This window comes from Pipistrellus kuhlii, unplaced genomic scaffold, assembly GCF_014108245.1.
Source record: "Pipistrellus kuhlii isolate mPipKuh1 unplaced genomic scaffold, mPipKuh1.p scaffold_m20_p_23, whole genome shotgun sequence".
NCBI lineage: Eukaryota > Metazoa > Chordata > Mammalia > Chiroptera > Vespertilionidae > Pipistrellus > Pipistrellus kuhlii.
The window spans coordinates 2,505,644-2,573,471 of NW_023425522.1; the positions used below are offsets into that span (position 1 = coordinate 2,505,644).

The 67,828-nt window shown below is 43.0% G+C and overlaps 1 protein-coding gene across 1 annotated transcript; it reads left to right on the top strand.

The window, feature by feature from the left end:
• Positions 1 to 13,738: 13,738 nt before the first annotated feature.
• Positions 13,739 to 38,154, top strand: TEKT3 (tektin 3). The gene is made up of 7 exons (XM_036452172.2): positions 13,739 to 14,344; positions 16,965 to 17,048; positions 19,685 to 19,755; positions 23,852 to 23,995; positions 26,555 to 26,777; positions 29,422 to 29,576; positions 37,842 to 38,154. The coding sequence occupies exons 1-7, from the start codon at positions 13,766 to 13,768 to the stop codon at positions 38,056 to 38,058; spliced, it is 1,473 nt and encodes a 490-aa protein (XP_036308065.1). The 5' UTR covers positions 13,739 to 13,765; the 3' UTR covers positions 38,059 to 38,154.
• The last annotated feature ends 29,674 nt before the right edge of the window (positions 38,155 to 67,828 follow it).

A 67,828-nucleotide genomic window follows, 5' to 3' on the forward strand; every position in this document is an offset into this window, starting at 1 on the left:
TTATATGATACATGTGATAGAAACTAACACAGGGAAGGAGAGATTCACTTTGACAAGCAAAATCAGTAATGCTTTGGAGTAGCATTTGCCCTTGACATGAAAGAATAAGTAGCATTTATACAGGTGAAGATGGGAGGGAGAGAACTATAGACTGAGAGATGAGTCTGAGCAAACCATAGATACAGAGAAATGACAGCGCCTTCTTGGGGCCACTGGGGGCTGGGTGGCTGGAGCTGTGCTCTGTTCCCCCATGTTTGATGTCATGGAGTGAGTGGGAGGGCCAAAAGGCCAGACTGGGACACAGAGGGCCTTGGATGCCAACCGAAGAGGTTCAGACTTAGTTTTACAAACTCTGAGAAACCAGCAAAGGTTTGTGAGCAGGATAATCATGTGTTAAGTATATCTCAGGACTGTTTGCTTCTGAGTGAATGCAGATACCTTGTCTAGTTGGCATCAATTTGGTGGAATTTCCTGCTCTGCCACTGGGACTATGGCTCCCGTTCTGCTTTTGCCCTAGCACATGGTGGAGGAGCAAGTACATACAAACATACATAGAGCTACTGTCAGAACCTCTGTTTTATGAACATTGGAACAGCCATGTAAATGCTTAGGGAGTTTCTCTCACCACATCACAGTTTGGAATCAGAAACTGTCTAACTTTCAATCCTTCAGTAAAACCATGAGTTTAATTATGGGTGGAGTCTTTTGCCCCATAGAAATTGTTAGAGGCATGGATACATCTTTCTAGTGCCAGATGACTGCTGAGGATTCAACAGTGAGCAAAGAGTCTTGGTTCCTCCCCTCCTGTGAGTTATATTCTGGAAGGGAACTCAGATGTTAGTTAAATAATTATACAAATTAACTAACAGAAAAGTGTGATACATGCCATGAAGGAAAGGAGCTGGGGAGTATATCAGGGTTATATACTTGAGCAAGGGGATTGCTTCTGGAACAAGGACATTTGAGGGGGAAAGGGATCTAGTGAAAAACATATGCCAAGGCCCTGAGGTAGGATACAGCATGGCACACTGGGAAACCTGAGTATAGGCCAGTGTGGCCAGCACACAGTGAGGGAGGAAGAGGGAGGGGTGGTCTGAGGTCAGGGGCAACAGGCAGGATGCGATCTTCCATGGTTCTGGCCATAGTAAGGTATGTAGGTTTTATGATAAATGAAAGGGGAAACTGTGTCATCATCTTACATTTAAAAAAAGTTTACTTTGGCTGGTATAATGGGGCAAGATTAGAAACTAGAATCACAGTTCTATAATTTCACTTGTTTGTTTTTATTGCACAAATTGAATAAAGTTGATATTCAGTTAGAAGTGATACTTGGCATTTTGATGTGTTCAAAAGCACAAATATTGTGTGTCATTTTCAAGGAGTTTGCAGAAAATTAAATATATTTTAGACCAGATGCAGGCCTTTGGCTGTTGTATTTACTGTGTCTATAGCTTACAGACATCAGCAAAACCCATCTAGAATTCTAAAAATTAAAACTAAAAAGTCAACACTCTATGCATGAAGAAAAAGTAAAAATTAAAAAAAAATAACTCAGAGTAAAATTAATTTTTGACCAGAAGTAGAAAGAATTGCTGGTAAGAAACATAGAAAAACAAAAGGGCAAGGTTGCCAGTGCCCTGGGCAGGGCCTGGGGTCAGGGTCTGGGTCTTGTCTTGCCCAGTGCTGTGGCCAGGCTGCAGAGTGGCTTCTGGTTAGCAGATGGTGTCTTCATTGTCAGAGGTGCCATGTTGCTTATGCAAACCTTTGCAGCTTCTCTACTTCGGGTTTCTCCAAGTTCAGTTAACTTGACTTAGCCTCTACTAAACCTGGAAAACACACAGAACTAAGTTTCTGGTTGGCAGAGCGGAGGCCCTCAGCCCATTACTTTCCTTGTGTCTGTTAGGGGGTGGCCAGACTGCCCCATCCTGGCAGCAAGTCCCCAGCATCAGCCTTCAGTGGGCCTTCCCAGGACCTGCCAGACACACTAAGAGGAACTAACTCAGGTCCTTGTCCTCTTTAGCAGTAGGTGCAGCACATGACTCTGCTCGTCCCTTCTTCCCACTGCTGCCTGGAAGGCCTGCCCTGAATTGGACAGATCTGAGTCTTAGTACTAGCTCTGCCACTTAGTGCCTGGGTGACCTTGCCCAAGTCTGTGGGCTTCTCCAAGCTTGCGAGTCCTCGATCATATGTAAACTCCTATATGGCTGTAAGGAGGTTGCAAGGATGAATAGTGATGGAAGACACGGCCCAGCACCTCACTTGAATAAATGGACTAGTGTTTACAGAAATATTTGCTCAAGAGAGAGGGAAAGCCTCTAATCTTTTCCTTGGAGTGAGAAAGGAGGGGAAGAGCACTAGATAATGGCATCATGGGAGATCTTCCAGACAGAAGACAGGAGTGAATGTGGGGTCTTGTCAGCATCCTGCGCTTAGAGGGGCCACCAAGCTTGCACAGCTAGAAGGGTCCCGATCAGGTACCAGAGAACAGGCATCACCAGCCATCCTCTGGGATTGTCCTTCACCCCTTTCACCTCCAGAGTCAGGCGGGGCTTCCCAGAGCCATGGTTACTAAGCGCCACAGCGTCCATGGTAACCTGTTCCTCCAGCTTCTCTCGCCCCGCCTCTCCACCCACTGGCCAATTGGCTCCTAGCGGGCCGACAGAGGCCCACGCTGACTGGCCCTTGGGCTCTGACATCAAGGCAAAGCGGCGCCAAGGCCCAGCGGTGGGATTTGCACCTCCCAGGACCTTAGGTGGTGGGTCTGCGACCCTTCTCGCTCCCGCCCCTCACCTGGCACCTGAGACAGGTGAGTGGTCTCCCTGGCTCCTCGCTGGGGCGACCCCTCTAGAGGTCCCTTTCCCAAACAGGATTCTGACCTCAGAATCCCAGGTGAAGTCATGGAAACCCTGGAATTCCTACCCCCCCTTCACTTCTCCACTCCCCCGCCCGCCCTCCCCAAATAAAACAAGACAAACCCACAGGCAGCCTGTCCATCCTCCACCCCTACGCCTTCCTGATCTAAGTGTCTGAGGCTTTTGAAGGATTGAGAAGTAAAGGCAGAACCCGGAGAACGGGCATTCGAACCCCCGGCCCTCTGCTAACTCCTAAATTTTCTTACACCTCCTAGTAGTGCTGTGCGTTGTCACTGTGCTGTTTGTGCTCCAGACACTGCTCCTTGTGCTTCCTGCTTCTTCAGCTGGGCGCAGCCAGGGGAGGACAGGTCAGTCCCCTTGCCTTTGGGGCAGTTCCTGAGATTCGGCCCAGGCTGGTGACTACTCTGGCGCTGCCACTTCTGAGGGGCTCTGGCTGGGAAGCTCTCACTGTATTTCGAATTTAGACCAAGCCCCTTTATCTTTTTCCCCTGGATGCTTACCGTGTTCTGGACCAATAAGCATTGTCTACATGGGTAAAAGTACTCTCTTGATCATTGTGAAAAAAACAAGGGAATACTTTCACTAATTGGCAAAATGTTTGGAGGTATCTGATAAAATATTCTTTGTCTGGCCGAGAGTAAAATATTTCACAAAATAGAGTGTTCAAGCATCCATGTATCCATGCCTCGTTTCAAACAACGGCCACAAAACTGTTACTGGCACAGAGGAGGCCTCATATGTTCCCTTGGGAATCCTGTTCCCTCTCTCCTTCCCCACCTCTACTCCAGTACCAGCACTTACTGTTTAAGTTTACATAGTGATATCATGCCATACATGCTCTAAGTCACCCATGCTGTGAAAAGTTTTGTATGACTATCACATATTATGCATGCGTACCCCAGTTGATGGTCTTTTTCAGGTTGTTTCCTTTGAAAATTTACTATAAAGATATTCTTGTGCATTCTAATTGTGTACTTAATTAGGTTTCTCTAGATAGATGTCAGAACGTTGAATTGCAGCATCATAGGGAATGTGCAGTTTCAACTTTATGAGATACTGCCATGTAGCTCTCTGATGGAGAGCAATTTATACTTCCACCATCAATAATAGAGTCCTATCAAACTTTGAGACTTTTTACTCAAGGTGTGGGGAGAAAGAGATTATTCAACTTTCTCTGCATTCTTATTTAATATATGCATAAAGATAAATTACTTAAACATTAGAGTCTGATAAAATTTCTTCTTCTGATTATGGTATTTATTAATATATTGGGTCCGTGTTTTATTTCTGCTCCAGTTTAAAACTTTGTGTATTGATGTATATGACCAAAAGAACTGAGCTTGTATGTTGTCCTTTCACGTTGTCACTCATCTGGGGCAGAGTGTGGGATGAGTCGTGGAAACCCTCTGCACTTGGCCTGTCTTCTGTAGAAAATGATCTATAGATTTTTATACCTTAAAATATTTATGATCTCAAAGTATTGCCTAAATTTGCTAATGAAATCTGTTTAGCCAACTAGAGGCTACATTTTGGATTGTAAATCAAGTTTTCTAGTACTTAAAGTCTCTGTGTGATTGATTATATTTTATCATGTTAATATTGATGAAACTATTATAGTATGTTCCAGTGTGTAAATAATTATTGACCCCACATTAAATGAATGCAGCCAAACATTGTATTTGACTTAGCAGCACATGTCTCATATCTTATGCTTTTGGTTGTGACAAAAGTATAATTTAAAAAGCAATTGCATGATTTAGGGAATGGATTTTTCTGTAGCTATTTTCATTTATTTCCCCAAAGAATATGTCCAGTTTACTTAGAAATATGAGATATCTATATATATAAAAGCCTACTATGCTAAAGGTTTGACTGTTTGACCATTCAACCAGTCGCTATAATGCACACTGACCAGGAGGGGGCAAACACTCCAAGTGGTTGGTTAGCTTGATGCTGGAGTCCAGCCACTGGAGACTGGGCAGGATAGGCCAGACACGCCCTGAAGCCCTCCCACAATCCCTCCCCATCCCCAATCCTCAATTATGCACCATTGGGATCCCTCAGCCTGGCCTGTGCCCTCTTGAAATCTGGGATCCTCAGGGGATGTCAGAGAGCCAGTTTCCACCCAATCTCCGCAGACCAGGCTGAGGGACCCAACTGGAGCACAAACCTCTAGTTTATAATAACAGTTAATGATCTTAAGTATGTGTTACACACTCCAGGAAGTGACTGGGATAGAATTTAGAGAATAATTTAAACATTGGAAAAGGCAAAGTGTCAAAGTACACATAGGCTTTTAAAAATTGAGGTATTATTTCTTCCTTAAAAGTATGGTAGAAATCATCAGTGAACTCATCCAGGCCTGAAGATTTCTTTCATGAAAGATTTTAAACTATAGATTCAATTCTTTAATTACTATGAAACTATTTGGGACATCTGTTTCTTCTTTAGTTAGTATTGGTCTTAAAATAAATTTGTCCATTTCATCAATGTTGTCAAATTTCTTGGCATAACATTGTAATGTTTCTTCATTAACTTTCTAATGTTTTTAGGGTCTATAGTAATATCTCATCTTTTATTCCTGATATTAGGAATTTGTCCTCTTTTGTTTCCTCTTTTTCTTTATCTTGATCAACCCACAAATAGATTTATCAATTTTACTGTTAGTATTCTATTGCCCTCCCTGGATTTGCCCTTTATTGATTTTTCTTTCTTTATTATTTTCTTCCTTCTAGTTGAGATTTACTTTGTGTGTTTTTTCCTAGCTATTAAAAATGAAAGAACAGATTGATTTTAGCTCATTCTTATTTCCTTATATAAGCATTTAAAACTATGAACTTGCCTCTCAACACTATTTTAGCTGCATTTCACAATTTGATATTCTGTGTTTCCATTCTTATTCAATTCAAAATATTTTCCAATTTCCCATGTGGGTATTTGGCCCAGAGGATATTTAAAATTGTGTTGTTTAATTTCCTGCTATTTGAGGATTTTCCAAATACCTTACCATTACTAGTTTTTAACAGTAATGGTCAGAGAAAATACTCTGCATGATTTCAATATTTTAAATTTATTTAGACTTGTTTTATGTTTCAGAATATTGTCTATTTGGTGAATGTTCTTTGTGCAGTTGGAAATATTGTGTAAGACTATATCATGAAATAGTCTTTAATTAATGTTAAAACTTCATAATCTGATCCATTTAATTGTGGTGTTCAAATATCCTATCACAAACACCCTTTTACTGACAGATGAGTGTTGAACGATCCACCTATGACTGTGGATTTGTCCCTCTTTACTTTAGTTCTGCTACCCTGTTTCCCCGAAAATAAGACAGTGTCTTATATTAATTTTTTTCTCCCAAAGTGCGCTAGGTCTTATTTTCAGGGGATGTCTTATCTTTCCATGCGCTTGGTCTTATTTTCGGAGGATGTCTTATTTTCGGGGAAACGTAGTTATGCTTCATGTGTTTAAAATTCTGATAATAGTTAAATAGACATTTAAGATAATTCATTTGTTATCTCCCTGATTAATCCACTCAGGGGTCTCCAAACTACGGCCCGCGGGCCACATGCGGCCCGCAGAGGAGTCTGATCCAGCCCGCCAGGTTTTTTGGGCAGTGAGCGCAGCCAAGGTGTTACAGTAGGAATTAGTAGTTCATATAGTCCGGCCCTCCAGCTCTCTGAGGGACCGTGATCTGGCCCACACTTTAAAAAGTTTGAGGACCCCTGAATTATTATCCTATTTCTCTCTTCATCTTTGATAATATTTCTTGTTCTAAAATCTACTTGGCTTGATAATAATATAGCTACTTCAGTATTCTTTTTATTAGTGTTTACATAGCATATGTTTTTCTATACTTCGCTTTTTAACTTAACTGTATTTTGTATTTTTCACTACACAACATACAGTTAATATTGCTTTTTAAAATTCAGTTTACAAATATGCACCTTTTAATTTGATTGTTAAACCATTTATTATAAATGTCAGTATCAATACGATTGGGTTCCTGTCTATCACCTTGCTGTTTGTTTTTTCTTTGTCTTATTTTTATCTCTCTTATCTTGAATTAATTATATGTCTTTTGTACATCTTCCCTGTTTTCCCCTCAACTGTTGGCTTATTAACGTTAACTCTGTTTTATTTTTTTCTTAGAGATTGCTCAAGGTCAGCAGTTCAAAAACATTTTAGTCTTAGAACCCCTTTATACTCAAATGACTTCATGCTGGACCTCAAAGAGTTTTAGTTTAAATGGATTGTATCTCTTAATATTTATTATATTAGAAATTTAAAAATTGAAAGCATTAATTCTTTAGAAAAATAAACATTAAAACCCATTGTATAGTAATATAAATTACAGTTATTTTATTTAAAAATCTGTTTTCTGAAACAAAATAATTAGTGATAAGAGTGACATTATTTTACATTTTTGGCAAAGTTTTAAAATTTCTTTGTTCTGGGTCCTGCACTCAGATCCCGAAAACTTGTAAATTTGTGAGAGAAGGTAAATGGTATCTAAGTGTTTACTATGCAAATACAGGGTGTCCCAAAAAATGTATACACACTTTAACAGCTGATAGCTGAATTTTTTTTCCCCAGATTTAAATCATTAGAATTAAAGATGGCAGCCAAAGTCTGTGTAATTTTGGGGATTACCCTGTAGTTTTGACCTTGTCACCCCTGAAGGTTTTAGACAAGCCCATAAATTCCTGGCTTACATCCTAAGAACTGTCATCCTAAAGCTTATAATATGCATTTTTAACTTATTGCAGTATATACTTAAGTTCCATTGCTCTATTTTAGTTATAAAATAAGACTGTTACTATAATACATTTCACTTTAGCCTTCCCATCATTTGTGCTATTATTACCATATAACTTACTTCTAATTTCTAAATAAACTGTACAAAAATTATTATTTTTACTTTAAACAACCATCTTTTGTGGAATTTTAAAAGTTAAAGAAATTTATATGAGAACACATGCTTACCATTCCTGACACTTCATTTGTTTGTTTAAATCCAAATTTCCATCTGGTATAACTTCCTTTTGCTTGAAGAATTTCCTGTAACAATTCTTTTAGAGCACTTTGGCTGCTGATGAATCTCTTGGGTTTTGTTTTTATGGGGGAAAAAAATCACCTTTATATTTGAAGAATATTTTCACCAGATGCAGAATTCTAAGCTTACACTTTCTTCCAGCTTTTAAAGTTGTTTGATTGTCTTGCACAGTTTCTAACCAGAATTCTGCACTAATTCTTATCTTTGTTGCTTTGACTCTGATTTAAAATTTTTCTCTTAGTTGTGGATTTTTAGCAATTTGGTTATGGTGAGTTTTGAGGTGATGTAGTGGTGGTGACAGTGCATGTGGGCATGTGCACACGGTTGTGTATTTATCTTCTTGAATTGTGTGGAGCTTTTTAGATCTAAGGATTTGTAGTTTTCATTAAATATGAGAAATATGCAGCCATTGTTTCAAAGGTTTTGTTTTCCGCCCTTCTCTTTAAGACACTCCAAGTACATGATGTTAGACCATTTGGACATTGTACCAAAGATTGCTGAGGCTCTTTTTATTTATTTATTTTTTTTAGTTTAAAAAGTCTTCTTTGGCTTGATCAGTTTGAAGCTCACTAATCTTTACTTCTCCTGTATTTAATATGCTATCAATCCCATGTAGTGAAATTATGCAAATATATGTTGTATATTTTATTGTTAAATTCCATCTGGCTCCTTTTTAAATCCTCCATGTCTCTGCTATGTTCTTGTTCTCCTTTAAATGCACATTTGCTGGTGCCATCACATCTTTGCTATTCATAGGCTTGTTTCTATTGACTGAGTTTTCTCCTGATTCTTTTCATGTCTGGACACATTGATCAGAAGTTGGACACAGTGATGTTATATATTTGAGTGTCTTGGTGTTGTCAGGCAGTTTAGTGACTTGTGGAGTGGTTTGATCTCTCTCAGATCTCTTTTTAAGTTTGCTAGAGTGAGTTTTCAATAGCTGCATTCCAGAGACAGTTCAGCTCCGTCTCTTATGTGTGACCGCTCTGGGTCTCCATGGACTCTCCACTCTGACTGCTGCAAGTCTCCCCACTCTCTGTGGGCTCTAGGAATTGTTCAGCTGACAATCTGCCATCATTCCTTGCCAAGGTCTGTGGAATGGCCCTGATGTACAGGCAGCCTATCAAGCAGCCAAGACTCACAGCGTAGATTGGAGCTCTTTCTCTGCACAGCCTGCGTTATTGCAGGACCTGCTTCAAAACTTTGAGCTGTTTCAGTGCCCCTAGTTCTGACCTGATCTCCTCAACTCTCGAATGCTGCCAGGCCCTGTGTTTCCTGTCAGAGGGCTTACCTTACCTGTTTCTCTTCTTTCAGGGATCAGAGTCCTGTGAGGATTTTTGTCCAATATCGGAAAATGATTTTATGTGTTTTGCCTAGTTTTTATATGTAACAGGCTAGGTCTAGTTTTTATTTCTCTATCCTGGTTGGAGATTGAGTCTATTTTGAGTTTTTGAGTATTTCTTAGGCAATGACACACTCAATATGTTTTATCAATAATGACCACAAATACAAGTCATTGCTATGCTATTGTCTTTTGTTCAGCCTTCCTGAATGATGTGCATGATGGCTGGCTGAATCTTGAACTTCAGCATGTCTGTGGATTGTTGTCTCCCTAGGAAACATACTGCCATATATAAGGAGCTCTACATCTGTGACCTTTAAACAGCTGAGCTTTAGGATTCAGATTCCAAGTTCTAAATTATATCTCATTCCTAATGAATTTCTGCATCATCACACATCATCCCTTGGAGAAATGATCATGCATCAATATTTGACAAAGATAGGTCCCTCAACGTAAGAGGTGTTTTGTAAATACATGTGGTAATCCTGCACTTGGAAACCCTTGGCTGAGGTATCAAATGAAACATTCTCTTTTAAAGCCTTTACTGTTGAGAATTAAGAAAAGTCATGTGAAGTTTCTTGGTGAAAGAAAATTACTGTATTATTTCTAGATTTGACTTTGGGAAGTGATTAGAACTAAGAACAGCCTAAGGTTTACTTTGCGGATGCTAAGGTCTCAAGTTACTTTGAATTTGTTGTTTCAAAAGGCAGTGTTTAAGTTACATACTTAAGTGAAGAACTGGGAGTGGTTATTAAGGTTTCTATTTTACCATCATGCTCTAAGCATGGCCAGTATCTGTGTGGGGGCTAAGGGAAAGAAGAATTGAGGGAAAGTCAGGGATCTAAGGTCAGGTGGGATCACATGTGATGAAATAGCAGTGGGCAGCTATTTCATCACATGTGGTCCAAGTGGATTTTTATTTGACCACAACTTTACAGATAGAAAATTTTGTGGTTTGAATACCAAAGGCTTCAAAACATAGTTATTTGAAAAAAAAAGAAAAAAAAGAATGATTCTTATTCTGAGAAGGCTGTGGAATTGAATCTGATTTGATTTTTCCTTTTCAGTAAATGGGTACATAGACATTCGCCCCAAACAGAATGATATTTAGATACTGAAAAGTATGTCATAATCTATGGTAACCTTCACTTTCTGGACTAAGAATGACCACAATTTTCAGACAATAAAATACTTTCAACTGGTAAAAAAGGTGAAGTAGATCTGTATGTTCTAGTGGGAGAGATCTAAAACATAGATGCATATTCTACAATAATACTTATAATGATTAAGAGAATCTATGTATTAAAATATCTGTGCATATGAATAAATGGTGTACATACACAGGTTTAAAAATAATACATATACCCTGTTTCCCCGAAAATAAGTCAGTGTCTTATATTAATTTTTGCTCCCAAAGTTTCGCTAGGTCTTATTTTCATGGGATGTCTTCTTTTTCCATGAAGAAGAATATAGTACACATTTATTGTTAAATGAAAATAAAGGAAATTTATTACCTGTATATGGTATGGTAGTATGGTAGTTGTCAACACAAACCAGAAAAACTATGAATCCTACAGTATCAAAAATTTACTCATTTATTAAATGACAATCATGTCATCATCTTCTGGAACATCATCTAACAATCCAATTCCTGAATTTCCTGGTGAATTTCTTGTGACTCCATTTCTTTCAGAATCAGTGGACCAAATCTCTCATGTTTAGCAATAGCACTGTCTTTAAATGAGTACTTCTTGTCAAGGTAGCCTGCTTGCAGTGCATTTGCAATGCAACTGTCAGTGATTGAATTCTTCACCCAAGCCACAACTTCTTACAGTTTAGGTTTCACAAAGTTTCCACGCTGATTTCTCTCTATTCTATTTTCAATGTAGTCATTAATTTCCACACACAAATTGTCTTTGAATGGCTTGTTTATTGCAATATCAAGAGGGTGGAGATAGGCCGTCATTCCTGCGGGAATCATTATCTGATCTATTTTTCTTTCGTGAAGAAATGTCTTCATGTCTTTAGCGTGGTGGGTGCTGGCTGCATCCCAGACTAGCAGACTTCTTTGGCTCCCTCGCATAACAAGCGGCAGCATTAAATCGATTACTTCCTTATAACTGCTTGTGTGGCCCAGGCTTTTTCAGTTTCAAGAATAAAAACGCCCAAAAACACATTCAATCTTTTCCTTCTTGCACTTAGAAATGATTAAAGATGGGATTTTAGTGCCATCCAGATGAATTGCCAAAATACAGGAAACACATGCACTTTCGTAAGCAGTGGAGGGATTGTAAGGAGGCACCCTGCTGTTCAATTGTTGTTTGAGATGATTGGTCCATAAACACTGCAGTTTCATCCATAGCAATCATTTTGGAAAGATTGTATTTAGAGAAGTTAGCATCATCAATAAAGGACTTGAATGCAAGTGCTCGCTTAATAACTTGAGTATCTTCCATTGTTTATGTTGTAGATCTTCTTAAAGACAGTTCACTTCGCTGAAGGAAATTATCTAGCCAGTGTTGTGATGCTTTGAAGTCTTCGGGGGCTATATCAAACTGTGGTGCCATTGTAAGGGCAAATTCTTGAACCTGAGCCCTATTCACAACCAAAGCCTCTGCTCTCCTGTCAACAACCCATTCACAGATCAGGTCTTCCAGCTCGGAAAATAATGGTTGCCGACCTGATCCACACTTGTGCCTTTTAGCATTTCCCTTGTCCACTTGTTCAATGAGGTTACTATACTCTGCTCGCCATTTTCGGACCAATCGGATACTCAACATCTTCTCTTTACAGAAAGCAGTAAGATTTTGGCCCCAAGAGTCTTCCACGATTCCTTTCTTGTATTCCACGGAGTAGCTTTTTCTTTTTGCGCTCATTTCTAGGGATAAAAAGAAAAGGAATTGGGGTATCAAGGTGGGGGGAGGGGGAACCCTTAAAATGACACAGGAGGGATCAGAGGGGGGAATCAAAATGGCACAGGAGAATCAGAGGGGGCATTACCATTTTAGTAACCCCTTTTGATCCTCCTGTGTCATTTTGATTGCTCCCTCTGATCCTCCTGTGTCATTTTAAGTGATCCCCCTCCCCCCACCCCTATGCCATTGAACACCTTCACCAGACATCCCCCCTACCCCTTTATCAGACATTTACCCCCTGGGGCCTGTCTGGGGACCGTCATTGGGCTTGCTGGGGCCTGGATCTGGGCTGGAGCTGGGTCTGCCACTGACTGAGAACCTTCAGTCATCATGAGGGCGGCCGCGAGCATCAAGTGGTGTCACCAGGACAGACCAGCACTCACCACCTTCACCGCGTCCTGTCCGCTCTAATCCTCCTGTTCTTCTACATGCATCTGCAAAAGTCTCCTCCTCTCTCCCGCCCCGCCCTCACTGCTCACTCCCACCTCCGCTCCGCCTCCACACAGCAGTGATGTCAGGACTCTGTGAAATGTCACTGGTTGCTAGACACCAGTCGGGGTGGCCCTAGCAACCAGTTTACAGTAAATTAATTCTCATTCTGAGACAGAGCCTAGGGGGGCCTTATTTTCGAGGGGATGCCTTATATTTCACTCAGAAGGAAACCTATAAGTAGGTCTTATTTTCGGAGGATGTTTTATTTTCGGGGAAACACGGTATTGTCATATGAAGAAGAAAAACCTGGAGAGATACAACTATTAGTAAACTATCCATGGTGTCTACTTCTGAGTTCAGTTATGGGAGGGAGAATGGATATTTACCTTTTATTTTATATATTCCTCTATATTAGTAATTTTAGAAGTTGGCATGTATTGAGCATTTACCATATGCCCAGAACTGTGCTAAGCATTCCACATACTTAGCATTGTCTTACTCAATCCTCATACCTAAGTGGCTTCCCTAGAATGTTCATATTGTAAATGCTTACAGGTGCCGAGTTGTCAGGAAAGGGATCTGGTGTTTGCTTACCAAGCACACCATTGTAAATCAGATTGTGTGGAGAATGCTGCCAAGCAACACCTTGCTGCTAATACCCCTCATAACAATCTAAAGAAGTACTATTATTCCCAATTAAAAGATAATGAAACTGAGGCACAAAGATGATGAAACTGAGGCACAAAAGTAATTTGCCCAATGTCACATGGCTCATGAGTAGAAGAGCCTATCTGTTAAAATGTGTAGTTTAGGCTCTTAATTTGAATTTTTTGTAAGACAATATTACTTCTTGTAACTTGAAAATATTTTAAAAATTCAAATAGCCAATCTAAAAATGTGATTTTTAATATATTTGGAGACAGAAATGAAAAAAATGTTGGAATATATTATTACTGGTAAAGGTAGGTATCAAAGTAAAACAAATATGTACTTGGGAACATTGCTACTAAGTCAGATGTGGTCTTTTATTTGTAAATTTTCACCAAAGATTAAATTATGTGACTGTCTGTTTTTCCCTTCTCTCCCCCCCCCCCCCCCCCCCCACTTTTAAACAGGATAGATTTACAAGTAGTGTTTGAGCATCATGGAGTTTTTAGGTTCAACTTTAACGGCAACTTATGCCCACCCTAAACCAACACCAACCAACTTTCTACCAGCCATTGGTACCGTGACATCAAGCTATAAGGACCGCTTCCCCCACTACAATGTGACCCATAGCTTGAGTCTTCCTTGGAGACCAAGCACATACTACAAAGTAGCTGCTAACTCACCAACCTTGGGCCCCTACTGCACCAGAGCTCAGAAGGTATCCGAGAGCACCATGCTCCCTTTTGTTTCCAATAGAACCACTCTCTTTACGCGGTACACTCCTGATGATTGGTACAGGTCCAATTTAACCAACTATCAAGAATCCAACACTTCCCGACATAATTCAGAGAGTCTAAGAGTAGACACATCTCGCTTGATTCAAGACAAATACCAACAAATAAGAAAAACCCAGGCAGATTCCACTCAAAATTTGGGAGAACGAGTCAATGACATAGGATTTTGGAAATCTGAAATAATTCATGAGCTGGATTCAATGATTGGAGAGACAAATGAACTAACTGATAGTAAGAAAAAATTGGAGAGGGCTTTGATGGAGACAGAAGCCCCTCTTCAGGTAAATATAAGACCTTATGATTAATGACTCTGCTGTTATGATTATAATTCACTGGTTGAATTTCTGAGGTTAATTATTGGTTGAATTGTGTTTTATTTCACCTGTAGAAGTCAGCTCCTATCAATAAATTAGTAACTGGTGCCAGTAATGTTAAAACAATTACTATTTTTACACATTATACAGAATAATCATATAAGCAGAAAGAATTCTGAATGTAAAGCAAAGGAGGCTAGTTGAAGAGACACCTTGGAACACACAATATATTTAAGAGATGGGAAGATGAAATTTTTATCTTGGTCATTGATATCCCTGGATTAACATAAACATTTTGGGGGAAAATACATCCACAAAACCAACTATTTGTTTAGTCTGGGTTGTGAAATGCATGTGTGTACAGTATAATTCCATTTACTGACACAAGGAAGTGATCAAATTAGACTTTATATATAATTGATTCCAGAGAGAAAGGGAGAGAGAGAGAGAGAAACATCAATGATGAGAGAGACTCATTGATTGGCTGCTTCCTTCATACCCCCTACTGGGGATCAAGCCTGCAACTTAGGCATGTGCCCTGACCAGGAATTGAAGTGTGACCTTCTGGTTCATAGGTTGATCAACCATGGAGTCACACCAGTGGTCCCAAACGAGATCTTCTTAGGAGATGGAATAGTTTAGTTGAATAGAGAAATGAGACTGAGGTTAAGCCAGTTGGGGACATGGAGGCCACATTGCAGTTGGTTACTGGCCTCTGACCAGGCTTCAAAGTGAATTCAAATTGCCTCCAACCTTCTGAGTGTGGGGGGGCGCTCCAACCTCATTCTATACACCTTCACTGAAAGAAGACATTCTGTGTGTGTGTGTGTGTGTGTGTGTGTGTGTGAGCAAAGTTCGTACCATTTTTCTTCATCCTTGGGTGACTTATTTGCCACATGATAAACATTTGCCATAGTTTATTGTTACATCTGTAGTGGCGGATGTAACCACTGCAGATATAGCAATAAGTATCAAGGAGCTGATGTCTAGTGAGTTGAAGAGTTTGTTGGAGACCCCTGCACAGTTACTCTTTTTGTGCCCCCTCCCTATTAAAAACAAGCATATACAAATGCATGCAACCCACCAGAAATTTTAAGAGAGGTTGATAGACACTAATGATGTCATTTAAAGTAACTCATCATGATTTGTTTTGGGGGGATTAGAAGCCCTTCTGTACTTTCTGTGTGCTCCACTCAGTGTGAGGATTTCTGGTCTATTCTACGCCCAACCACATCCAAGTGCACTTACTTTAAATTATCCTGGCAAGTGCTCCTTTCAGAGATGACTGCTTTCAGTGAGATGGTTCTCATTTGAATTGATTTTTTCCTTCAATTTTTGTCTAAAAGTTTTTGATTACTTATTATCAATATAGTATGGGAAGGCCCTGATTAAAATTAGTCATGTGAACTGATTCCTCTCAAAAGAGAAAATATAGATTGCCATCTCATGAAAAAATGTTAAAACTTCATAAAAATGCTAATGAAATCAATGAAGTAACCATCTTTGACCTATAAAATTAACAAAAATTTGATAACATCTAGGATTGGCAAAGTTCAGAAAGTGGACACTTTCATACATTGCTGGTAGGACTGTGCAAAGGAGAAACTTCCTGGAAAGTTATTTAGTAATACACGTTAAAATAATCAGAGTTCCTGTCAACTCATTAATCATCTTCTAGCAAATGTGAATTGCACTATTAAAAAATTAGATTCACTCAAAGATTTTGTTCAATGATGTTATATCTGGATTATAATGGTCATACTATTATATTTTTAAAATAATTTAACATTATAAAGTCACCACATATCATGAAATAGTCTTTGAAAAAGTATTTTAGAAATTACATAATGTTTTTTCATACTTAATTTATGTCTAGCAATATAGGCTATTTTCCATTGGTGCCATTAATATGCTTTGTCTCAAAGATTATTTTATGAATATGGCCTATCATTTAATGTCAACCCCAAAAAGCATAATACAACATTATAAGGACACTATAATCTCTGTTTTGTTAAAGACAAACAAACAAAACATTGATAGGAGTATGGCTAAATCATCTCCTATTTGTATTTTTCTCTTTAATGGATAAGACAATTCTATTTTTATAATTGCCTTTTTAAAAATAATCACTTGGATTTTGACTACACAAGTATTTTGGTGTCTTTAAAGACAATTATTTGTCTTTTTCCTTAGTCTTCTTATAGAACATGTTTGGAGATAATATAAATAATACCTTGAAAACTCAGGTTATTGAAATATTTCTGTAGAAGAAATTAACACCAAGTAATTTTCTCAGATGCTAAGTTGTGGCAATCAATTTAATGCTATCTGCTTCATTTTGTCAGCTCAAATTAGGAAAAATTTCAAACTACAATTGAAGAGTTAACTCTTTACCTTCTAACTAGAACAAGGGGTTTACTTACTAGTAGCTGTCATGGTTTGTGTCACCCACATTTCCAACAAAAAGGCTTGAAAAGTTGGTATTGGGGGTGTTTGTTGACTTGTGTTAGAAGCAGGTCATTAGACACTCAGGTCACTGGTGTTAGTCAGTTTGTGTTAGAGATTTTCCTAATCTGTGTATCTGCAGGTAGCTCGAGAATGTCTTTTTCATCGAGAGAAGAGAATGGGTATTGACTTAGTTCACGATGAAGTAGAAGCAGAGCTGCTGACGGTAAATATGGGGGAAATGCTTTAACCAGAAACTTAGCTGCCAACATGCATTTAATGTTAAAACAAAAGTGATGTTACATATAACCACTTATAAATAAGAAACTAGGGGCCCTGTACATGAAATGCGGGCACTGGGGGTGGGGGTTCCTCAGACCAACCTGCCCCCTCTCACATACTGGGAGCCCTCAGGGGATGTCCTATTGAGATCCCATGCGGAGTGGGCCTAAGCCTAAGTCTGGCCTTCCTTTGTGGGAGGCAACCTGGCTGATCTGGGGGAGGCATCAGCCCATCACCTTGATGCTGCAGCCACTGCTTGTCACCACAATCACCAAGGTATTTTCATCAACATGGACTCCAGTCCCTTCACCAAGAAAAAATGACAATTTTCTTTAGGCATTTTCAAGATGTGTCTTTCATAAGATATGTATTTCTTTCTTTCGGGCGGGCGCGAGTGGAGGGTTGCGGTAGGTAGGGCGTTGGCGGGATGCTGGTTCGTTCACGAAGGGCTACGATTCCGTCCGTCACTTCCTTCACTATTCCTTCTTCCTTCCTTCCTGCCTTCCTCCTTCCTTCCCCTCTTCCTCCCTCCCTCCCTCCCTCCCTCCCTCCCTTCTTCTTTCTTTCTCTCTCTCTCTCTCTCTCTCTCTCTCTCTCTCTCTCTCTCTCTCTCTCTCTCTCTCTCTCTCTCTCTCTTTCTTTCTTTCTTTCTTTCTTTCTTTATTTATTTTTCTTAATCTTCACCTGAGGATATGTTTCCATTGACTTTTAGGGAAAGACAGAGAGAAACATCAAAGTAAGAGGAACATTTTGATTGGTTGCCTCCTGCATGAGTCCTGATCTGGGCCCCAGCCAGGGAGGAGCCTGCAACCTAGGTACATGCCCTTGATCAGAATCGAACCCAGACTCTGCTGTCAGCAGGCAAAGGCATTATCCACTGAGTCAAACCAGTTAGGACAGGAAATGACATTCCTTAGCCCTCCAGCAGCAGACCTTTGTTTTTTTTCTCCAGAAATGTGGAGAAAAACCCTACATCACCTTTTTTGGATTCTTATTACCCAAGTTACTGCGAATATTACCAGTGGCATACAGGAAGCTTAGCCAATGTGCAGTTAGAAAAGGTGTTTCCTCTATAGTTCACACCAATTCAGGCTGGGGCCTGCGCAGGCCCTAAAGCCTCTGGCCTAAGCTTTAGGCCTGGGCAGGGGCCCTCCAGCTCCCTCTGATCACCAGCTCCACCCCTGCCCAGCCCTGCCCAGGCCGAAAGCCTCTTGGACAGGAGAGGAGCCCCAGCTCCCTGAGATCAATCACAGGGGTTCTGCTCTTGTCCAAGCCAAAAGCAGACTCCCAGCTCCCTGCGATTGATTGCAGGGGGTCTGCTTCTGCCCAAGCGATCAATCGCTGGGGGTCTGCTCCTGCACCAGGCCTTGAGCAGGAGCAGAGCCCAGATCGATCACAGGGGATCCGCTCCTCAACTGATGAATGATAAATAAAGCGTGGTCTCTCCATGCAATAGAATGCTATTCAGCCATAAAAAGGAATAGAGTGCTGCTGCATTCTACTACATGAATGACCCTTGAACAGATTCTGCTGCATGAAGGGAGCCTGTGCCAAGGACCACACACTGCATGATTCCATTGATATGAAATGTCCAGATTAGGGAACTCTACAGAGACTGACAGTAGATTAGTGTCTGCTCAGGAGAAGGCGGGTTGGGGATTGGAAACTGGGGATTGCAGCTAAGGGGTATGTTGTCTCCTTGGTGGGTAATGAACATGTTTTAAAAGTTGGTTCTAGTGATAAAAGTTTTAAAAGTTGGTTCTAGTGCAACTCTGTGAATAAAAACCATTGAATTTTACATGAATTTCATTGTATGTGAACAATATCTCAAGAAAATATTTATTGAAGTTGTTCATCATAACATTGTTTAATGTCCTGGGGAAATGTTCAAGTTTAAAATTTAAAAACAAACCACAAAACTCTTCACTTGAAAAAGTTGTAATAATTTTGTGCACTTTTTAAATATCCTCTTGGTACTATTTTGAGTTCCTAGATCTTTTAATGTGAATATCAGAGGAAATCAAATGTTTATTTTAAAAACTCTGATATAACACCTTGTTATATACAGTGTTTACAAAACAGCAGCGTCAAAATCCCACATGTGAGGTCAAGCAGAGCTGCGGGGCCGTTGGGCACAGTGGGCCAGTGGGGCAGGGAGGCAGCCTCTGTTTGGACCAAAGAGCTGGGCATGCTGGAGGCTACCTCACGGCCAGAGACAAGTCCCTTTTTGACTGTCTTTCCCCTCCCTGATTTACTGTCTTGGAAGAATAGTTAATATTCATTTTGCACATCTCCAGAATTTTATTGTTTAGAACCAGAGATGTAAAAAACCTTGAAATCTTACCCCTGTCCCAGCTTGTTCCATGATATGATTTTTTATAGCCCTATAAATAATGAATTTCAGCCTGATATTTAGATCACAATGTTATTGGGGCATATATGCAAATAAGTAGATATAAAGTTGTTTAATTGTTTAACCAGAAACACAATTTCCCTTCATCTGTGTTTTGTTATATTGTTGACTTTGAATGCAATACTCAATAACAAAAACATTAATGTGTGTGTTTTTCAATTGAGTAGGAAGTTGATAATATTCTGTGTTGTCAAGAAAGGATGAAGCTGCATTTGGATAAGGCCGTGGCCCAACTTGCGTAAGAGCTTTACCTCATACAATGTAATAACTATAACCTCTCATACAATGTAAGGTCTATTATGACACTATACTTCTATACCTTCCATTCAGATTTCTCTTAGCTTCTTATATGAGAACTAGAGGCCCAGTGCATGAAATCCGTGCAAGGGGTGAAGGGTGTCCCTCAGCCCAGCCTACACCCTCTTCAATCTGGGACATCCCTCTCACAATCCAGGACTGCTAGATCCCAACTGCTTGCCTGCCTGCCTGACTGATTGCCCCTAATCACTTATGCTTGCCAGCCTGATCACCCTTTAACCACTCCCCTGCCAGCCTGGTTGATGCCTAACTGTTCCCCTGCCAGTCCCATTGCCCCTAACTGCCTTCCCCTGCTGGCCTAGTTGCCCCCAACTGCCCTCCTCTACAGGCCTGATCACCCCCAACTGTCCTCCCTGCCAGCCATCTTGTGCCAGCCATCTTGTGTCCACATGGGGACAGCCATCTTTGACCATCTTGTGTGATGGTCAATTCACACATTACTCTTACATATGGATACACAAACACACACATACGTGCTCACACATGTTTTTATTTGGAGATTAAAATGAGTACTTGGAATGCTTACTTTACATTTTTATTTAAAAAATAATTTGAGATTTCATAGAAATTACTTGTCTTAACTTGGAGTATGGCTAATATTTCTTTTAACTCAAAAGACTGTTACTCTTTGATGAGAAAGTGACTTGGGGGTGTACAGCCCCCAACAGTTGGAAGAGAGATAAACTGTAGTTCATTTTCATGTTTACTTCCTGTACCTCCTTAAGAACGTGTCCTTCCCTGATTTCCTGGCAGAAATGTTCCTTCCTGCTCTGATCATACCATCTCAATATTCATTATAATCATTGCTTAGCAATTTGGAATGAATGGCTTTATAGTCAACACTCGTTACATTTCAGCATTCATTCATCATAGCATTGTAAGTGTTCATCCACCTTATTTTCTACCAGAACACACATCCCTCTTTTCTCTGCAAGGGTGGATAGTAGAAGATGTGAGAGGATGAATAGTAATCAGAGGAGGGACTTGCATAGTGATAATAACTGTCAACACAGAACATGCTGCTGGGGCTGCTGCCTAACAGATCAGTGTTCATTTGGTTATAGTCACAGAAAGGAGTTGGATTCTGCACATACTAATGTTGTCAAGGATTCTGCGTGGCATCCTCAGAGTAGTGAGCCTTATAGTCATGTTGGTACTTCTTACTTAGCTTGCCCAGCCTGCCCATCAAGACAATTGTAAAGTTTGGGGGGGCAGGGGGATCCAGGTGTCAATCTGAGATGTCTCTAGAATGTTTATTATAAAGAGTCTGATTTGGAAATTGGTGACACTAGGTATGATAGTAATTAAGGATGATTCACTGCTTATGGTTTAACTATACAATTTACTTAAGCTGTAGATACCAGGCAAGTAGAGTTCCAATATCAACTTCTGGGTTCTGCTCCCTAGGAGTTTCCAAATCACAGTTTAGTGAGGTTCAAAGAATTGCTTCTGCGATTTTCTCCTGGTCCCATTCTTCATCCCCATTTTCTTTCATAATCTGCAGCCTGCTGCCGTCTTCTGGGTCCTTTGCTCTTCTTGGCCCAGATTGTGCCGCCCTGGACAGCACATTCTCCTTAGTCTCCATTACCCACGATCCCATGTGGCCCTGGTCCAGCCTGTGTGGGAAGTTCTGTTTCTGCATGTGCACTTGCTTGGCCTCTTTGTTGGCGATCCTTTAAAGATCTGGGAGAGATGCCCACCTCACTTCCTCGGACAGCTTTCTCAGCATCTGGTGGCCTGAGCCCCAGATATGGCCACTGGGCTGGGTCCACCCAAGGTGATGGGAGGAGAAAAGGAGCAGTGAAGCATTTAGCTTGAATCTTTGCTGGATATGAAATCTCATTGGGCACCAACATGGCAGCCAAGATTTCCCATCTTGGGCTATCAGTAGGCTGGTGGGGTGCTGCCTCCAGGACTTTCCTTAGCTCTAGGTAGCCAGAGAGAATCTGAGGCCAGGTCAGGGGAGGAAGGCTGGGGGCCATCCTCATCTGGGACAAAAATGAGAAAGGCCTTCTAATCCTCGAGTTTCAACCAACAACTGAGAGAAGAGGCCAAACCCAGAGTAGCAAGGGTAGATGCCTTGCTGTCCTTTGTCCACTTCACATGTGTACTGTTGCAGAATTCACAGAATGCAGGTGATTTGCATGCTGCTACCCTCGGTTCCACTTCACAAATAACAATAAAAAAAGAGATCCAAAAGGTCAAGTGACTTACCCAAAGGCACAGACTTGATGGAAGGGATGCTGTCACTAGAACCAGCCCATTCAATTCCATGCAGGCTTTATTGAGTGACAGCTAGATGCTAAGACAATATTTGGAATACAGAAATGATCAAGACCATCCACTTGTTCTGCTTTTTTAAATACTATCTATTGATATATACTAGTGACTACCAACTTTTTCTTACTAGTCTAGAACTTTCTCCGAAATTCCAACAACCAACTTGGTTCCTGCACTTGGATATTCAGTGGACACCCAAGCTCAGCATGTCGGCTGCATTCTGTCCTGTCCTGAGCTCCTCGCCCATAGCCTACAGGCGTCTTCAAACTACGGCCCGCGGGCCACATGTGGCCCGCAGAGGAGTCTGATCCGGCCCGCCAGGTTTTTTGGGCAGTGAGCGCAGCCGAGGTGTTACAGTAGGAATTAGTAGTTCATATAGTTTGGCCCTCCAGCTCTCTGAGGGACCGTGATCTGACCCCCACTTTAAAAAGTTTGAGGACGCCTGATTAGGGGTCCTAGACCACCCTAGTTGATAGGATTTGCTCTTCCAGTCACTGAACTTGAGCTCTTTATTCTCACTGATGTTCAGTCTCCTAGGAGATTCTCTTGGTCCCATCTTTAAAACACATCCAGGATCTGAGCACTACTCATCTCTTTCACTGCTACCCCTCGGTCTGAGCCACCCTCATCTCACCTGGGTAACTGCCCCATCTGCTCCCGAGTCTCCCTGACTCCCTTGCAGCTGTTCCCAGCCCAGCACTAGAAGGCTCCTCTGAATTGTAAGTCTGTGATCTCTCGCTTCCTCAGGAGGAAAGCCCAGTGCCTCTGGTGTCCTGAGGCTCTGCTTGATCTGGTTCTCCCAGTGTGCCTTTGCTCACACGCTGCCACTTCAAGAAGTCCTACCCACTGGCCCTATTTAACAACCTCACTCATACTCCTGGCCCATTTTCCTGCTAACAAACCACATGATTTGCTTATTTGCCATGATCATCGTCTGTCTCCTCCCAACAGTATGCAGGCTCCTCCTCCGAGGAGATGTTTTGTCACATTCTGGGTGTGCAGAACAGTGTCTGGCATGTGGTAGCACTGGTTGCTATTTGTTGAATGAACTCCTCCAGGAGTGAAGACATGGCTGCCAGTCTTGAACACTTTCCCCCACCCTGGGCCTGTCCTTTGGTAGTGACTACCAGGCCTCTTTTCTGCTGGCAGGGCAGGAAACCACCATCACAGAGCTCACCACCTCCTCCTGGAGCATGGCTGCTAAGGCAAGCACTGACTCCTGCCCTGGAGGTTGATTTTGACCTTTGGTTTCTATCTCCTGGACAGCTCCTCAGGCCTCATGTGACCACAAACTGAGGCACCTGTAGGCCCAGAGGCTGGCTATAATAGCCTCATATTTCTCACCAGAGCACAGCAGGGGAGGGGTATGGGGGAAGAGTTCAGGAGGGAGACAGACAGCGCATGTGTGGACAGGTTCCTCTAAGCCAGGGTCCTCTCTGGAACCATTTGTGTTTTAGGAAGATTGACTCCAGTCCCAGGGCTCCAGATGCTTGACCCCTGTGTATCTGCTCATCTTCTCTCCTAGCCATGGGAGGGGCCTGATGGGTGGGGTTCTAATTACTCATGTGCATGGCCATGCTCCAAGAAGGGTCCTCTTAATGGAAAAAGGTGGCCATGGTTTGAAAAAGGAGGGACCTGAGAAGCAGGAGAGGGTGGGTCTCAGCAGAGAGGGCCTCTCCTCTCCCTCTTATGACATCGCTCCCCGATCTTGAAGCTCCGTGTCCTCTGTGTTGCAGAGCGAACAGAGCGGCCCAGCATGAGCTGGAGAAGGACCTGCATGACAAGCAGGTGGCACACCGGATCGACGACAAGTGCCATCACCTGCGGAACACCTCGGACGGCGTCAGCTACTTTCGCGGAGTGGAGAGGGTGGACGCGACGTAAGTGGGGCACACACCTTCATGATTTTGATGGTATTTACTGTGTTCGTTCTTCTTTCAAAGGATGCAGCTGGCAAGTTAAAATGGGAGCCGTGGGGAGGCGTGGGGAGGCATGGGGAGGGAACGGCCACGCTTGTGCTGGGCAAGTGTCCAGTTCAGGCGCTGTGTGTTCACAGTCAGGCGCTTGCATCCTGTATTCTTTTGGAAAAGGGTGTTTCTTCTTCAGATTCCTACCTATCGAAAGAACACTTTCTGATGTAGAAAGCCTAGAAAACACAGCTAAACGTAAAGGAAAGTGCCGCCTGTGTCCGATGCCCAGGATGCAGTGGGGTGCGGGTTGAAAACAGCTTACTGTACTGTTCTTATTACCACTGATGGTTGAACGTGGTCTGTCTGTGGTTGCTTTGCCGGGCCCTGGCATGCAATTTTGGGTTCATGGTCTTCTCCAGTCATTCCCTTTTTAAATAATCAACTCGGTTAGGTGAAATTCACCTTCAATCAATGTATTCAGTGTAAGTGTACATTTTGATGAATTTTGACAGGATTATATGCTTATGTGACCATGACCATAGTTTAGATAAATAATACTTCCATTGCCCTAGTTGGTTTGGCTCAGTGGATAGAGCATCAGCCTTTGGACTGAAGGGTCCCAGGTTCTATTCCAGTCGAGAGCACATGTCCTGGCTGTGGGCTCAATCCCCAGTAGGGAGCATGCAGGAGGCAGCGAATTAATGATTCTCTCTCATCATTGATGTTTCTATCTCTCTCTCCCTCTCTCTCTGAAATCAATATAAAAATATATTTTAAAAAGTACTTCCATTACCCCTAAAAGTTCCATTGTGCTCCTCCCCACACTCATGCATCCTCTCTTTATAAAGTGAACCCCAAATGGGTTCTCTCCTGTGGGCTGGTCACTCCTACCACCCCAGGGGAGCAGCAGTATGAGCTCTGACTGTTAGGTTCAGAGCTGTGACTCAGATTCAAGTTCTGTGTTCTAAGGGGTCCCCAGCGCCTCTGCTTTGGCTGGACATGAGCAGGAAGTGTCTTCCTCTGCTCCCCCAGGGATAGGGGGCTGGGCTGGAACCACTCACCCTGACCACATTGCCCTCTGAACAGGGCATCTATATGTGCGACATGAACTCTTAGCCACCTCTTGTAGAATGACAGAGTATGGAGTAGATAGGGTGTCATTTAGGGTCACTGGGGCCTGAGCTAAAACCTCTAGCCAACAATAAGAGTATTGTTTGATATCATACCAACAAGTAAAAAAATGTCACCCATGACCCTATTATCCAGAGGTGCCCAATGTTAACAATTAATCATCAGTCCTTCAAATACATTCCCATGTATATGGACATAGAGTTATGCCTCAAGTAATGGTATTTCATACATATTGCTTGAGTAGCATGCCTGAGTACTCAGCTCATGGTATATCCAAAACATTGTTTACAGAAATATTCTTCTGAAATATGAGCTTGCATGCTATAAGGGTGTTTTGTTTTGTTTGTTTTTGTTTCTGTTTCCTTTTTTTTTTTTTTTTTTTTTTTTTTTTTTAGCATAATTCACTCAGTTTTACCTTGAAGCATCAGATTGTTTCCAGGATTCTAGGGATTGACATAACTATTGCTGAAAATGGCCCTTGCATATACATTTTTGGGAGCATTTTCATTGGGGTGAGTTTATACACTGTTTGCTTGATCAGCACCCATTCACCTTGGAATGGCAGACGGTTAGCATGGCCCTTTGCAGGGACCTGTGGACATGCAAGACACCTCTGTATTATCAGCTCTGGGGCCGAATGTGTAGGGCAGAGTGACATAGTTGATCCTGTATGTATATGTAAAGCTACTAAGACTTCAAATCTTCAGTTCTCATCACAAGAAGAAATGTGTAATTATGTATGGTGATGGATATTAATGATACTAATTATGCTCATCATTTTGCTGTATATACATGTATCAAATCAATATGTTGCATGCCTAAAAACCAATGCAATGTTATATGTCAGTTATATCTCAATAAAAATATTTCTAGAAGTGACCTTTCTGGGTTATATGCATTAGAAAGAACCTCATGCACATTGACTTTTCACCCTCCTCCGTGGTTGCACCAGTTCAGCATTCCTACCTGCAGAAGATGAGTTTCTCTCCACAGCTAACCAGGAAATCATTATTCTCTTCACTCTTTCCTTTTTCATAAGAGGCTTATTAACTAATATGTTGTTGTTTTCCTTACTTCTTTGGTTATTCCTGATGTGGAATATTTTTATATGCTTACTAAGCATGTGTGACACATTTGTAATGAACCTACTACCCTTATACTCCACCAATCCCCTTTTTCTCCCCAAAACTAGTAAAGGAGTCAGTTTGTGGTTTGGATTTATAGAAAATTGGCTAGCAATAAAATAAGAAGCAATTAAGAAAAATTTAAATTAAGCTTTGCTCTGATGTTTGCGTTTGGGGCAGTAGAACCAGGATCGGTGTACGGGTTCTCTTACTGGGATGGATGATTGCCAGTTCATCGTTGTCACTGTTGTGTGGCTCTCCTTCCTTTGTCCAGGGTCTCAGTGCCCGAGTCATGGGCCAAATTCACAGATGATAATCTTCTTCGCTCTCAGAGTGAACGAGCAGCCTCAGCCAAACTAAGAGACGACATTCAAAACCTCTTGGTTGTGACTGCAAATGAGATGTGGAATCAGTTCAACAAAGTAAACTTGGCCCTCACTAATCGCATTGCTGAGACTGCTGATGCTAAGAGCAAGATTCAGGTTCACTTAGCAAAGGTAAGTCAAGCCACAGCTGAGCTGATGGGCATTGCAGGGGCTCTGGGACCAGGGCACTCACCACCCTACAGACGAAGAGAAATTAAAAACAGTACAAAGTGCGCCATTTATTTTAGAAGGCAGTCAGGTGTCAGACTGAAATTGGAACCCACTGGCTTTGGGAACACAAAGAATGCACTATGTAATAAAAGCTTCCTAGTATTTTTAACAGAAATAAAAATATTATTAAAGCTTAATGAATCACTGTATGTAACTAGGAAGTGAACTTATTATTAGAACATATGGTAGGAATGTTTTCTGTTGAATTATTTCAGGCACTTATTTTTTCTGGAATACAAAAGCAAATACTGGAAATTATTAGGTGGTTCACAGTGTTCCTGATATGGAGCTTTCTAAGTGCTCTAAGTATAAGAGTTTTACAAGGACAATAAAATGAAGGGCTCCATCAGCATTCATATGTCTCAAGATAACCGGGGAGCTCCCTTTACTTGGCATCGGTCTCAGAGCCCTTATTGTGTCTGTGGCTTATGCTGCATCTGTTGTCAGTTCTTTTTTTAAGAACCTTACAAGTCGTCATGTCACTTGGGAGTGATGTTAGCCCCTGGAGGGCCCTGTGGTCTCAGGATGCAGTGAGGTGTCCTTCCACTGAGGGGCGCTTTCTTAGGGTAACACACACTTACTGAGTCAGAGCGTGTGCTGCCGACTGTGAAGGGCAGACGGAGTATAAAATGTAGTTTTTGTCCCCAGACTGCAGACATTATGGAAAGGTAAGAGCCATTTGAAGGCCTTTTAGAAGACTGATGGGATGGAGCTCCTTGGCTCCCCAAACTGTACTTACTCCGGTGTTAGCTGCGGCTGCCAAACAAGGCGCAGCGGGGATCCGCTGTCTCACGGTCTGGAGGCTGGAAGTCTGAGGTCCAGCCTCTCTCCGTCGTCTCCCTGTGTCCTCACATAGTCTCCCCTCTGCATGTGTCTGTGCCCTAACCGCCTCTTCTCATAAGGACACCAGGCACGTTGGATTAGAACTTAACGAGTACTAACCCAAGCTTTTACTCAGTCACATCTCCAAATACAATCAAAGCTTGAGGTGCCAGGGGTTAGGACTTTAACAAATGAATTTGGGGGAGGGTGGCAGAGAGGGTAGAATTCAGCTTATCAAAAATGCGTTCAAGGCAGACACTTGAGGGGATATATGTGTGAATGACACCTTGACCTTGCCATCTTGTATCTCACAGTGAGATAAGACACATAGGTAGAAACTGATGAGCTGCATCAGAAAGGTGCAGAATGAAGCCCTCGGGGCTACAGAGAATGTGTTTAGCAGAAGCAGCAGTTGTGTGCAGCCTGAGAGGCAGAAGCTCCAGAGCAGGGCCTTGATGTAGGAACAGGGCAGAGGTTGCTGGGATTCTGGGGGGTGTGGGGGGAAAGGGTCAAAGATTAGGGGACAGATTTAAGAGTTCCTGGGGTACACAAGCCTGAATCTGTGCGATTATGTGAGAGCTCGGCAGGGGATAGGAGAAAGGGTGGAGCAGAGAGTGGTCAGGGGACAGCACCTTGCACTGGAAGTGAGCAGGGAGAGTTAGAATGGCAAGTAATTAGGACAGCAGTTGGCCAGAGAAACTATGCCAGGTGAGGGACTCAAGGGGAGGGGGCTTCAGAAAGGCCCTTCGCTGGCTTTGAGGGCACAGTCTCATAGGGCAGTTCGGCCAGAGACAGTTCCATGGCTACTGAGTAGGGAGAGAAGGAAGTGCAGGCAGGCGTGAGCACGTGGCAGTGAGCCTGGGGAGACAGCACCGCTGGGAGCACTCCCTGGGACTGGTGAGTGTGGTGGTAGACAGTCAGATTTAAAGGAATTGGGTGATACTTGAGTGTGTCTCAGGCCAAAGGAACGGGAAGAGGAAGTGGGAGAGTGATGGGAAGGGGCTGTGGAGAAATGAGAGGGCAGAGATCTGAGCTGGAGGAGAAGGGAAGGTTTTCAGAGCTTAGTGGAAGGGGGGACTCACTTCACAGAGGAAATCCAGGCAGAGGGCCATGTTTACTCGGTTTGGGGGAAGGGGGCCACTTTAAGAATAAAGGATATAAAGTCAGGACTACAAAACTGCCAGTGCCCCTCCTTGCAACTGAGATTCCCTGCAGCTAGACCTCTATTTGCTTCAAGACAAATCCCCACCAGCAGGAAGACACCCTGTGAGGTTAGTGAGCAGGGATAGCAGAGAGAAGGGGCGAGGACCAAGTGAGGTGAGGAGGGAAGTTAGGGCCACTCAAACCTCACGGCCTCACTTACCTTAGTTACAACTGGTGATCTGGCGGAAACATTTCAGAAGCTGGTGATCTGGAATAAAGGATAGCACTTGCCCATCTGACGTAAATTACCACCTTGGCTGATGCTCCCCCCGCCAAAAAAAAACTAGGAGTCAGGAAGATGGGTTCAGGAAGAGAGAGAGCTGCCCCAGCCCAGGCTCCCTGGGGCTGGGGCTCAGGCTGGGACTGGGGCTGGGACTTGAGAGGGCGGGCGTGCTCAGGGAGCCCACCTCCCCATCCCAAGAAGCAGGTGGGCCACCCGCCATGGATGGGCAGGAGGAAGAGCAGGTGGGAGGAACACACAGCACAGCTCAGCACTGGGCATTCACTTCTCTCTCTGCAGACACTGCAAGAGATTTTCCTGACTGAAATGACCATAGCATCCATCCGGAAAGCCATCAAGGACAAGTCTGCCTTCCTGAAGGTGGCCCAGACCAGGCTGGACGAGCGCACGAGGAGACCGAACATCGAGTTGTGCAGAGACATGGCCCAGCTGCGGTGAGCAGGGAGGGGGCACCCTGCAGGGGAAAGCAGGGCCCTTTGGGATAGCGCACGAGCCTGCCTGGTTCCGTGTTCTTCAAGAAAGCGCTGTCTCGAACACATCGCACCTCATGAGAAAGCACAGTGATGCTCATTGCTGGGCCCCTGTCAGTATTGATGACGGGAGCTGGCGTCCCATGCCCACTGCGTTAGGTTCATGGAGTTTGATAGAAGTTCTTAAGATGGATGTTGGTGGTGGATGCATAGCATGGGAATGTACTTAATACCACTGAACTGTGCACTTAGAAGCAATGGAGATGGCACATTCTATATGTATATTTTACCATAGTTTTCTTAAACAAGAAAAAGACATTAACATTACACACACAAAAAGTGACAAATAGTCCTAACCGGTTTGGCTCAGTGGATAGAGCATCAGCCTGTGGACCGCAAGTTTCCAGGTTCAATTCCGATCAGCGGCATGTACCTTGGTTGCAGGCACATTCCCAGTAGGAGGTGTGCAGGAGGCAGTTGATGTTTCTTTCTCATCGATGTTTCTAACTCTCTATCCCTCTTCTTTCCTCTCTATAAGAAATCAATAAAATACGTGTTGTTTTTTTAAAGTGATAAACAGTTGGCCTTATTCAGAGGCCAAGGTGGATTTGGAGTTCCTCGCTAGTCATGGCAGAGTGCGCTTGTCTGCTGTCTGCTGTATATTTACTCTAAGTGCCTGAGACTTGTCAGAAAAGGGACCCGCATCACAATCCCACTGACCCCTTCTCTCTGCTCTGCCCTTTGCTCTCTTTGGCCTCTTTGGTGGTTAATACAACTGCCCTTGTCATTAAGAGCATCCTCATGATCGCCTGAAACCCCTAAAAGGTTTTTAGGGTCATTCAGCTTGTTCTATTCTCAGTAGAAATTGAGACCAGCTGGTCTTCATCAATACGTCTCCCGCGCACACACGGCAGAAGGAATCTGACACCATCGTTTATCTACTAAACACTGCGTGTATTTGTTACCATTTTAACTTTGAAGGCTCCTTTTAGGATGGGCTTGTAAGTTATTGGCCAGGCCCCTTATCCCCCCTTAATTCTGGCTTTCTTTCTAATTTCCAAATGCCTTCTTCTGCCTTTTCTCTTTGGATTTCATTGTTGCTATTCTTAGGTCATAAGCGCTTCTTTGCAGAGGCAGAGCCACTGCAGGGGCAAACGGGGAGCCCTGAAATGCAGAGCTGCTTCTGGGGAGAGATGCCAGCAGTCGTTGTCCCTTGCCCAGGACAGAATCCCCATGTCATCATGCAGCCTTTATCCAAGGGGTCAAAGGACCCTAAGCTTCACCACAAAGACAGTGGGTTTTATGGGGGAAAAGGAAAGAGTGATCATGGGGCTGACAATGATGAAAGTAACAATACAGATGATGATGGAGGCAGTAATAACAGCTGCACCACCAGTGATCTCATTCTGTGCTGACCCGTCTTGAGCACTTTATCTCCATCATTATTTTCAGGTTATAAGGAAACTGAGGCAGAAGTGGGTTGAGTGACCTGGTCCATGTGGCACCTGATGGTACAAGGAGAGCCACAGTGTGAATCCAAACAAGCTGCTTGCTTCTTCTGCTCCCCCAGCTTTCGCACTGTGTTTTCACCGTCCCCTGTCACGTTGCTGATCTCCTCTGACTGCAATACCCGTGTGGGTGAGTCAGCAATGCAGGTCCTGCATCCTCATTTCTCTCTGAGGAAGAGAGGAGGATGAGACCCAGAGCCAAGGAGGGGTTGTCACTGAACACGCATAGCCTGGGGGTCTGTATCAAATGCTCACAAGCACACGGTAGAAAGCATGCAGACAGATTACTGCATTTCTCCCAGGGGAGCTGTTGTCTGAGGCCATAGCTACAGAGGCGTTCAGCCAGCTACATGTTTCTCAAAGGGAGTTCCCTGGGACCACTCTGGTCCAGAGCCCATTATTTAGGTCAGGCTGCACTCCCTCCAGAAGCCAGGTGGGTCCGATGGGCAGTGTGCAGTGTCTGCACTCCAGAGAGCACACTCATCTGGCCAGGGAGGGCCGGGGCACAGATTGTGGCTGCATGCAGCTATGATTAGGAGAAACCGAAGGGGAGTTTCATGCTCTGAGAAACTTTCCCGCATCCTCACACGTGGCAGTAGGATTCAGACTGCGAGCACAAGCCGGGCGCTCTCAGAAGGGTTTGGAGTGGTGGGCTGGCCCCACAGACAACGGGGCATTCAAGGCGCTGAATGGCGTTCACTCTTTTCCTCCTTCGCGGCCACACAGAGCTGCTTTTCCCGACTTCCTGTCGACTTTGTAGTGTGTCTACTTCCCTTGCTCCTTCACTGGCTTCGGGACAAAACCTGCTTTTGTTTCCATAAAGATTTCTTGTTAAAATAGCATTGCCAAAAATATGGCCCCAGAATTAACAACAGCGGAATTTAGGATTATTATTGGGGGATGGGAGTATTTTTCCTCTTCCACTGATGATTCTGAAAGCAGCCCTTTGGCCCGCCAGAAGAAGGAAAAATAAGCCCACAAACTCAAAAGACGGAGGGCTGAGAAAAATTGTTGTTTTCATTTCAAGACTTTTATTTTCATTTAAAATGTTCTAAATGGGTCCTTTCAAAAGTAATTGTAAACATTCTTGGCATCGTTGGCGGCCAGCCAGACCAGGCTCTGCTTCACTTAAATAATCTTGATGCATTTTTTAACTATGGTCACTTTATTTGTGTTTGAATGCAAATGTTTTTCAATTCTGTAATTCCCTCCAAATGAGAGGTTTCTGCAGGACAGCCACAAGACCAGGAGCCAGAGTGAAGTGTGGGTGAGGGAGGGGATGTGTCCCCGATGGCGCAGGTGGAGGGAGGGGCCTCCTGCCATCTGGGTTCACACAGCAATGGGACACAGGGTGTTAACTGCCTACTTTCTATGTGTCTTAAATTCCTTAAAAACAAACAAACAAACAAAAACCCATGATATTTTAATATGTATATTTTCAAAAGTTCCCTCAGCTAGATCTTCCACTAGACTATGGTTTGGCTGCGAGGAGTAAATATTCATTTATCTTCTTGTTCCTGGGGCCTCACGGTTCCTTTGGAAGGCAGAGGCAAGGTGCAGGGGCGGTGGAGACGAGAAGCAGGCCCCGTGTGACCATACCCAGCCCCGGGCACGGAGCTCACCGCCGCATGTGCAGCTGCCTTCTGGGAGGCCTGCTTCTTCCCGGTGATATTTTATACCCCGGGGTCCTCACCAAAGACTTAGTTTCAACCCAACGTGACCTAAACAACAGCTAAACATGCTTTAAATCTGTTCTGTGTTTAGCAATCCCAGACTGGAAGAAACTTAGCCTTGAAGTTTCCATTCCATCCCTCCCCATTGAGAGTAAGAAAACAGGCTCAGGGTCTAAGATGAAAGAAGATAGGTGGCGTGGATATTTCTCATGGCTTATTGCTGCTTCTATGAGTCTAGGGTGAGGCGGAGGGGCGGGGGCTTTGCGGTGCCCTTCCTCTTCTCAGGCTGCCTGCAGGTGGATGGGAAGCTGAACCTGTAGGCCCATCCAGGCCCCTCCAGGCTCCCTCCAGCACAGTATTCATCACTTGGGGTCCAGTTCTTGTTCTTGAAAGACCCTGTGGTGGACTTGGACCTCTGGGTAATGCCCCACCTCCCACAGTGACCTTCCTAACTTGGGACATTGAAGTTGGTCCTCATCCAACAAGTATGTTTTGCATGCCTGTCAACTGCTGGAAGGGCTGCTGGCTTCAGCCTCAAGCAAAATCGGCTCAGGGCGCAAGTGCTCCTGGAACACCCACACTATGGATGTGAGAAAGAAGTCTGTTTCTCTATCTGGGCTTTGAGGATGGCATACATCAGCAGATGGGGGCAGATGGGTGGTGGGTAAAGTGCTGGGCTGAGGGGATGGGAAGGGTGAAGGCACTGAGGTCAGGGACAGCAAGCACGTCCAAGGGCATGCCAACAGAGCACAGGGGAGGACTCTGTGGCACATGTGAGATGGCATAACAAGACTATGACTGAGGGGTGGGCTATTAGGAAGAGGGCTGGTCACGATCACCAGAGGGTTTTGGTTTCAGCATTCTCAGGATGACATAGCCATTGCCTGGGATGGGACACACCACCTGCTCCATGCCCTACGTAGACCTGGGTCAGCCACGCCCTAGCATGGCCAACAGGAAGGGTGAGCCCAGCACAAGGGCATGGTGGGACCCTCCCGGAGTTTGTGAAAAGGTCATGGTGTGATGGTTGTGCTGTCCAAATGAGAGGCGGTGCTCCCAGTTGTGTAGATCAGCTGTCATGTCAGAAAGCTCTCTGAAGGTCAAAGAGAGGACAAGTCTCTCAAAATTGTGTTTTCTTTTTGAAAAAAATTTATTGTTTTCTTTCTGCTTTTAAGAATAGTATTAGCTCATGATAGAAATATCAGAAAATGAAATAAGGAATAAAAACCATCCTTAATTCATCGAGGAATAGGCGATGTTAGCTATTTGTCACATTTACCAGCAAACACAAGAACAAAACTGGGATTTTTCTGCGTATGAGATTTAACATCCCGACTCAACCAGCATCGTGCTGTGGGCTTCCTTCCCCACGGCAAGCACAAGGTGGTGGTGGTGGTTGTTATAAGCATTGCTCGCATACTATTTTGTCACCTGGCTATAGCATACATTATTATTAGACATTAATGTTTTCCCTCTCATTTAGTCATACTCTTCTACTCAATACAAGATAACACTGTGAAGAAATTATTTTGTTATACTTTTATGTCACACTTTTCACCTTCCTGTTTTTTTCTCCAAAAGTTGTTTGTTTGTTTGTTTTGTGGGTGGGTGTGGTTATTCTGATTTTTAAATAAATTCAAATAGTATAGATCTATATAGAATACAAAGTAAGGCTCCCTCTCCTGGCTCTCCACCCTCTCACCCCCAACCTCAACAGCAACTGTGATTTGTACAACTCCTTAAGATTACACTTCTCACTGTAGGAAAGGAGTGCATGACGGATTTTGAGTAGAAAAATTGTTGCTTTGGTGCCATTTTAATAATCATAACAGGCTGTTAGAACCCACAGGGCCTGGCACCATACTGGCCCTGTGTCAGGTTGCCAGATTTTGCAAATTAAAACAGGACAGCCAGTTAAATTTGAATTTTGGATAAATAATGGTTAATTTTTCAGTATATATACCCCAAATATTGCATACAACAAACTAAAAATACTTATGCTAAGTAAAAATCCTTGCACTAAGTATTATTTAGCCTTAAAAAGGAAGGGAATTCAGACATCTGCTGCCACATGGTCTGACCCTGAGGACACAGAAGACAAACACTGTGGCTCCACACACAAGAAGGTCCCCACAATGGTCAGATTCATAGAGACAGAGGGCAGGGAGGTGGCTGCCAGGGGTCTGGGGAGGAGAATGAGGAGTTCGTATTGAATGAAGACAGTTTTTGCAAGATGGAGAGGGCTCTATAAGTAGATGGTGCTAATGGTTGCATAGTTAAAAAATACTCAAGATGATAAAAATTTTATCACAATTAGGAAAATACTTATAATTAAAAATTACACATGCATCTGAAATTCAGATTAAACTGGGCATCCTGTTTACTATGAGGCAACCCTGCACTTTGGGAATTACAGTTAGAAATGAGGTGGTCTTATCGAAAGGAGTCCAGTGTGGTGAGTCCAATATCCCAGTCTCTGCTTCTGTTCTTTTCTCATAGGGAGCTCAGAGAGCTGGTTCTTCGTATGGCCACCTGGGTCCCCACTTCCTCTTAGCTTCCTGTTGTGTGCAGCAATACACACATGTGGTGGAGGGCCCCTGGAAGGCAGTCCAGCAGTCCTCTGGGCCTAACTTCCTCGTCTGTAAAATAAGGAAGCCAGGCTCAATGACCTTTTACATTGCTTTTCCAGTTGCAAAGTTCTGGGAAGCTATTGAATTGCCTTGGTATAATGATTTTAATATGGTCTGAATATTTTTTCTATGATCACAAAATCTTTTTTGTCTCTAGGGATGACCATATCCCTTTTGTTCATCGTCACTGCCCTCTTTATATTACTATATTTTAATTAATCTTGTGTATCTCCAGTCCACTGATAAATGAACTCCAAAAATGAAGAAAACCTTAACTTTGAATAACTGGTTAAAATTTGGTGAATTTGAAGTTGTGTTTTCCACTGAACAGAGTCAAGCAGGGAAGCAGCATGGTGATTAATAGAAGTGGGTATGGATTTCATGCAAAACCTAAGGTCCTGGTACCTCAGTTTCCTCATCTGTAAAATGGTAATAATCACAGTATCTACTTCAGAGTGTTGTTATTGAGATTAAATCGTTTGATCACATGAAGTACTTAGGATAGAATATCTATTTACTACATAGTAGCATTTAATACGTACTATATTATACATATAATAAAGTAGTTGATAAATGAGTTACCATTATTATTATTATTACTAGAGGCTCGGTGCACGACATTTATGTACTGGGGGAAAGGGGTCCCCCTCAGCCAGCCTGCACCGTCTCGCAGTCTGGGATCCCTTGCTCCTTACCACCTGCCTACTCAATGCTCCTTAGCTCTGCCATGGAGGCGGGAGAGGCTCTCACCACAGCCACTGTGCTCACCAGCCATGAGCCGGGCTTCTGGCTGAGTGGCACTTTCCCTGTGGGAGCTCACTGACCTCCAGGGGACAGCTCCTGTGTTGAGCGTCTGCCCACGGGTGGTTGGTGTGCACCATAGAGACCAGTTGTTCTGCCATTTGCTGTTTGCATATTAGCCTTTTATTACATAGGATTATCTTTTTATAATCTATTTCCTATTTTTCTCTTGACTGACTATGTGGTTATCTCCCTTAGATATTATTGGCCAAATCAGTGGTTGGAGGAGCTCTTAATTGCTCTTTGGGAAGAGAAATACTTTCTAAATGTAAACACAGTGGAAGAAATCAGAAAGAAAAGAAGAGATTTGGCTTAGTAAAAACTGAGCTCCCACTGAAACTGGTTTGGCTCAGTGGATAGAGCGTTGGCCTGCAGACTGAAGGGTCCCAGGTTCCATTCTTGTCAAGGACATGTACCTTGGTTGTGGGCACATCTCCAGTGGGAGGTGTGCAGGAGGTTTCTCTCTCATCGATGTTTCTAACTCTCTAACCCTCTCCCTTCCTTTCTGTAAAAATCAATAAAATATGTATTTAACAAACAAAAACAAAAACTGAGCTCTTGCCTGGCCAACATGGCTCAGTGGTTGAGCATTAACCTATGAACCAAGGGGTCACGGTTCAATTCCCAGTCAGGGCACATGCCCAGTTGTGGACTTGACCCCCAGTGTGGGGGTGCAGGAGGCAGCTAATCAATAATTCTATCTCATCATTGGTGTTTTTATCTATCTCTCTCCCTTTCTCTCTGAAATCAATAAAAATATATTTAAAAAAAAACAATAAGAAACTGAGCTCTTACATATAACAAAAACATCACAAAATTAAAAGGCAAAAGACAAATTGGGGAAACATTTGCCACAAGATAGCAGACAAAAAAAAGTCAATGTGCTTGATCCTGAAAAAGCTCTCTGCAAATAAATTAGATAAATAGAAATATCTCAGTGAAAAAAAGGAGCACAAAACAGAGAGAGAATTCACACAAAAAAATGCAAAACAGACATTTAGAAAAGGTTCACTAATAAAGACATAAAAATTAAAACAATATAAATTCATAGAACTTGAGGAAATGCTAGATTTTTCCACGAAGTAAAAAAAAGTTTCCTTTTTGTTTTAATGAGAACTTGCCATGTTTTTTTTCTATCATTTCAACCTAATTGGAACTGCAATTTGTTTCACAGTTTATGTAGCTGATTTTATGCATTGTTTACATGTTCTATTAAGTTTTCAGTGTTTACAAGTATATTTACTCTGGGACCTTGAAGCATTATCTTGGGGTGTTTAAAAGTTTAGCGTGTGTGTGTGTGTGTGTGTGTGTGTGTGTGTGTGTGAGAAAAATTTGTTGTTGTCCCCAACATATGCTTAGTGTGCCTTTGGGGTTCTGGGTGTAGTGAGTGGGTGTAGCCCTGGCCCCACACCAGTCTTGCTTCTTCCTTGCAGTCTAGCCATATGAAGTAGTTGTGATGCCCATGTGACCCATGTGCCTCAGGGACTCCATCTGAGCTCAGCAGCAGCCACACCTCCAATAGAAATTCACTGACCACACACATCCTTAATCCAGCTAATAACCACATTTGGAAATGTGACCTCTGCTAATCTAAAAGATGCTTCTTCTCTCCCACAGCCTTGTCAACGAGGTGTACGAGGTGGATGACACCATCCAGACCTTGCAGAGACGCCTGAGGGAGGCTGAGGAGACCCTGCAGTCTCTGGTCCACACCAAAGCCACCCTGGAGCACGACCTGGCTGTCAAAGCCAATACTCTGTACATCGACCAGGAGAAGTGCATGGGGATGCGCAAGAGCTTCCCCAACACCCTCCGGCTGGTGGGCTACTGCTAGGCATGCATCAGGAGCTGCTTCTTTACTCCTGGGAAAGTAGCAGCAGAGCTGTGGAGCCTGAGCTGATCCTTTCACTTATTAAAGGATTGCATTGATTGAATGTACAGTCTCCTGTTTTGGAAAGCCTTTGGTTTGCATCAAAACCTTAATTTTCTACTTATTGGGCTTCTGAGCTAAGGGAAGGGTAGAGGGAAATACAATCCATCTAATAGAGAAGGTAAAAACTCATTTGTATTGCTCTTTTTATTCATTGTATAACATGAGTGGGCTGGAAGGGGAACATTGATTTTCTCTGGGAGGGAGGAGTGGGAATCACAAATGGTGGGTTCTGAGCAATGCCACAAAGGCAACATGGAAAGAGGGCAAGGCCTCTGGTGTGTGGTAGTGAGAGCAGCTTGAGCAAAACCAGAGATGGAAAACCATGGAGTGCATTTGGAGCGATCACAGTAGAGCTGTTCGGTTCCTAAGGCAGGGTGTATAGGAAGGTACGCACAAGCACAATGCCTGGGACCATGGGGGCCTTCAGCCCCTGGTGGAGACGTCGGGGGAACTGATGCTGGACATCTGCAAGCAGTGAGAAGGCTTATGGAAGCCATGACTGAACAATGGAAGTTCCCTCTGGACAGGTGGCAGCGGAAACACAGCAGAAATGCAAGCATATTGAAACAAATCACAGGACCTGGGAACTTTCAGTGCTGAGGGGCCAGCATGACCCCAAGGTCTTGACCCTGGGTGGGCTTGAATTTCAGGAAGATCTACAGTCTCTCTCTCTCTCTCAGGGTGTTTAATACACGCACACAAAACTCCCGAAAAGCACTCGCTATCACAATACCCAAAATAATCACTGATGTGTCCAACATTCTATTGTGTATGCTTTCAATCATTTCTCTATGACTATGTATGTATATAATCTTATTTGCAAAAATAGAGCATTGCAATGTTTATATTTGTTTATAAATATGTATTATTATAATACTTATACCTAAATACATAATTAATAACATATTTGGGATCACACTGCTGATTTGTAATCTCCCTTTCTCTATTCAAATATTATAAATGTTTTAGCTCTTAATATACAACCTGATTTTTTAAACCTTTTTTATCTCTAAAAACACTAAATATTATTTCAGTGGAAATTTCAGAAAATACAGTAAGCAAATGAAGAAAATAGAAACCTTCCAAATTTCTGAACTAATTAGATGTGTTGATATGCACAGATTTTATTTCTGTGTTTTTTATATTTTTCTCTCAAAAATTGAATCATTCTTAGAAAAGTAGCCAGCGCTCATAAAGCACTAGATGTCAGGTCATTTCAGAGCCTTCCTTGCCTCAACACACTTAGGTTGTTTGTTCTTGTTAATGTGCACCCTTTCCATGTGTTTAAACATCTTTTCACCACTTCATTTTAATGGCTTTTTAATATTTCAGTGTACTGAGGTTCTAGGGTGTTCTATAACCAATTTCCCATTACCGGATATTTATAGCATGCCTTGCTCTTGATTAACAATGTAGCCATGATTTATTCTAGATATCTTTAATATTTATTCTAATATCTTTAATATTTTCCTTAAGGTCAGTTCACAGATATGGAGTCATTAGATCAGGAGTTATACCCAATCTAAAAGGCTTTTCTGCTGTGTTGTCAAGGTGCCCACCTGAGAGTGTGCCTTCTCTGCCCTTGGGCCAGGGTCCCAAGAAGGCTTGTCTGTCCCAGAAGCCTTTCTCTCTTGCTTTACTGTTTATGTATGAAGGTGGTCTTGATGCTTGAACATCTCATCCTTTGGAAACTAGTGTAGAAGATTGTTCACTGGGCTCTTGAATTTCTTTTGCCCACGGCTTGTTCTTGTGATTTGCCTGACACTCCTAGTATTTACCTTTTTTCACTTAAGTTTTAGTTCCCTGTATCTCAGTCATGATGCTTTTGTCATAGGTATTGAGCACATGCTTTACATGCCATGTGCCTTTTCATTTTGTTTATGGTTTTTGTTGTAGACAATAAAAGGTGTAAATGTTTCCTTCATGATTTAGCCTCTAGAGCACATGTGTCAAACACAAGGCCCGCGGGCCAAATCCGTCCCGCCAGGCCTTACAATGTGGCCCACACCGCGCTTGTCATCACTGCACTCCACTGCGTTTCCATCACAATGACAGTTTATGACTGTTCAGTAAACCATTTGGCCCGCGATTTAGGCTGGATTTTAGATTTTGTCCCCTTCTCTGATTGAGTTCGACACCCCTACTCTAGAGTTACACCAGAAAGCTCTTCCTCTTCCCAAAATCCTTTCTTATGGCTTCTGCTAATTCTTTTAAGGATGTCTTAACTTCTATTAACCATGCAGAATTCAATTTGATATGATGTAGAGTGCATGTCAGCTTTGAAGCCCTCCGTCTAGAAACTCTGAAATTAGAAGATGAGATTACCAGAGAGATTTCCTTTCTCTCTTTCCCCCTTAGATTTCTTGCTACTTGTATGCACCGCCCCCCCTCCCAACCTATTAACATTTCTCTCCCTATGCCTGTTGTTCTCCTTGCACTCAGTCCTAACCACTGCCCATTAAACCTTTCTTCTTCTTTATCTGTTCCTTAGAAGTTTTTCAGGCCTTGATTAGTCAACTTCACACAATATCTCCAAGTGCTAGTAGAGCTGACAAAAACACGATAAACCTCTACTAGTGTTATTTTTGTGGTTCAGTAGATCATTTTAGGAATAAAATTGTAGGTTTTGTCATTCTCTTTGCTTCTAATGGAAACAAAGATGTCAGTGCCACTAAAACACTTAGCAATTAGAACGGAGTGCTGATGGTTCTCATTTTTAGACAACAGTAAGAGTAAACATAAGCAGCACATGTCTCTTTGTTATATGTTCATCTTTATTATATGGAAAATCTGCTAACTTTTCCATGAGTTATAACTTTGTTATTTTTTTTTTTTTTTTAGGAATATATGCTGGTGGAGTCTTTTTTATTTACACATATGTTCCTGGCATTACAAGAATGTCTTGGGAAGAAAACACAGTTCAAACATAGAAAAAGTCTAGTTTTCCTGTTATTTTGTTAAACAGTGGGCAAAGGCTAAACTCCACAAATAAACATCTGGTTTCTGGTATAAAATGCTGAAGCTACTTGGTGAGGGTGAGTATTCTAACACTGAAGTCCAAGAGCAGCCAAGACTTACAGAGTGGAATCCTGTCTAAGACCCGCAGGACTGCAAATATCAACATGTGACCTGGCTTTCTAGAGGCAGGCAGATCTATCTTTAATACCATGTGGCCTCCAGAAGGCCTGCTGGAATGTCCAAGGCTTCCACCTACCCAAGCACCATTCCAATTTAGAAGTGTGCGGAACTGCCCCTAAATAGCCAAGTCACCTATAATTTTAGTAATTTCCATTTGTGTCTCTGGAGAGTGTTGTCATAAACACCTCAACTGGCACCTTTGAATCCTGAGTTCACACTGTAAATAGCTGAGGTGGGGTCTGGTTTTAGGTTATAATTTTTGTTTTGCTCTGAAAACAGGAATGGTTTCCTTCCTTCTGTGCAGGACTGACCCAAAACACCAGGAGGAATTAAAGTCGCTGCTCTATGTTGTGCCCAAAATGTTTCCTGTCAGGCTCCACTCTTCCAGCTTTGGCCCTTCACCTGTTCCCGGCAGCACTGGTTCCACCATTGGTGTGCTGGCAACTCCAGCCTTCTAGGCAGAGGGCTCTCACGGTATTTTCTGAATCCTATACTAGTATACGTAAGTTCATGGGGAAAAGAAACAATGCTTAATCTTTTCATCTGGGGTGCAAGATCTATTTCACCTTGAAGACCAGCTCTTGACCTTGGTAGTACTTTTTTGGAGTATTGAGAAGAATTCTGAGGCCATATGTGAGCACAGACTGGTAAGAATCTAGGATCCCATAGGCAGGTTTTACCTGCAGGGGGTCCAGGATGGAGAAGTGGGCCAGTTCCAAACATCCCTGAGTCCTTCAGCTCAGGTCTTCATCTTTCAATGTCAATAAAACCTTGCTGTTAGCTATTTTGCTAGGAGCTGACAGGAAATGCATTTTGCTTCCAGATTGTTTTGTTTAGCAAGGACCTTCCAAAGTGCTGAGCATGACACAAACAACAGTTTGGGGGCTTTCTGGTAGAGTAAGGAAGGGCTTCTTGGGGAGGAAAGCCTTTCACTTCTATTCTAAATGAATTTCATTGTGTGTGAGTAAGGCTGTGGGATCTGTAAGAATTGCTTTTATTTCTTAATTACTTGTTTTCTTCCTGTAAGGTGAAGTGAAATCATTGGACTTTATTTCAAAGTTCACATTTTAGGTATCTTAGCCCTGTGGTCATATTGATGGATTTACATTTGAGGGAAGAAGCATTTAATAAACTTTTAATTTTGTAAATTTTATATAAAATTAAAACATGAATGAGATTTAGATTCTGAGCCATTGATCACAACTTGAAATTAATACATATAATGATAATGACAGTTAATGATGTCTGAGCAGAGAAACTTTACATATATTATTTCATAATCACAACTGTGCATACATTTAATTATTTATCTTCAAAAAATGAGGAAATGGTAGGTTAAAAGAAATAAAATAGCCCTGGCTGGTGTGGTTCAGTTGGTTGGGCATCGTCCTTTATACAAGTAGATTGCTGGTCAAGGGCACATGCCTGGGTTATGGGTTTGATCCCTGGTAAGGTGTGTGCAGGAAGCAGCCGATTGATGTTGCACTCTCACATCGATATTTCTCTCTCCCTCTAAAATAAAATATTTTTAAAATATATCAATAAAATATATCAATAAAATATTTTTAAAAAGAAATATCCTTTTAAACAAAAAGAACTAAAATAATCCAATCAAACCGCTTGTAAGTATCAAGAGTCAGGTGCTGAACTCAGGTGCACTCCAAACTTTCATTTTTTCTTTCTAGGAGTGAATTCAACATTCTCAAAGGTTGTGGGGGTATTTTTAGAGAAAATTGTTTTAAAACTAATGTCTGATTTTCGTCAACATATTCATCAAGGTCTTATATTTTGAAAAATTAATCTCACCAGTATAATAATTTCATTCTAATATTGCAAAGTCCTAACTCTAAACTCCTTTGAGTCTATCTTTAATTAATTTAATAATAATATTTGAGTGTATCTGTTTTGTCAGAAAAAAATTTCCAACAATAATAGAAGGTACTTAATTCTAGAAACCAAGTAATTGTTTTTTATTCAACGTTTTCTAGCATCCCACTGGTCATTGACACTGATGAATTGTGGGGTTGACCTCTATGTGCCTGGGTCTCCTGCAGCATATTTCTCCCAAAAAGCATTCAGCCCAATGTGAGACATGTTTGTGTTTAGTGTTGACATGCAATGGCATTCTGGCACTAGTTAACCAGAATGGATTCTTTCTCCTATGTGTGCATTTTAGGTTGTCATCTGTGCTGGAGATATAGCTACAAAAATAGCTAACTTCTGTGAGAGTCAACCAGCAAACTTTTCTGTCAAAGAAAGAAGCTCACCACCATCTCAGTTTGCCATTTTGATATGGCCTTCAGACTCTCAGAGGGCTGTCACCATAAGCTCTGTCTTACCTCTCCATTTCCTCTGAATGAGCCAATCATGCAATAATGTGAACCCGAGCTCTGAGTTCTGACCAATTAGAGTAGTGGTTCTCAACCTTCCTAATGCCACAATCCTTTAATACAACTCCTCAAGTTGTGGTAACCTCCAACCATAAAATTATTTTTGTTGCTACTTCATAACTATAATTTTGCTACTGTTAATGAATCATAATGTAAATAACTGTGTTTTCCAATGATCTTGGGCTCCACAGCAGCAGTTCTCAACCTGTGGGTGGTGAAGTACTAGTAAATCTGCCTTGCCAATCCAGTTTCCAGTGTTTGTCCCATTCCCACAACACTATTGACAGGCATTTCTAACAATTTGAGGGCTCATGTCTGGGATTTTGCTGCTGGAGAGAGTCGTTTGTACCCCCTCCCTAGAGGAGATGCACCTTACCATCTCATTATGGTGGGCTCTAGGAGAGGGAAACCTACAACACTGCAAGCCAGCAACAGACTCCAGAATGAAGTTCAATAGCCAATGAAGGGGGTAATCAGGGGGAAGGGCCCAGAAAAGGAAAGTGGGAAACCAGGCAACTCTATGCATAGACCAAGGTACAGAAAACCTTCTGAGGGATGTAACTAGGGCCTTGGTGGTCAGGACATCCTGGAGGTTTTGTGTATGTGTGTGTGTGTGTGTGTGTGTGTGTGTGTGTGTGTGTGTGTGAATGAGATGCGTCCTAGATGGGAAGTGAGTGTGGAGTTCTGATCTTCAGTTCTGTTCTCCCATGAGGGAAGCAGCCAGAGAGGGACTAAGCGGATCTTGAGGAGCACAAGAAATATCCAGTATGGAACTTTCTGAGGATGGGAAGCAAAAATTCTATGCCTAGGGAATACATTCCCCAAATAGTCCATTGGGAGAATGCTGAGGTTCTGGGAAGGGGCAGTCCCCAAGCCAAGGACAGCAGACATTGCTCTGCTTTGGTGGTTTTACCCTGGCTTCACTTATTCATAAGCATTTAAGTTTTCTCCATATATTTTCATGGTTTAATAGCTCATTTCCTTTTAGCACTGAATAATATTCTGTTATCTGGATGTACCACATTTTTTTACCCTTTCACATCTACTGAATGACATCTTGGTTAATTCCAAGTTTTGGAATGTTAGCTACAAATATTCTCATGCAGGATTTTGTGTGGACATAAGTTTTCAACCCATTTGGGAAAATGCCAGAGAGCACAATTGATATGGTTAGACTATGTTTATCTTTTAAGAAACCAGCCCACTCTCTTCCAAAGTGTCTCAATGACCCTTTTTTGGCCAAGGTCAACTGTAGTACCTGCATTTCCATCAGCAGTGAGTGAGTTTCTGTTCCCCTGGATCCTCGTCAGCATTTGGTGTCACCAATGTTTGGGATTTGGGCCCTTTAAATAGGTATATAGTGATATCTCATTGTTGTTTTAATTTTCAATTCCCTAATGACATAGGTTTGCTTATTTGTCATCTGTATATCTTCTTTGGTGAGGTGTCTGTTCAGGACTTCTGCTCATTTTTTAATAGGGTTGTTTACTGTTGAGTTTTACAATATGATGTTTTTAAGGGTGCACTTATGTATTCATAGAATGTCAGGGATGGGAGCACCTCAGAAACCATGCAGCCAACCCCCCTTATTTTAGAGATGTGAAAAATCAGGCCCAGAGAAACTCTGATGGGGCAAAGCTGGAACCAGAGCCCAGGAGTTCAGTGCTCCTTCACTGAGTACATGCCATTGGGCAATTTCCTTTGAGAACAGTTAACTCCCCAGGCACAGGTGTCACACCTGACCATCTGTCTGTCCCTCCCTGCACCATTTTGACACATATTTAGGGAATGTGTGTGGGAGGGAGGAAGGAATGCCTGTCCTCTGGCCTCCAGGCACCCTTTCCAAAGGAAGGCTCCTCTGACTTCTCTAATCTTGGAAGGACTGGGCTCTCTGAGTCTCAGATGTTGTGACCTGTGGTTAAGAGAGAGCATGTGGCCCTGCCACTCCACCTGTCCGCTCAGCATCACAAGCTCAGGGCTCCTGGAAGCCAAATGAGTCTGTATTTAGGTGGAGAATGGGGGATGAAGATGTTCTGAAGATAATTGTCCTCTCAGAGTAGCTGCTGGGCTGATTTTAGCTTTTGTAACAGAAAAGTAGATTTGGAAATGTTAATGTAATGTCTTTGATTGAACGTGTGTTTCTTAAAAGTAAGAGTGTTCATCTAAGAAAAGGTCAATCTAAGAAATCCTGGCTGTTTACTTTTTAGTTATCATTGGAAAATTAAGATTTCTCTAAATTGGAAGGATATTGTATGGTTTTTCATAATAGAGGACATGAGGCATTTGGCATGCATTTTGAAGGGGGGAAAGTGAGTTAAAGTTGTAAGACTGTGAAAGTTATAGGTTTGTAGAGAGAGAAGTTAAAAAGAAGTTATATAAATGACACATGCTAATAAGCTGGGATAAGTAAGTACAATAGGGAAACTGAGATGGTTAAACAGAGTAAATTCCATTCCCTAAACTACGGACACTTAAGAGTAAATGATTTGCATTTTGCCTTCCTAACCAGAGAGCAAATAGTTTATATCAACCTACTCAGGGAGACAGATAGCAAAAATCCAATTTGCTGGCCACACCCAAGTACAAATGAAGTTAAACTTTTTTCTTGATCTAGAATTGACTTTAAGTGATTCCAATCTGGAATGCTTCGAGATCATCACAATGGAGACTAGGGACCACTTTCTTAATGTCTCTCAGGTTAGAAGTCCTGGCTCAAAGCCTTCCTCTTGAGTTTCCAGTTCATCACCATCAACCCGGAAACTATGTTTGTTCTAATGGAGCTTGGAAGGAAAGCAAGTTGGAACCCTCCTGGGAAGGACCCTACCTTGTTTTGCATACCACAGAGGCAGAGCAAGGTTGAACCCATCAACCTTGAGTTAAGGGCGGATACACCTTAACTTTCACAGCCATACCAGGACATATTCCCTTGAACTTAACACTAAAAAATGTGAGTTGTCTTAATAACCATCATGTACTGGGTTCTAGTTTGCCTTAGGACTCTGGGCTTGCAATGTGGGCTGGGGAAATATGTACTCTCTGGATCATGCTTATCCAGTTAAATTATTGGTTTTCGATAATTTGAATATCTTGGATATTTCAGCCTTTAGGCCAAAAAAATTGGCTAGGACTAAATTTAGGAGTAGGTGTCATAGGACAAGATCCCCCTAGGCCAGTGGTCCACAAACTCTTAAGTCAACAGAGCCAAATATCAACAGTACAACAATTTGAAATTTCTTTCTAACTCCACTTCTTCAAAATAGATTCACTCAGGCCATGGTATTTTGTGGAAGAGCCACACTCAAGGGGCCAAAGAGCTATATGTGGCTGAGAGCCACAGTTTGCTGACCACTACCCTAGGCCACTGCCACCACCCATGATAATAGAAGTAATTTATAAGAAAAATAATGCCTGGGTGGAATGGATTAACTATTCTGTAGTGCCCCAAATAAAAGTGACTGTTATGATTGCTCAGCAGGAAGGCTAGAAGCCCAAGTGGTCCCATTTCCATTTGAATGGACCTCACACAGTAAGGGGATGGAAGGTGTACTTGCCCTCTATCAGGAGGAAACCGGCTGGGGAAATGTTTCCTATAAGACTCTCTCCCTTTGTTCCTACCCAACAGAGGTAAAAAGTAAGGACCCCCAAAATGATCTGACCCCCATTCTCTGACATAAACTATACATACCTCCTGCTTCTCAAGGTAGAGGGGAAACAGTACTCAGATTATGGGAAATTTATCCGATGCTTTAATGGCTGCATATCCTCAGAAGCTGCACTATTGATACCCATACTGATGTCTGGTGAAGTTATGGGGGACCCTGACTTGTGGCCTTGCCCAGCAATTGAAGCAGAACTTGCACTCTGATACAATTGGGTATCCCTTTCACTTTGGCATATTGTCAACTTTTTTTAACTGATGGACAAATGAGAAATAAGAGAGTCAGAGTTCAGGTGGCTCCTTTGATCCCTATATATTCACAGAGCCCATTGGGGTTCCAGGAGGAGTCCTTAATGAATTTAAAGCTAGGGAACATATAGCAGAAAGATTTGAGTCAGTATTTTTCTTATGGTCAACTATTAATAAGAATGTAGATTGGATAAACTATTATGATCAGCCGAGGTTTGTCAATTATACCAGATGCTTTCAAGGGAATAGCTGAGCAATTAGATGCAACCAACAGGATGACTTGGGATAAGAGAGAATTTAGAACTAGGTACATCCCTTTTTTACTTTGGTTTAGAGTCTTTTTATTTCATCATGTGGATTTTAAGACCCTTTATTTCTTTGCTCATATGGAGCTCAGCATACAAGGGAATGCTACAGTAATGAATATCAAGCACTGAGGAGTGGCAGTGTTAGGAAGTGTGGAAATGAGTCTAATTATAAATTCTAGAAATGATGAGTCAATGAAAACCCCAAATCAATAATACAGAGCTAACTAATGAAGATTTCAAGAGTCATTTGAGTCCCTGTTGCTTGGTACTAAAAATCAGTAATTACCTCCCTAAAGGATAGAAGTTTGGAGACGTGATCATTGTTCAGCCTTCAAGAAGAGGGGGATGAAATTTAAACCTTAGGAAGGGGAAAGCTCAGAGGCTCAGGAATGAAACCCAAAGACCCACCAGTGGTGAGATAATGACCACCTCTGTTGCTCGGTCTCATGACAGATGAGTGTCCTCCCGATAGACTAAATGCATACAAGGTATTAAATGGTTCCTAGCGTCACTGCTGAAGCTGAGGAAACAGGCTTTTGGCTGACTTTCCTGAGTAACTCCCAAACCACATTGCTAAACTAGGCCACCAAGGGAGAGGCCTTTCATCAGGAAGGAAAGCTTCCCACAAACCGGGAAGCCACCACTACAGCTACCCTTCCAGAACTATGCCACTCTGTTGGGATCAGAAAGTTGACTTTGCTAAATCAGGAAGCTGTACTCATAGTTACCAACACCAGGAACATGACCTCTTGTCATTTGCAAGGGCAAAATTCACACCTCACATACTTCTTTTCTTCCCATACAGCTGCGTTCCAAAGTCAAGTCTCACACCATTCCTTTGATTAGTAAAACCCAAATTACATCCAGATCTGAGCTGCAAGACCTTCTGGGAAATGTAGTTTTTTAAGAGCTTTAGCCACTAGAGTAGGGCATACTTTTTTTATTATTATTTTTTTTTCTATCAGAATCTGTGAATAATATTTATTATCTAAGCATGAAAGATACCACTTAGACTGCTATTCATCTTTCCTACCCCATAGCAAAAATCACCCGTCTTTCTCCATGCAATCATATTTCACATTTATCAAGTTAAAAATGGATAAATGATGCTTACAGAGAAATATTTTACCTCCAGTGCAAATAAAGGAAATCTAAAAAATTTAAATTCACAAACATTAATTCAGAATAAAAACTAAACAGACTACATAATGTAGACAAACACAAAAATAGTAAAGTACATCAGCATGTAACAGAGAATAAATTTTAAACTACTCTGACCATGAAATGGATTTAGAATAAAGTGTACTATCCAGCTGATAAAAAGAACTCACCTACTGACAGTTTCCATACAAACATATTGCAGGCATCAGGAGTTCCTGTTCCTGCTTCTACAAGCAATGGCTATACTTTTAGAGTTTTGAGTAGATATTAAGGGAGGCAAACCCACCACCCCAACTAGAATTGTGCCAAGATGGGGTGTGCCAAGTAAAACTGTTTAGTCTGAACCAAGTGACTATGATGAGGAGTCTGGATGTATTTTTAAAGAGAGTTCAGTTCAAAAATTAAAAATTATAAAGTCCTTCAAATTGTTAACAACAAGAAAAGATTATCAGCCTATTCCTTGGAAGGGCAACTTCTGGCATGGCTGGATACATAGAAGTGAATAGTTTGACTTTGTTTTCATTTGAGAGGCTCAACATTATGATGTAATTATTGGTAGGAGTCTTGTCCCTGCATCACAGAAGAGAGCACTGAGGAGTAAGCACTCCCTATGGCATGCTGCTGAGTTATATACCAAATCGCAGCTTGATTTGGTTTTCAGTCCACCTCTGTGAGAAGTATTTGAAGGCAGCCAAATGACTAGTGTCCATGGGAAATAATTATAGCATGAATTAGGCTAAGATAGAGCTATTGATAAAATGTAAAATAAGTTTGAGACCAAAAAACAAAAACAAAAAACCCGACAAGGCAAAATGTGGAAATGAGATAGCCACATATAGGTATTTTGTGTGTGGGGTAAACCTAACCAGGAAAGAATCCAGGACAGTATACCTTTCATGCAGGAACAGGTGCCCCTAGGAAGCTGATTTGGCAGCATCAGTGCTGTGCTTCAGTGATTCCCAGCTTCCTCGGGCCTGGCTCTGGGCGATGACACATCCAGGACACTAGCTCTGGACAACGAGATACAAGCAGGAGGCATGGGAGTCTCTTTAGGTTTGAGTATTTCATAGCCAGCATGAGACTCTCCAAAATCCTCTTCTTTTTGACATGACTTACTAGTCAGGGTTCTCTGGAGAAACAGAACCAATCTGTATGTGTGTACATTACTGACTACATGTAACAAGCGCTGGCTCCCATAAATACAGTGGCGGAGAAGTGCCATGACCTGCCACCTGCAAGGGGAGAAAGCCAGGACAGCCGGGATGGGGTTCAGTCCCGATGCCAAGGCCTGAGAAACAGGAGCACTGGCGTCAGGAGGACAGAGAAGTTGGATGTCCCAGCTTCAGCAAGGAGAGCACTTTGTTCTTCTTCTGGCTTCTTGTTTCAGACAGGCCTGTCCGTACTGAATGATGCCCCTGGCACTGGTGTGGGTGATCTTCATGCATCTACCAATTTAAATACTAATCTCTTCCAGAAACATCCACACAGGCACATCCAAAAAGCTGTTTTATCAGCCACCACGCTGACATATATTATACAATTAACCATTGAGATAATCTTTGAATACTTCTTGAGCAACTACACCAAAACCGAATTTCACTGCTAACCCATCGCAGCCATGTTTCATGTGTAAGAAACTGTGCAGCTCAAAGCCATGCCACTTCTGTGTTGTCTGTTACTGCGGCCACACCGAGCCTGCAGTGCACCCGCACTGGGAGCAACTGGAGGCAGAGGCTCCTGGGATGGATCAGTCTCCCCGGTGAAATCCAGTTCCTGACTCCCCACATGAGCAGGGTGCTGCCTAAGCCAGGGGCCTGTGACCCCCATCCCTGGAAGCAGTAGTAAGACTCATCTGCACTCACTCAGGATGGAAGAGGGCATGGCAAGGCCTCCCAGGCACAGGAGCGGCCAGCCCAGAATGCAGGCATTTCCGAGTCTATGGAACAGCCAAACAACCCCAGACCCTTGAGGGTCAAAAATCCTGAAGGCTCTGGAGCTGAGTGGCAAACTTGAACACCTACGGGGCAGCCAGGACACATAAGGAAAGAGTGTTTACTAGTAAGTCTCCTGCTGTAACTTGGCTGTGAGGAAGATATTAGGGCAGACATGGGGATAAAAGTGCACGGAATTCCACTCTGTGCTGGGGAAACTGGAGATTGCCACCTGGATAATGCAAAGTGTGCCCGTGGAAGAGAGTATGCCTGCCCATGGAACTGTGTGCTCTGGCCAGTTGCAGCTGAACAGGATTTGGTCCCGGGTGGCTGGAGCTGCTGTGCCAGCTTGGGGAGACGAGAGAGGGCAAGACTGAAATGATGCTAAATCCTCACATGATTACTTCACAAATCAGCTTGATAATAAGGCTATGGTGGGACTGGAACTTGCCTCCAGACCGGGAAGCGAGGTTTATTATATCCCGGCTGTAAATGATGTTGTTGATGGCCACATTGGGCCTGAGATGCTAACCTCTGAAATGCAAGAACACACCAGTAGAGACAGGAGCCATTAAGCAGTTTTAATTCACTGCTCTACTGCATAGTTTCACAGATCATTCAGGAGAACTAAGATCTAGAAACTGACTTTAGAAGCACATGGTTGTTAGAAATCAACCAGACCAAACACGGAGTACAGACACACTCATCCACATGTACACAGCAGCAGGATAATGTGCCTTAACTCCCTTCGTGAGAAATAGAAAAAGCCTGATGCTCTCTGCTGTTAAGTGTGAGGTGGCAACAGGACAGCTACAAGGCAAAGCACATGGGGCCACATGTCGCTGAAGGACTGACTCCATACAAACCCCAAACTCGTCATTTTGAAGGACGTGGTGGCGCCTGTTCTCGCATGAATTTCTGGAAGGCAGCATGGTTAGCGTATAATTTGAGATGCAGCAACACCAAATAAAAGTTTGAAAACCAAATTGGTGTCACTGAAATCACAGTGGCTCTGTTAACAGATCAAAGCGACTAAAAAAATCAATAAATAAGCCAGCCAACAAAATCAATGCAGTGATGGGAAGCTCAGGAAAGTCAGATACAGTCAAGACAACTATTCGCTTTTTACATCTAAACTATGTAAATGTACATATACAGGCTAGGACACTCTAAGTTTTAAGAGCCTGTTTAAGATTTTATGATCAGTTCAATGAAGTAAAGGACCTATATGTCATATTTTCATGTAACTTAAAATTATATAACACAGGAATGCATTTTTCTTTTAAAATAATGCAGCATTACAGATAAGGCCAATTCTCCTTTGACTCCTCCTTCCCACAGTCTGGCCTCTCCCTCCTCAGTGGTTTGAGAAATTCTCATGTCTTTTGTTGGAAAGATGGTTTTGTTTGACCTTTGGGAGCCTTGACTGTGTCCTTCAAAGCAGGAGTTAAAAAATACACATAGGACTTTCAGGGATTAAGTATGTTATATAACCAATAAAAACATCTGTAAACAAAATATAAACAAGTGGATCCATTGCCAAGGGAGAATATACCAAGACCCAAAACAGATGCCAGGACACTTCAACCATAAGTAACCAAGTCTTGGCTTTACTCTTCTGCAACCCTGCTGACTGGCTGGTTGAATTCCAGACAAAGGGCAGAACAGGGTGAAGGATGTGAAACTGCTAGGAACTGGGATTTGAGCTGGGAACTGTACTAGGGCCTCCTCCAGAGGCATCTCTCTCCTGTCCCCACCAGCCAATTCTCTGAAGAAACAGAATATAGAAAATTTCAATTCACTCATCCATTCACTTACCTGATACACGGAGTTTCCTTGAGTGCCTGCCATCTGGTAGTGCTGCTTTTGAGGCTGGACTTATGATGATGAACCGGACAGACTTGGTCTCCACCTTCATGGGTTATGGTCCAGTGGATTAGACTGACAGTCAAATAATCACACAAAACATTAAGTTCATTATAGAAATGTAGGACATGGATTAACCTTGGAAGGCTTTCTTGAAGTTGTTACATTTAAGCAGCTATCCAAAAAAGTAAGAAATCAATACATGCAAGGTGTGTGTGTGGGAGGGGAGGGGGGCCCCAAAGGTGTTCTTAGATTGAGAGACTCACATTTTAAAAGTCTAAGACTTTCAGGAGCTTCACAGGGTAGGGGGAAAGTATGTTTACAGTTGGATATACAGAAAATAATAATTAATAAATAATAATACAAAAATAAACTCAGCCGAAACTGGTTTGGCTCAGTGGATAGAGCGTCGGCCTGTGGACTGAGAGGTCCCAGGTTCGATTCTGGTCAAGAGCATGTACCTTGGTTGCGGGCACATCCCTGGTAGGGGGTGTGCAAGAGGCAGCTGATCGATGATTCTCTCTCATCGATGTTTCTAAGTCTCTATCCCTCTCTCTTCCTCTCTGTAAAAAATCAATAAAATATATTTTAAAAAAAACCTCAACTGTAAGCTTACTTTTGCCCTCCCTATAAGTAGAAGTTAGGTTGGATCAGATAGGGCTGGTCTCATCCTGAGAGACCTGTGCAGTCACTCAGGCCCCTGGATTCAGAAGGCTCATGCTGGGTTTAATGCTCTATTGTCACCACCTTTTGTTGTTGTTTTTTGTGTGTTTTTTTGTTTGTTTGTCTGTTGTTTGTTAATCTTCACCCTGGGATATTTTTCAATTGATTTTTAGAGAGATTGGAAGGAATGGGTAAAGACAGAAAGAAACATCAATGTGAGCCTACAACAAGGTATGTGCCTTTAGCTGGAATCGTACCCTGGATCCTTCAGTCAACGGGCTGCAACGGGCTGATACTCTATCCACTGAGCCAAACTAGCTAGGGCTATAGTCACCATCTTTAAATTCTTCACCATTTTTGAACTAGGAACACTGTATTTTTATTTTGCACTGGGATCTTCAAAATATATAGGCAGTCCATGGGGAGTTTGATTTTGTCCTATAGCATTGAAGGCCTTTAGACAAGGAAGGACATAATCTCATTACCACTCTGGTGAGATGTAAAGAACAGAAGGGTGGGCATTATCATTACCCTTTAGAAATAGTACAGCTGGCAAAATCAAATATGCCCAAAAGTTATTATTAAAAGTAACATGTTACAGAAATATATTGAAAAGGACTCTGGGAAATTGAGGGCAGGGGTGTCATCTAATGACATCTCCTGATTGGGAAAAGCTATAATCTCTTAACTCAGTTTCTTTAATTTCTATTTTTCTCTGAGTTAATGCCAATTCCCTTTGCTTCTTCAATACAAGGCTCAATTTCTTAAACCAATTAAGAAGCTTAAAGATCTGAAAACCACCATGTCGCATTTGAAGCCTCAGAATAATGTTTGGAATTGCCTCATTTCTTTGGCTTAATGCTGGAGACTCACACAGCAGGTGGGGGCTACTTTGCCTTCTTCCTTCCTATTATTGAAGAAGCACAGACAACAACTCCCAGATGAGTATGATGGGGTTTTTCAGTTGTTTGTCTGAATCTCCACTAATCTAATTCCTCAGATATTCTGGCGTGCATCCCAGAGTCACTTGGCTGTCTCTTCTGCTTAATGTGGCCGTGTGTCTGTGGTCAGTGAAGTTTCTGTTCTAGGCATTTCCCATAAGCACCATTTTGTGCCATTACTGCCAGTCACACCAGTCTTGTTGGTGTTTTACCAGTGGGCACTGTCCAGGGGGACTTTCTGCAGTAATGGAAACATTCTGTCAAAAATGCTAGCAACCAGCCACATGTGGCTACTGAGCACTGTCTAGAGCTCCATGAAAGTGTTGGCAGCTGAAGCTCAGGAAAGTTAGTTGTCCAATGGCACAGAGCCAGGACAGGACTCATCTAGATGTAAACCCAGGTCTTCTGGTTCTCGGTGATCCTTTCTTGGCTTATAAATGGGGAGTCCCAGGGAACTGTTATTTTCAAAGTTTTATGGAGCACCTGTTAAGTGTAATGAGTATTTTGGAAATGCCAAGAAATAAAATAGGGTCAAAAGGGGTGAGCAATAAGAAAATTACTTTGCTGACTTCCAAGAGCAGAGAAGAAGGGAGCTCTTGTGGACCTCGTAGAGCACCAAGGAAGGAACAAGGGGCCCCGTGTTCCCTGCAGTAGTCTACAGGTGTCCCCACTACTGCTGCACAGAGGAGTAAAGTTCTGCTTCTGTGCTCTGCAAGCACTTGAGCTCTGCAGGTTTGCTGGTGCCTGACACACACGGGCTGGCAGATCTCACCGGCCACACCACTCCAAGGTCCTTGGGTCTGGTGAGAATGAGGCTAAGCAGCTTGCCTGAGCCACACAGCTACTAAGAGACTGAATCAAGTTGAAGTCCAGATCCCTTTGACCTGAACATTAACTAGGGCAGCATCAGGGGCAGGTGCTGCAAGGTTTGTGCACTGACTATGGTGTGTTGAGTGCCAGGCTCAGAAATTTGGATTTAACCCAGATGGAAGCCGACATGCACTTCTCAATGGAAGTACTGGGGAAGGAGAAAGGAGGAAGACTGATCTAGTGGTGGTATGAGAATGGATAGAAGGTAGGGCTTCAGGAAAAATCATACTTCAAGGCAACCCAGAGGCTCCTATCTCCCACCCCCAGAAGCAGTCTCAGAGGAGCCAGGGACAATGCAGCATTGGAATGTGCCCCCATTTTATTTCTTGGCATTCCCACCATGCTCACGACACTTCACGGTTACTCTGGAAGCCCCCAGAAAGGTGACAGGTTCATTTTTAAGTCAGGAAGATGTGAACTGATGGCAGACTGAATTGTGAACATGTGCAGCTGGTGCTTCATGAATGTGGGCCCGTGACCGGAACCACACAGGCTGAGCCACTTCATGCTCTTTGGGTCTGAGGGAGAGCAAAGTCAAACAGCTTGTGGAGGGACCCTGTCCATGTGCATGGGAAAAGTTAGGGGAGGAGGGAGAGAAGTTGCCCCCATAAAGGTCGGAGGCAGTCCAGGCCAGGGCAGTGGAGTGGAGGAAGCGTGTGAGTCAGAAGTAGACTTGGAGGTAGAAGTCAGAGGTAGACTTGGAGGGCTGGAGGAGGTTGTTGAGCACCTTTAACAGTTCTCTGTGGGGAGCCCAGTGCAGCCTGGTAGCACCGGAGCTGAGGGAAGAGAAATTGCTTCAGGGCAGCAGGGCTGAGCAGGGCCAAAAGGAAGACAGAAATGCAGCCAGGAAACACAAGAAAGAGCTGACGCTCCTTCTAGGATCTTCTACATAGAAAAACAAAAAACAAAAAACAAAAAAAAACATGCTCACGTTTGTAAGGCAGGGGAAAAAAACTAATGGGAAGAGTGAGAAATGAATCATCCTGAAGGATTCTTACTGCATGTATTATCTTCTAGTGATAGATCAATGATTTGATAACAAGTTATTGCAAGGTAAGACCTCTCTATATCCTTAAAAATATCATTCACATATTCTTACTTGTTTATTATTATTTCAGAATCAATATTTTTAAACCATAGTAATTAAAACTGGTATAGGTAGCTCTTGAAGTGGGAAAAGGAAGGCCAGCCTGTTCTCTCATGCAACATGCAGGTGATATCTGGAGAGAAGGAGGGTTCTGAAGCTCAGGACAAGGTGGTGGTCTCTTATTTCTTTTTTTTTATTTTATCGATTTTTTACAGAGAGGAAAAGAGAGGGATAGAGAGTTAGAAATATCAATGAGAGAAAATCATCGATCAGCTGCCTCTTGCACACCCCCTACTGGGGATGTGCCTGCAACCAAAGTTTGTGCCCTTGACCAGAAGCGAACCCAGGACCCTTAAGTCAGCAGGCTGACACTCTATCCACTGAGCCAAACCAGTTTCGGCAACTTACTTCTTGACTCTTACCTCAGAATTGAAATCTGGGAGCCCCCATTCTGAGAAGCCAATGGAGAGAGAGAGAGAGAAAGGGCCTCAAGAAAACCACTGACCCCACTTAGTGACTAAGGATAACCAGCTGGCTTCAGGTAGCCACTGAAAATACTAGAAAAAGCATGTGGCAATGAGTACTGGTTCTAGCCCAGTGCCCTGCCCACTAGTAGACATAATGGATTTCAAGTTGCCAAGAGCCAATGCCCACTGACCCTTTGTGAGGAGGCCTCTTGAGGTGGGTAGAGAAAAGCCAACGTGTTCTCTTCAACACTCTTCCACAGGGAGAAATAAGCGAGTCTATTCGTCTATGAGCCAAAATATGAAAAGGTAGAGAAAAATACTCCTCTGTCAGGCACCGGTATGGTTGACTGCTATGGATTGAATGTTTGTGTCCCCCAAATTTATATGTTGAAACCTAACCCCCAAGAGGTATGAGGAAATGGGGCCTTTGGAGATAATAAGACATGATTATAGGGCCCTCAGTAATGGGATGAGGCCCCTTAAAAATGAGGCCAGAGAGGAACTTTGCCTCTTCCACCAAGTCCACCAGGAAGTGACAGGGAGTGATTCTCACTGGACTCTTCAAATGCCTCACATCTCCAACCTAAAGACTCACCTAGCCTCTATCTTGTCATTTAAATGTCAAGAAGGTTAAAAAACAAGAGAAGGTGGCACAGTAGGATCACCCAGTAACTCTGGAATGCCTGATGCAGTGATAAGCACCTGTTGGAAAGGCCTTGGGGCAGTACTGTGTCACCACACCTCTATGACACTTTCCGAATGCTTATTGTGTCCAGGGATTTTGAGAGCTTTTCTAGGGCAAAGTTGAGTCTGTTTTTTTTTTTTTTGCTTTTCAGTCTGATTATAAAACTTAATAACCATGCACATGAAGACACACTTTTATTATTATTTCCACTTTAAACTTAAGGGAAATGAGTTTGGGGAATAAAGAAGCTTCCCAAACCCTGGACCTTCTGCAGGAGTTAATGCTGTGCCACCAGTTCACCCTAAAATGTGAACTTTCTCACAGTTCACTGTCTCCAAGGATCCCCAGTTCACAGCGCTTGGTCCCCGAACAGAGGGTCAGCCCCTCCTGGAGCAGGTTGAGGATCAGGCGGGCTCTGTTGAAAGGCTGTGCAGGACGAACACTCAGTCATGGTCAAACATCTGAGTGTTTGTGTATCCAGATCTGGCCATTCCTGTGTTTGGTTCTATGAACCAAAGTATGAAAAGGTAGAGAAAAATTCTTCTGTCAGGCACCAGTATGGTTGACTGCTTTAGTTTGAGAGTTTGTGTCCCCCAAATTCATATGTTGAAACCTAACCCCCCAGAGGATGGTTCTGCTGGAGCACTTGAGGGCCAGTCTGTGCCAGAGAATGTGGGGACAGAGTTGCTGTCTAGTTGGTGGAAGCACCACCTCTGCTTTAGGCACCGGGTGCCAGGACACAACACTCAGCTGCAGCTCACAACAGGTCATCTACTGCAAGCCTCCCAGCACCTGCAAGGCACCAGGGCCATTCAGCATCCCAGGGTGTCCAGATTGGTTTGTGGAGAAGCCTGGGGTGTGACACCAGGTTCTACTGCTCTTTTCTTGGCCACAAACTTCAGCCACAGGCCACTTGTGGTCTGAGTCCTAACCCCACTGTGGACTCATGTGAGTGAGGCTCCGTGACAAAATGATGGGGCTGCACTGGAGCCCCACCTCTGGATGGAGCAGCAGTAGAGGACCCAGTGGCAGTGATCCCTGGACAGACTGTTTCACAAATGAGAAGAGTCATTTGAGTTTTAAAAAGCAAGCCACTCATTACAAGCTTGAACTTCATCTTAGTTTGGCAGCTGGCTTACCTTTTGCTGTCTCCCAGATTTTATGAAAGCCAAATGTCTTCTCTCAGCTGTGCAATAAGGTAGCAAAAGAACTCATCTTCCATACCCCTGCATTCATTTGCAGGGAGGACACAGCAAAGACCCACAGGCTGAGTGGCTTGAACAACAGTTCTTGATTTTCTCACAGTTCTAGAGACTGGAATCTGAGATCAAAAGGTGAGCAGGGTGCTCTCCTCTGAGACCTTTCTCCATGGCTGAGGACGCTCCCCTCTCCCTATATGGCCTGCGAGCTGCATTTGTTCCTGCTCTAACCTCCTCATCTGATGGAACAGTCGCTCTGGATGAGGGCCCAGGCTAGTGACCTCATGTTAGTTTGACCACCTCTTCACGGACCCTGTGTTCAGATCCAGCATATTCTGAGGATCTGGGTGTTAGGATTTGAACATACTAATTTTAGGCGGGCACAATTCAGTCCTAACATCCCCCCACAGAGCAGTGTGGTGCTCAGCTATGAGTGAGGGAACTCCAAAGGGAAGAAACCTCCGCAACTGCAAGTCTGGCCTCCCCCACCCACCCCCCCGCCCACACACACACACACACACACACAGACACACACACACACACACACACACACACACACACACACACACACAGAGTCTCCTTCCAGAGTGACCTAGCAATTTCTGGCTTTCTTTTAAAAAAAATGAGAATTATATTTCTTTGTAGTTTATCTCTTAGACAAACTCACTTTCTTCCAAAATGTATGCCTCCCATCTGTAATTCTACCGCTCCTAGCCGTCCCTCCTTTCATGGACCTCACAGCCATGGGCAAAAGCATTTTCCCAAACCACAGCTCAAACCTAGTCCTCATGGCCAGTCAGCAAAGTTCAAGCTACTCCCCCATGTGGCCCCAACATGCCTTCCCACGCTTGTCCTCCATTACTCTCCTCTGGGAGCCCTCTGTTCCAGCCAACCAGAAAGCCTCCACCCATCTATACCTGTATTCACAACATCTCCCTTATTCTTCACAAGTCATCCTATTCATCTGTCCCCACCTTTAAATTCCACCTCCCGTATTAAGCTCTCCCTAATCAAAAAATTAAAAGCCCTCACCCTTCAGTCCTGTTATCACTTGTCACTTTGTCTTTCTTGAACGACAATGATCTTGCTTTATCTTCTGCTCCCATAACCCCTTGAGCACAAGGCAGTCCCGTGTTTTCGCATCAATGTGAGCGACCACTGAGCAACCTGGCCCAGAAGATCCAGCGTGAGTTTAGTTGGACAGAGCTGCTGCCCCATCCCCGAGAGCCCTGACATCACTTTCAGGCTCCTTACTGTCTCCGTCCGTCTGGGCTGCTGTCACAGAATATCATAAGCTGAGTGTCTTATGAGCAACAGAAATTTATTTCTCACAGTTCTGGAAGCCAAGGTCCAAGAGTAAGGTGCCAACAGATTCGGAAATTTAAAATGTTTGAAGAAACATAAATAAATGAGTTGCAAAACAGCTCGCGGCAATGTTCCACAGCCACAGTGTGGTGCCTATAAACAGGCCACCACGTGCCGGCGTCCTGGTAGTGCACGCAGGTTTGGAGAGGCCCTTGTCTTCCTACCCACACTTTTATCCATCAGTTCAACAAATACCAATAAAGTGCCTATTTTATGCCAGGGACTGTACTTAGCCATAGGAAATGGAAAATAATAAGACAAGTCCTAAGGTTCCACAGGCTTATAACCTAGGAAGAGGCACCCAATAAACAAATAAATGCAATAAAGTATAATTAGATCTATAACAACTGGGTGTGGTATTCATGGTGTCGCAGTCTCTGAGAAGTTGCACAGGTCTGTTAACATGCAGTGAATTATTTCCAAGCATTTATTTTTAGATCAGGTTTAGGTTTACATAAAAATTGAGAAGTAACAGATTTCCCACATGCTCCCTGTCCTCGCACAGGCACAGTCCCTCCTCCCTCCATCAACATCTCCCACCAGAGTGGGACCTTTGTTACAATCCATTAACCTACACTGACTCATCACAATCACCCAGAGTTCATAGTTTACCCTTGGGGTTCATTCCGTGCTGTTCATTCTATGGATTTAGCAGTGGTCAGCACACTTATTAGTCAACAGAGCCAAATATCATCAGTACAGCGATTGAAATTTCTTTTGAGAGCCACATTTTTAAAACTTAAACTATATAGGTAAGTACACTGTTATTATCTTAATTGGGGTACTCCTAAGCTGGCCTTTGCTAAACACTCAAGGGATAAAGAGTCACTTGTGGCTCACGAGCCACAGTGTGCCGACCACTGGTTTAGACAAATATGTGATGACGTGTATCCATCATGATAGTACCATACAGAATAGTTTCAATGTCCTAAAAATCCTCTGTGCTCTTCCTATTCATCCTCATCTCTCCCAAACCCCTGGCAACCACTGATCTTTTTATTGTCTCCATAGTTCTGCCTTTCCCAGAAGTTGAAATCATGCAGTGTGTATAGCCATTTCAGACTGGCTTCTTTCACTTACTAACATGCATTTGAGATTTTTCCATGTCATTTCATGGCTTCATAACTGAGTTCTTTTTGTGTGTTAATTAACACCCCATGGTCTAGATGTCCTACAGTGTATTTGTACATGTAGTGATTTTAATTATGCCGAGGCACAGAATAAACCGGTTGGCTGAGAGCACGGTGTGAAATGTATGGGCAGGAACAAGTCGCCAAACTGGGGAGGAGATGGCTGACTGCCTATCTCCCACATCCCAGAGATGCTTGTTCTCCGTGGGGAAAACCAGCACAGCTGCCTTCACCATGTGATAAAATCCTGTTTCCCTTTTGTTGAGAGAAATAATCTTGAAACAAAATCCAGCTTCTAGTGACACTGGTGAAAATGAGGATACATGAAAGACCTCTAAAGAAACAGTTGTCCTTCCCAGAAATCAGAAGCTTCTGAGGGAAAGGGTATATACTGTATAGGTGGACCCAATGTGGAGACTGAGGACATGGTCAGAACACATCCCTGGTGATCAGGAGGGCTCTGTTCCACATTAAGCACAGACTGGCAGGGAGAAAGTCTCAGGAGAAGTTTAGGATTTTGCAGCTGATTCTTAGAAGATGTCATATAATTACCATGTGATTAAAGTCAAGTGATGAAAAAGACCATACTTATTCTATGAGGGAAATACTAGTCAAAAATGAAACAAAGAGACTTCTGTTTCTGGCCAAGAAGGAATGATAGGAACTATTTACCTCTGACCAGAAAAAGAAAAAAACAAAAAGAAACACAAACAACAAAAAATAGAGGCAAAATATATGGAAAGTGGACACTGGACACCAGACAACAAACAGCAGTAATCTCGAGAGATAAAAATCAAATTAGGGCCCTGGCCAGTTTGGCTCAGTGGATAATGAAGACCTGCAGGTTCAATTCCGGTCATGGGCACATGCCTGGATTTTGGGCTTGATCCCCAGTGTGGGACTTGCAGGAGGCAGCCTATCAATGATTCTCTCTCATCGTTGATGTTTATATATCTCTCTCCCTCTCTGAAATATAATATATATGTAATATATATTTAAAAATATATATATATATGAAACAAATTAGGTGAACCTTGTGTTAGCACCCAGTTTCCAATGCCCAAAGAGTTTTCAGGCTCCAGGATGCAAGGAGGAACGTGGAGTGAGTTGAAGGAGACATCCCCTGAGGGATCCTGGACTGCCAGAGGGCATAGGCTGGGCTGAGGGACCCTCCTCCACCAATGCATGAATTTTCGTGCACCAGGCCTAGTCTATATATAAAAGAAGAAGAACATTGTAACACTTCAAGACCCTCCCTCAGGAAGATGCTTCCAGGGACACTCCTTAAAGCACTCTGCAGTTTTTCCTGGAAATTATACCCTTTGTACTCCTAGTGTGTGCAGGTCGTTAACAAAGTGCAGCTCCATTGAGGGGGAACAGTTGCCTGGGGCATGGGTGCATCATCCCACACTGGAGTGCTGTCCCACAGCCCCAGGAGCACTGCCCAGCAGCGCCTGCACCGTGTCCAGGGCAGGGCTGGCCCTCAGCTCAGTGCTACCATCAGGACTGTGTCTCACAGGTGGTTGCAGAACAATGCTTCTTACTACAACTACTTTTTCTAACCAATGAGGTGCTAAATGTTGAATTATTGTTTTTATTATTCAGCATCTTTCCCAAGATAGGGTTCTTTACCTGTTATTTGATATTACTTTGGGGTTTGAAGAAATGCCAATTTTCAAAGGAAAATTGTAATAGTCAGGCTCCTGCCACAGAGGAGAGTCTGTGGTTCAGGCCAGGGAGTGTGGGTGCAATAGGGCCAGCCTCAGCCCTTTGACAGCAGTGCTGCTTTAAGTGTGGTCCACACGTGGCCACAGCCAGCTCACAGCCTGTTCCCAGCTGCAGTAAGCTAAGCACAGACATTGAGAACAAGAACTTAGAAGCTCTTCTAGCAGGTTTATGTTTCATGAGGTTCTAGTGCAGGATCAGTGGGCGTGTGCATATCGCATGTCTAGCAGGTTCCTGTAATTGGCTGATAGATTAGGAAGAAAGACAAAAAGGAAGAAAGGGGAAAAAAGGAAAGGAAAGAAGGAGCAGGGAAGGGAAGGAGAAGAGGAAGGAGGGAGTAAGAGAGGGAAGGAGGGGGAAGGAAGAGGAAGGGAAATAAAAGAACGAGGGCATTTCACCTCCTTTAGTTTGAGAAGCCCTCCTCTGTCCTGCACCTCACACTCCATGGGTACCTAGGGCCCTTGGAGACCCACAGGCTTCTCGCTAGAACCACAAGATTCTCAGAAATACCTGAAAGTCTCCACTTGGAAGCAATTCTCACAGAACCTCAGGAGTCTTCTCAGTCTCTTTCATCTCACCACTCTCCTTCTTCCAAGATGCTGCTGAGCCAGTGACTGCAGTCCGTCCTCCAGGCTGCAGAGCAGCAGGAGCGAGTGGAGCCAGGCTGCTGCCGCAGGGACACTGCCTTTACCCCATTGCAAAGTCCTGCCTCTGAGTATGGCATGTTTGGTACCGAAGCCAGGCTTCTGAGATTCTTAGTGTACCAGTTCATTTTGCTGTGTGACAAATCACCACATAACACAGTGGCTTAAAAAGACAAATTATTGGTTTTCCAAATTCTGAGGGCTGGCTTGGCCTTGTCTGGTATCCCTTCTGGTCTGAACAAGGACCAGCTCTCAAGGGGTGGTTCACGTGTCTAGTGCCTCAGCTGGGTTGGCTGGAATGGTTGGGATTGCTCTCTAGGTGGTCTGTCGATATCCAGCAGGCCTCCTTCAGGCCTCCCTTGATCTATTTAGATGATGGGGCCACAGAACCCAGCAGTAAGTGGACAACACCAATGAGCAAGCACCATTTAAGTCTCTGCCTATGCCATACTGTTTATGTTCCATTGGCCAAAGCAGGTCAGTGGGCCTGGTCCAGAGTCAAGGAGTGGAGGAATAGACTGTACCTTTTCATGAGATTCTTTGCAACATTGCAAAGAGGCATGCATATAGGAATAAGAAGCTTTTGTGACTATTTTTGCATTTAATGAAGACTGAAGAAGCCAAGTGGCTTTCTTTGTTCTGTTCAATAAATAGCTATTGAATAAATACTGTTTTAAGAGCCTTTGGTTTTTCTTCTCTTCACCCAGTTGAGGTTAAGATATTCAAAATACCCTTCTCCCAGAGTCTGGTGTTGACTGTGGATGGCCTGGGATGCACTTAATTATCTTTTGCCTACTCTGTCATCATGAAAGAAGCCAGCTAAGTCCAGGGACCTTAGTAAGACTGACTGTATGGCTTTTATATAAGCAACCACTGATGTAGACTGGGAACTGATGCTTCAGTGTGCAGTTGTTAACAGCCAATTTTAGCTCTACTGCAGTATTCACAATACTGAGTAAGGGTTAAGGACCAGCTGCTGGAACTGTTGCATGAAAAATGGTTCCACCAGGCACATGAGTGGGACAAATGCACTGAGTATTGGGCTCTGGTGGACAACCACCAAGTCTATGTACAGGTTAATGTGCAGGTTATTATTTTCCTTAGCTTCATAGCTGAGCAGCCCATCATCCAGCCTCATAAGTGATCTTCTCCCTCAGCTTGATGGTGTAACAGTGCTTTTCTAGTTGGGGGCCCACTGGTGCTTTATGTCTAAGACTTTCACCCTGGGTTCTCTGGAGGAAACTCATTTGGATTATTTGAGGAAGCTAGGATGGCCAGTGTGTTGATAGCTACAGAATGCTTCTGCTTCTCTGGGGGATTGTCCATTCTTCTTTGCAACATGAATCCCGGTGGCATCACTGGGTCTCAGATTACCAGTTCCAGTGTTCCTCTATGTCTTACCTCTTTCTATGAGTTTGTCAGAGGGTCTTGGGGGTGATCTAGGAAAATAACTTGACCATAAGAAGCATTAACAGGCAACAAGCTTTATCAAGACACTTGGTCAGGGTTGCATGAGTGGCAAGGTCCCACACAGAATGAGACTGTGCAATGGCTACAGTGAGCAGAGTGCCTACCACCCAGAAAGTAAGAAACAGAACTCCTGGGAAAGAAGGGGGCCTAAGAGGGGCCTACCTATTTAGGTGATGTTGCTCAGCTGCATGGTAGGAATCTCTGAGTCAGAGAACTCTGAAAGACTGTAACAACTGCGGGTCTTATAACCACAAGGCTCTCTTTCATCAATGGCCAGCAGATGTGAGGTGAAGCTTGATGGGTTATGCAAAACATACAGATTATAAATGGCTAAAAATCTTGTATGGGCTATTTTTAAAAATAATTAGATGTGTAAAACTTTGAGTTAGATGTCAATAGGCTTTGACATAATGGATCTCAGCCTGCAGTAAAGAAATTAATAACATAGAGACCAATACACAGTGGCCACCTGTGAATCATTCATATAGCATTATAACTATATGGTCTTCAAAGACCAGGATGAGGCAATCCCGTGAGATGAATCATGGTGGTCCTTCCAAAAGGGGGATGAACATATAACAAGGGAGAGCTTGCATAGCCTTGGGAAGGACATGGCATAGGTGGCCTCAGACCACACCTATTCAGTTCCTTATTTAGGATCACAGTGATGACTCTCTGGCCTCTGTAGACAGCTTCTGTTCCCTGCCTGGGAAACATTGCCATTTCCTCCATTTGCCTTCACCAATAGAGACCAGACTGTCAAAGCTGGAGAGGTCATGGGGAACTCCCATGTTTCTGCTGGAGTTTCATGGAAATGAAGTCTAAGAGAGAATCTGAGAACAAATGCTCCAGGGTACGATAAATTTAGGAAATACTCCATAAATATGTCCCTCGTACAGGTCTACAAGCAAGTGCGTGTCAATGATTTGTGGTTATATAGGAGTGAGGCCTGAAGCCATGGCAAGTAGTCCACCCCTGGGCACTGCATTCACCCATTGGTGTCCTGGGGTTATGGCTGTTGAAAATATCTTGCTGAAAAGGAAGATTAAAAAAAACGTCTTGAGGTCTCCCAATCATTGAGTATCTTGCAAAGCAGTGAAATTCAAATATTATAGGCATTTTGGTTTCATTATGGTTACACATTGTAATGGATGAATGAGGCGAGAAAGAGAATGATTATGAGACTAATGTGGTAGGTGACGGACCACTGACAATCATGTAGGGTGTTTCCCTTTGGTCAAATGGACCATAATTTTCAGTGCACTTTTACTCATCTGAACCATGTCTGATGCTCTTGATGTGGGTTGTAGGGATTCTCAGGTTCAAAGTCACCTAACTTATTCGGGGTTCCTCAAGATCAGTAAAGGTCCAGGCCACTCCCTACCCTAAGTCTTAATGGGTATTTAAATAAGTACAAATAAACTCACCAAACTCATGGTCCATATAAGTGATTACATAATGGATCTCAGCCTACAGTGAAGAAATTAACAATATATGGACCAATATTTTACCAGCAATATTGTAGGATGCGCAACTTAACTCCACCCTGGCATGACACCTTTGTGTCTGGATGTATAACTCCATTTGGAAATGGCACAGAAGAAAAATCAGGGCTTGCTTGTGGCTCTTCCCTCCACCACCAGCCCTCCCTGAGGCAGGCCCCATGCTGTTCACTCCACTTAAGCCAGAAAGCCACAGATTCGTCATGATGAAGGCATGAGGCTAAGATGTGGGGTTATTAATCATCATTATTCTCGTGATATGCTCACTTTCGTGTGAATTTATTTTCCCCCTTTTATGTTAGAACTTGAAAACAAAGTGTTAAAAGAATTGTTTTATACTGCATCCTCCAACCTGTACAGCATTTCAGGGTTTGCTTTCATTTTATCCCTGTGGAACTTGGGGTATATTTAAGACTACACAGGTGATGGAGTTTAGTGGTTAGGAATGCAAGGTCTTGGCCTCAGGTGTCAACGTTTACATTTAGTTACCCCACCTGCTGGCTGTGTGCCCCTGGACACTGCATTCACCACTTGGTGTCCTAGGGTCATGGCAGGCCACTCTTCCTGGGGTTGTTGTAGGTAGCACATGAGAGGTGTAGCACAGTGCCTGGAAGTGTCCAACAGATTACAGGTATAGGGACTTGAAACATGTTCCCAACTAACCCCATGGTAGTTCTTCATTTCACTAAATAATCATCCTCACACTATTTTTAATATCTGTATAATATTTCATCTTTCCACTGTTCCAATATTTACCCAATCATTTTCCTATTGTTTGAGAGTTAGAATGTTCATATTTTCCATCATCAGAAAGAGTGCTGCAATAAATACCTCGAGAGCCACATTTTTGCATACCCTTGACTATTTTAAGACACATTTCCACAATTTTAATGCTGAATCAAAATTCTAAGGTGATTGTGCCATGAGGGCCGGGATTATTACTGGAGTTTCCTAGATTGGGTATTTCCTAGTCTTTAACAACGAAGAGTAAGAATATTTGACACTTGGCCCAGTGTTGGCTTGAACCCCTCAGAAGGATTTGGCCTTTGTCAGTGACCTTCCCTAGTGTTAGCTGAGGGGCCACACTTGGTAAGTGGTTTGGGGACTCAGAGATGAAGAAACATCTGCTCTCAAGTTTTATGTTAAACCACTGTTTCTCCAGGTCAGAGGGGGTTGAGGGCTCATGGGTACAATGGTGCATTGTGGGAATTATTCTTCCAGG

Excerpts from the sequence above, each read along its gene's own strand:
- TEKT3 (XM_036452172.2), top strand. The coding sequence starts at position 13,766 with ATGGAGTTTTTAGGTTCAACTTTAACGGCAACTTATGCCCACCCTAAA. Across the intron at positions 14,345-16,964 it reads AGACAGAAGCCCCTCTTCAG|GTAGCTCGAGAATGTCTTTT; the intron begins GTAAATATAAGA and ends GTGTATCTGCAG. Across the intron at positions 17,049-19,684 it reads TAGAAGCAGAGCTGCTGACG|GAAGTTGATAATATTCTGTG; the intron begins GTAAATATGGGG and ends TCAATTGAGTAG.